At 41.6% G+C, this 71,818-nt stretch overlaps 2 protein-coding genes across 6 annotated transcripts; one reads left to right on the top strand and one right to left on the bottom strand.

Moving 5' to 3' along the window:
* The first annotated feature begins 896 nt into the window (after positions 1–896).
* TBPL1 (TATA-box binding protein like 1) lies at positions 897–14,307 on the top strand. Of its 5 annotated transcripts, none has more exons than XM_053972854.1 (7): positions 897–1,393; positions 7,105–7,291; positions 7,918–8,000; positions 8,871–8,934; positions 10,619–10,722; positions 10,822–10,916; positions 13,790–14,307. In XM_053972854.1, the coding sequence occupies exons 2-7, from the start codon at positions 7,157–7,159 to the stop codon at positions 13,858–13,860; spliced, it is 552 nt and encodes a 183-aa protein (XP_053828829.1). In that variant the 5' UTR covers positions 897–1,393; positions 7,105–7,156; the 3' UTR covers positions 13,861–14,307. The 5 variants fall into 5 exon arrangements, with proteins under 5 accessions (XP_053828829.1, XP_053828827.1, XP_053828828.1 ...); XM_053972852.1 differs by lacking the exon at positions 897–1,393 and adding an exon at positions 1,431–1,542; XM_053972853.1 differs by lacking the exon at positions 897–1,393 and adding an exon at positions 1,900–2,005.
* A 6,539-nt stretch (positions 14,308–20,846) lies between these two features.
* On the bottom strand, positions 20,847–50,027 carry SLC2A12 (solute carrier family 2 member 12). Its single transcript, XM_053972851.1, has 5 exons — positions 49,778–50,027; positions 40,805–42,121; positions 24,870–24,992; positions 22,497–22,629; positions 20,847–21,134 (listed from the first exon to the last, which is right to left on the bottom strand). Exons 1-5 carry the CDS (start codon positions 49,890–49,892, stop codon positions 21,038–21,040), a joined length of 1,785 nt encoding a protein of 594 aa, XP_053828826.1. The 5' UTR covers positions 49,893–50,027; the 3' UTR covers positions 20,847–21,037.
* Positions 50,028–71,818: the final 21,791 nt, after the last annotated feature.

Raw genomic sequence — 71,818 nt, 5'->3', positions numbered from 1 at the left:
TCAAAATTTGAATTTCATACTGTTTCTTCTATCCTAATTAAAGCTATTTTGCTACCACGTCACATAAGCAAAGTACATAATTACAGAACCTCAATTTCAGGAAATTTTCAATTCAGTGAATACTCTGCAGTACACCCATATAAATATACAACTATATAATTTTCATATAAAGACCAATATTCTTTCTAAATTTGAAGTCAACTTGACATCTGTTTCATTCATCAGTCTGGGTGATGAGTCCTTAATGGGCCACACTGCAGGCACATTCCTGGGCTCCCATGTAAAGCACAACAGCTTTTCCAAGAGAAAATGTAAGTGTAGCTGAACGGTAGTTCATCACAGGCTCTACTCCCTACAGGCAGCACCAGTGGGACAGTGCCAGATTTAAAGGACCGTCCTGGACAGAGACAACCAGTGGCATCCAGGCACTCACACTGTGTCCTCATGTCCCATTCTGTCCACCCTCTAGGCGTGCACCATGCAGTGACCAGAGTCCTGCTGCAGTGCAACACGCACGTATGGAGCGGCAATACTGGCAGCGTGCTGTTGCGGCGAGCCCTGCTGCCCGCTGGCTCCCGTCAGACCAAGGCTGACCGCTCGGTTCAGTCAGAGTGCGTGCGGAGCCGCCAGGCCAGAGACCGGGGGGCTGCAGCAAGATAAAGAGGTGCCAAGGCCAGCACCCACAGAAACGCCTGGTGCGTGCCACGAGCGTTCACAGCGTCTGAGCTGAAAACTGCATCCGCTCTCCAGCGGCTTCGCTGGCAAACCCGCTCCCTTGGACGTGGTCGAGCTGGAGCCTGTTATCAGTTTTACAAGCTTTAGGATACGAGACAATGGCAGAAACTGATGCACAGGAAGTTCCAGCTGAACATGAGGAAGGACTTCTTTATTGTGCGGCTGACCGCGCATTGGAACAGATTGTCCAGGGAGGTTGTGGAGTCACTCTCACCGGAGATACTCAAGAACCGTCTGGACACAATCCTGTGCCACGTGCTCTGGGACGACCCTGCTTGAGCAGGGGGGTCGGACCAGATGACCCACTGCGGTCCTTTCCGACGTGCCCCGCTCTGCGACTCCGTGCGGAGCCGCGCACGGCGGGCCCGTCTCGGGGCGTACGGCGGCTCCGGGGGCGGCGGACGACAGCGGAAGCGCTGCAAGCGCGGCCCCCTCCGTCCCCTCCCCCTCCCTCCCTCCCGCCGCCGCGACTTCCGGCGGCCGCTCTAGCCGCGCCGCGTCTATGCCCGCGGCGCTGGGGGATGTTTATTGTCGCGGGGAGTCGGCCCAACACCCGGAACGCCGCCGGGCGACCGGCACCCACTGACCGCCACCGCGCTGCGCCCTGCCCTGCCCTGCCCCGCCCCGACCGCCGCCCGGCCGCCCGCCCGCCCGCACGGTAACGGCCGCCGCCCGCCGACGGGCCGCGCTCCTCCTCCTCCTTCTTCCCCTCGCCGCCGTCTCGGGTCCGCGGGCCCGGCCGGAGCCGCCGCCGCCGTTGAGCCCCCGCGTCCCGTCCCTCTCCGCCGCTTCCCCTGCCCGGCCGAGGTGAGGGAGGCGGCGCGGGGCCTCCCCCGCCTCGCCGCGGCCCTGCCGGTGCCTCCCGCCGCGGTGCCGATCGCGCCCGGGGCGGGAGGGCGTGCGTGGCCGGGGCCGCCGGGGTAGGGAGAGGGAGGAAGGGGCAGGGCATCCTGCGGAGGAACGGCCCGTTCCCCGGCCGGCCCGCGCCCGGCCCCGAGGGCTTTGTGGCGGCCCCGTGCCCTGCGGCGGCCGATGCCCGCACACGCCGGCGCTGCCGAGCGGCGGAGCTCGGCGTGGCCAGGCCGCCTTGCTGCCTGCGCTTTGTTTGTGCCGTGCTGGCCGCAGAAGTTTCGGGCTGGGGTTGGGGGGGGAGAAGAAATAGTTGTTGACCAGAGCGTTGTGACGCTGGCGCATATAGGGCTTTGAGTGAGATTCCCAGCAGCGGGAATAGGAAGGGTACTCGTGCTTCCTCAGCTGGGACGCGCAAATGGTAAAAATGTTTGACTGGGATGGAGTGAGAGGCTTACGCGCTGCCTTAAAATATTTTATCACAGCTAAACATTTTTACTTTTCTTAAGACATTTCATCATGTTGGAATGGCCACCGAACTTGTTGGTTCAGACTTTTGCCGTACTTATGATGATTTTTCCACGTATTATAAAGACAAAAATTGTTCTTCTTAATGCTTGGCGTTCCTGGATGTTCTAAGGGAAAGATGGCACGAACTTGAGTTCGAATGCATCTTGCTTTGAATATGAATGGACTTTTTGATGAAAGAAAAATTTGAGGGAAATGGCATGTAATGAATTATTTAAAATATGCTTTCTTGTCTTGCTCGATATACTCTTTGGTTTTATTCTTGCAAATGGATTTATTTGTGTTGTATGACCCTACGGAGGTGCAGTAGGCTTATCCAAGAGCAGGACTGATGTGCTACTTGCTTATGATATAGCTGGTATTATCACGCCGTGCATGGATCTAATTGAACAAATCCCTGCTTTGACACTGGTTTTGCACGTATTTGAAAATTTTCTCCCCCAAAATATAAATAGTCATGACTCTGCAAATCCTGAAAGGTGAGAATAGTAGCTTCAAGATGGCCTTTTGCTTAGGCCCAGTTTAACTTGCCATTGCAACAGCAAGTAAAAGCATGCACCACCAGCACAATGGCTGTAACTAAGAAAGTTGTTTGGAGCAGAGGATGTTCTGCACAGACAATAGTAACTATGTTGCTCTTGTTTTCAGGGGGTCGTTCACTAGCCACTGGGACCTTACCGTGTCTAAGGATTCTAGCTAATTGCAGAGGTGTGTCACCTCCAGCGTTTCATATGGACCTGTTTCCTGAGGGGCTGAACAAAAATCTTTAAAAGTACATGTTCAGTGGAAGGATGTAATCATCTCGCTCCATTCCTGGCAGACTTTATTTATTCTCCCTTCTCATATGGAATCGTCCTGTAGAGGTTCATGTTAACTTCTTCAAAGATGCCTTTCAGGCCTTAGTTTGACAAATGTCTACTGACACAGTAGTGACCAATATCCTTTCAGCTGGGCTGTTGGAATTGTTTGTGGAGTTGGTCAGTTTGTGAACTGCTTTGGAGAAAGGTTAAAAATAACCACTAAAAGTTGCTTATACTTAGGCTGATGGTGAAAAAGGTGTTTATTAAACTGTTCTGACATTAACATAACCATTGTTACATATCCCCCATCTACCTTTATAGCTCTGAGTTTCTTGGATCAAAGGTAGTCAAGAGCTTAAAATAATACTTTGTTTATATACCCCATCCCAAGTGCCTTTCCTTTTTCTTTGATGATGGTGCTGTGGTTGGTTTGGAACTTTCTGAAGACAGACTGCTGGCTTTTTTAGGATTGTAAGATTTCCGTGCAGGGTGTTTTGTCTTCACGTGTGTTTATAAAGTATCTAAAATAGTACGTCTATGATTCTGACAGTGGATGTAGAGGTAATGCTTTAAGAACTTGAGTGGTCATTCCTCCCTCCAAAGTATTTCTTATTCTGTGGAGTTTCTCTAGTTTCAGTGTAGGATACATTACAGTGTCAAATATCCTTGCATTAGCTTTTGTTGTTGTTTTTATTTTTGTGTTATCATGCTTATTCTATTTACTTTTATTTCCTTCGTTTTTGTTTTTTTTTCTCTTCGGGTAATATTCCAGATATATCCCTGAAATCTATGTTGAAAAGAAAGAATGATGCTCTAAAATGTCCCTGATAAAACAAAATAATGCAAACTTCTACAGAGATGTATTTCAACTTGTTTACTCTGTCAGGGTAGATTGTGTTAAGCTGGTGTAAAACAATTTGAAATCAAAGTTACCTAGTTTCTTGTGTTGGAGAAAGTCAAATGAAGTACATAATCTAAAAGAAATGCTGTACATGTAGGCAAATTTTTTTCAAATTTATTATTGAATTATTAAATTAGCATTAGCTGTCAAAACATCATTTTAGAAATGAGATCTGGATTGCCAAAATTCTACAGTTCAGATGAGACAACCTTCAAAGGGCAAAATTAATCACCAAAACTTAAGCTGAGCTCAATAAAATCAACTTAAGCATTTGCAAATCCAGAACTGGAAAGAGCCTGATGTTTGGTTTCTACTCAACCTCTGTTCTGCAAGTATAACTGCATAAGTATGGAATATAAATAGTCTTATAAGTAGGGAGCACTATTTTCCCCATTTTGCAGAAAAGATACAGAAATGCAGAAATTCAGGTTTTGGGAAATAACAGTCAGTGCTACGTTAGTGTGTATGAATAGCAGAGAATACAAGAGACAGCTGGGAAAGAGGAGGCTCAGAATGTTCCAGCTGGTCATGCTTGCTGGAGATATGTGTAAATAAGAGCAACATCTTTCTTTCTTGGACATTATTAGACCTTTTTTGCAAATATGTTCATCAGATTTTTTTTATGTAGTCCATGTATTTTTATTTTTTTAAGAAAGTTTAAGTTGCTTTTCTTCTTGTGGTTCCTCTGAATTTGAAGTTATTTAAGGCTTCCAAAAGGAAGGTAACAGGACATCTTCTCCATAGATTATTTTTTCCTTTGTTGTAAGTAAGGCATGAGACATTAAAATGAAAGCTTAAGTCAAAGACTGTGATATGTTAATGCTTGCTTACTGCTTGATCACAAGTATCCAAGCCTAGAAACATTTTGGTTTACCCAATCTTTCCAAACCATGCCTTGGAAGAGTTTTAACATTGTGTTTGTATGCTTAATCGGAATGGCTGTGTTCAAAATCATTGACATAATATATACAATTTAAAATTAAAAAGCCCCTCCCTTAGTATCTGTTGTCTTGAACTTTCAGAGCATGGCTAATTAAAATGGGGACACACCACTGTAATCTGTATAATTTTTCTTCTCTTTGTATCTATGCAAGTAGATTGTACTTCTAACCAAGAGACATTGTAATTGCTGAAAACATCCTTACTGACAGCTCCACAGCCGCCTTTTTGCCTTAATAATAGATCTTTTCCTTTTAAATTGTAATTTTCTTCTCTTTCCAACCACTTTTTCCTTTGTTCTGAATGAGCATGTGACTTTTCTCCCTGGATCATTTTAAGATAAGCCATGTTTTATGGGCACATTATCATACAATACTATGGTTGCTTAGATGTTAGCAACCTTTTGGTGGCGTTATGCACGAATCTGATGTTCTTTCAGAATGTAGAGACTGAGTGTGCCAGCAGATGCTTGCTGATAATTGGGAGATGCTGCTGATTGGAGGTATCTTGTTGACAATCTTTCCTGGGTTCCAGTAAGAGCCAGGAGTTAGAGCCAGGGTGGAAAACAAATGCCGCTCTGAAGATGCCACGGGTTCCAGCTCCATTCTGGCCCTGCCTGCATGCCATTCAAAATCTGCACATGTGCTATCTTTGGATCTGGTGCCATAAATTACTTTCCCAATCTGTAGCAGTCCATCAAAACCAGATGGGATAACTAATATCTAACTTTGAGGATTCATGTAATTTTTGGTTAAATAGAAAGATTTTAAAAGGGATCTGGGAGTACTAATTAGTTACTGTTTGTTCTCTTCTTTGCCTGCATTTCCTCCACCCCCACACATAACCTTTGGTTTTTCTGTTTTCCTCTTGCTGTTTCTTCATCTCTTTTCTGTATTATCATTCATCTTGCCTTTTCTTATACTGGACAAGCCAACAATTACAGAATAATTCTTTCAGCATAGAACAAGCTGCAGAGTGTAAGCAGTAACCACCACAGCAGTTGACACAGTACGTTGTGCACATCTGCCGTGTAGTTTGTTACTTCTGTGTTATCAGTGAATGGTAGTCAAAGATGCACCTTGAGTTCTCCATTACAGACTATGTCATGATGTTTAGTCAGATGAAAATACTGATAATAACATTAATGTTGTATCTTGAAGATTTCTAATATAGAACATAAGGCCAAAACATTGAAAGTGATATAAATACATCATAGTCTGCTAGGTATGTTACTGGTCTTGATGCATAGTGTCCTGCTTCTTTCATGGCAATGACCATGTGGAGCATTTCACATATGTGACAGTTTTTCTTTGATTTTGTTCTTTGCTTTCCTTTTTGTTTAGTTTGGATGAAATACTGCTAGAAGGTTTATATAAGTCCTTTTCGCTGTATACCAGTGATCTTGCTCTTGTCACCTCTCATTTCTTCACCTGAGATCTATCTGAGATGCCTGCTGTCTTGGCTTTGTATGGTTACAGAAGAGATGTCGGGTGTACTTGGACTGGGATGAGTGGTAGCCCAGCTGCTGGTGTTAGGATTCTCTTTCCCAGCTGACGTGTGTATGGGGAGTGCCATCTTTGATGAGCATGGGCAGCCTGGATGCTTCCTGGGTGCCTTAGGTTTGCAGTGCATGTGCTGGGCGGCCATCCTGTGCCATCACTGTTACCCGTGCTTTTCCTCAGGAACATTCCATCTCACTCTGCCCGTACAGTACCTTCCTGTGGGCAGTGCAGACAGTCAGCCCCGGCTGCTGCTGCCACCAGGACATTTTGTGTAGTTTGCTTTGAGCTATTATTGGGAGAGATAGGCCAAGAGTGCTGGAGGAAGATGGGAAAGCTGTGGTAGCAGGCTGTCTACAGACTGCAGTTTGTGTAACCGGTGTTAGTTCAAAGTTATTCATAGGCTCATCCATTCCAACACAAATGTCAAACTGTTCAGAATTATCAGCTTCAGCAGTCAGAGAAGTGTATTTCCTGAGGTGTCTAATGACATCCTCAAACAAGCTGAGGAAAGATTATCCACTGGAGCTATGGAAGAAGTTTCAGTAATCTTTACAGTGTGTTAATATACTTAGTAAGAATTGTAACATATTTAACTGGCAATTTAAAATACTCATATATATATGTATGTATATGCACTTCATTTCTGTTAAGTTTGGCAACATGGCTTTGAACAAGTTACGTCCTATTTTCTAGCACAAAAGATGCAGACCTTCCCCTCCCCTCACACTGTTAAATGAGTCAGAGTGTAGTGACTTCTGCTTCTTGTATCTTTTAAGGGGCAAATGTATACAATGATATTAACAGGCAATTTTCTATTGTTGTGTTTAATTTTATCATTTTTGCTTCTCAGGATGTGATCTTCGTGGTGAGCTGGTGGGAAAATTGAGTTGTAAATCACCCCAATGGATGCAGACAGTGATGTTGCACTGGACATTTTAATCACAAATGTAGTGTGTGTTTTTAGAACAAGATGTCATTTAAACTTGAGGAAGATTGCATTAGAGGGAGCAAATGTGATATACAAGCGTGATGTTGGGGTAAGAGATTCAGCATACCTCAATTATCTGTTTTTAGAAATGTTCCTTAAGCTAAACATTCTTCTGCCTAATACCTGTGTATGGTGGATAGAGAAAAGCAGAATTTTCTTTCTCTACTTCTCTTGCTGTAGGTATTTAGTTACTAATACATTACTTGTACAGAAATGGGAGTGATGAAATGCTGTCTCAGGAGACAGCACTTGGTGAGGTGAATATTGGGTACAAGGTATGTGATGAGGCCTGTTATACCTCAGGGTCTGTTTTGCCTCCCAAAATTTGATGGCTGTGTCAAGAAAATATATCTTGATACGGAGTCAGCAATGTCAAATCACTGTAATAAGAAAAAAATCAGCATGGTACTTTTAGTTTTCAGCTTTTTATTCAGTGAAAAATACCTTCATTTAATCTATTTTGTGTACACTGAATCATTGGCTATTTCATGCTTATTTTGTTCTTCTCAGGAGCTAGGCTTTTTAATTACTAAAAGAGATGAAGGAGCAGTTCAAGCCTATCAAACTAAAGGGAGCTTTAGTGTAACTTTAGTTGATTTGGATAATAGGTAATTTTTTTTCTAGTATGAAATTGAATTACTGCTAATTTCCAATTTTTCTACTTTTCTTTTTTAGAAGGTTTTAATGAAGCTTAGGAAACCTAGGATTACGGCCACAATTTGGTCCTCAGGAAAAGTTATTTGCACAGGAGCCACAAGGTGAGTTCATGAAGGTTCTTTCTCTAGCTCTAAGTCCTTGTATATTTTAAAATACAACATTGTGGTACTTGCTGCTGCTTAAATTGGCTCATACTGGATCACATATAGCTCCTTGTATTTGGGAGGAAGTTTCATATGTGAAGTGTTTGTGTCAGATAGTGTTGAAATCTTAAACAACATAAGTTTAGCCTTCTTGGGAGAGCAGCAAGGAAAACTGCCTTGTTAAGAAAATCCTCGAGTGATTTAAGAAGCCTTTAAGAATTCTGTGTGTTTAGCTGGAAGTTGAAACTTGGGAAGGGATGACCTTTCCTGAGGATATCTCTTTATTTTTTCACAAAACCCCACCTGAATTTAATAAAGTGTTGAGGGACTGGAAAGAAGCAAAAGCAGACTCTCAGTTCAGAGACATCTGACACTCACTAAACTCTTAAGAGCTGAATTCCTTTAAGATATGTCTGCATTTCAAAGTAAGGAAAAGGTAAGTCAAAATAGTAAATTTGCATACTTTCTGTGTCTGATCTCTGTTCCAAAATTAAAGAGGATTGTTCCGGATGTTAACTCCAGACTACCCATGATCTTGTTTAAGGGTACTTAAAATCATGTATGATTAAAACATGTCTCTCACTTCAGCTTGAGCCAAGTGCCAAGATACTCCACAAACAGGGCATGAAGGACTCCATTGGAATGTCTATCTAGTTAAAATGTAATACTTACAGCAGGATGAAGTGAAGGCTGTCCATGAGATCATGGTTGATGTGCTACATTCTATAATGGTTCATTTTGTAGTCTGAGTAGCTATCGTGGCGTGTGTGTGCACAACTATATACTCTATTTCTGCTAATGCTAGATCCTTTTCTTTCTTCTTTATAGTGAAGAAGAAGCTAAATTTGGTGCCAGACGACTAGCTCGTAGTCTACAGAAACTAGGTTTTCAGGTAATTCTGATGAGAAATGACTTGAATGACTCAAACAATGCTGGTAGTTCATTTTTTTAGAAAGAAATAAAGAAGAGGGAGCGTAATGATTTAGCAGTTAATGTGCTTTCACTCAAATGGCCTTTTTTTGTCCAAATACATTTTCCAGATGCTGGTTAAAGAGAAGCTGTCCTGTTTTGTGGATTTGAGTTTTGTTTGGCAGCTCAGAGCAGTGGTTCTTCACTGGATAATGAACAACAACATTTGTTTAATATATGAACAGATGTCTCTTAGATAGAATTTACAATATCTCAAAAGATTTATTTGGAAAATGCTGAAACTATGGTAATTTGAACATAATTTTCACTCATTTCTAATGGAATAGCAGATACATTTCCATCTGAATAAGGGCAGGTTTGAGCTTCTTAAATTAAAGAGAAAGGAAGAAAAGTGCTCCTGCACTGTCATGTTGCACAGCTGAAAATCTGCCAAATAAAATACTTAGGACAGGAAACACCCTCTTTAATCTGGTTTTGGGTTAACATTACCAGTCAGAAACACCACTTGTATTTCATAGTAAGGGTTGAAAAACAGCAACATGAACTACTTAAAATTACACAATTTGGTGCTCTAAAACTTCCTGATAGTCTGTTGTGCTGTTTACACACAGGTTCAATTTAGGGACAGACAATTAAATAGACACAGTAGCTGTCATTTTCAGGGAAAGACTACTTTTGATTATAGTACATAAAGGCAGTGGTGGCAGCCTATGCTGGTAATGCTGCATCAGAGCCCAGCAAAAGTGTGACACTCCTACTTGTCACAAATGTGTACTTTGGACCCAGCCCTTTAAAGTTGGAATGGAATGTTAAGTCAGTGAGGTGCACAGTACTTCCAGGGTGGAACACACCAAGTTTTGTCAAAAAGTGAGCAGTTTATATTTTGAAGATTAAGTTGATTTAAGACTAAGTTGCTTCTTTCTAGCTATATCTCTAGCTATCTTTCTAACTATCTTTCCAACTATCTTTCTAACATCTTTCTAAAAAGTGTAGATTAAAGAAGAACGGCCGTTTAAAGTTTAGGCAACCTCAGAAAACGAGCAAAAGTTTCCCCAGTGACATTGCCAACACTGACCTGTCAGCAGTGCAGTTTCTTTGTAGAGCAGTTGTCTGTTGGCTATTTTGTTGTCATCTAGAGTAGAAAACCAGTTTGCTCTACTGGCATTTAAAGCAAAACAGTTGTCACCTTTTTCCTTATTCTTAGCTTTAATGCAAATGGTATGTAGCAACAAGGCATTAAAGAAATTCACAACAATATTTAATCTTTTTCTCTGCTTCCTTTGCTATTCCATGAGCTGTTAAATTTAGTTGATTTTCAGTGGGGAGGTGTTTAGTACAGCAGTTTGAGTTGTTTCTGCATCTCATCCTTAAACTGTACTATAACCATGCTGCTGTAGTGACCATGATACAACTCAGTTGTACAACCCAGTTCAGCAGTTAATCCACCACAGAAGGATAATATAAATATTCTGAGTCCATTAAGTACTCTTTAGATGCCTATTAGAAAAGCATCAGTCTCAAGATTCTAATTTTGACTCATCAAAATATTCTAAGTAGTAGCCTTGTCTTTTTTTTTTTTTGTTGCAACCCATGCATCTGACTTGCTGTAAATTTCTAATGTATTTTTTTCCATCTCTTTTGAAAAGGTAATTTTCACAGATTTTAAAGTTGTGAATGTTTTAGCAGTGTGCAACATGCCCTTTGAGATCAGATTGCCGGAATTTACAACGAATAACAGACCTCATGCGAGGTACGTAGGATTTTAAAGAATTTTAGTCCTGGAATACTTCTTAAGCTTTTATTTTTCAGTTCTAGATCTCTCTTTTTTACTTTTAATTTTGTTTTCTAGTTATGAACCAGAACTTCATCCTGCCGTGTGTTACAGAATAAAATCTCTCAGAGCTACCTTACAGATTTTTTCCACAGGCAGTATCACAGTTACAGGTATTTTAATGTCAAAAAATAAATATTTAACTTGTTGGGAATAATTAACTTTAGAGCCAGTAGGTTTGGGAAAGCAAGATGTTTAAAACAGTCAAAAGATAATGTTGAAAGTATTTAGTTTCCCTGCGCTAGCACCTAGTTTGTTTTTTAGTGAAAGTGCCAGAAGAGTTGTAGGGAAAGTGTTATTATTGGGTGGTTCAAAAAATTAGTTAGACTGGATGTACACAGTCTGTTTTTTTTTTAATGAAACCAAAAGTAAGATAGCACTTAAGAATGCAGGTAATTATTGTTTATTTAAATATTTCAATTTTCTTCCTTTTTTCTTCCATTTGTAGAGATGTACACTGCATTTAGCATTAACATCCCTTTCATATATACACATTTGCAAACTTCAGATTTATGGAAACTCATAGGATAGTATAGCATTTTGTCATAAATGAACCTGACCAATATTTGCAGTTGTACAGACTTGTGCTCTCTTCTGTTAAAGCTCAGCTAAGAGAACCACCACTGAATCACAGGCATCACTGCTTTTTCCCATGTAGTCAGAGACATGGTTGTCCTGGGTCTTGGAGAAGCCAGCCATTTTTTTCTTCTCTCTTCATCATTTTCATTTTTCATTTTCTTTTCTGTTTGCTTGTGAGATGTTCGCCATCAGTGTCCATGTACAAGAAGTCAGATTTTCAGAGAATACATGTTAAAATGCTACAAAACCAAAAAAAATCATTTTGTGTCACTTTAGCAACAATTATGTCTTGCAGTTGTTAGAGCTCAGCTACTGGTTCAGAAGCTGGATACAGATTTTTCTTATTTTCACAGCTTAATTGCTCAACAAATGCCTATGTTTATGCAGAACATTTCCAACAAGATATTGGAATCAATGTTTTCTAAAGAAGACAAACTTCCATCATATTCAGTAATCTAAAAATGAAGAGCTAAAAAGTATTTCAGGATTGCAGTATATGTTCGGAACAGTGCAACTGGTCTAGCCAAAACTAGAAACTAAATTTAAAATAAATAAGAAGCCTTAGTATCACTGCAGTGATAAAAATCTCTCAGCATGTCTTGTCAGCCTCCTAATGAGATTCAGCTTCTCTGTAAAATTCTTATTCATTGCTTACAAAATCACTTCCATATTTTTAGAATTTTCCTTTCAAATAGGAAGGTAAATATGGTAAACATAGAAGTTTTGCATCCTTCTAGTTTAGTTGTAGCGGTGAGTTTGAAAAACTAACTCAGACCTCTGTTGATTTTCTAGGCTTCTGCTTTGCCTCTCTTCTAGAGGAAAAAAATGTCTTGAGTCTTACGCTTCTTATTCTAAAAATTATTTAAATTACTTTTCAGCCGTAGTACACTCCTTCTCAAGTGTGTTCAGATGAAGTTTCTTTTAAAGATTCATGTTTCTGTAGTACTAGTACTTGTAATACCTCTTCCTTAGAGAATTTTGAGATATATAATTAGAAATGTTAGAAAAAAACCCATGAAAGTGAGTTCTTTTCATGAGACAAGTATAAAAAGATTTTGTTACTTTCATAAAAGATAATAAAAATCACTAGGATGTAATAGAAAGAAGTATTATTTCTTTGACTCTGAAATGAAAAATGAGGGGGTTGTTTAGGGAGGTTGTGTTGTTTTGTTTTGTTTATTCCTTCTCTTATATGCCCTAGAATGATGATCCGGTTTTTACATCCCTTCAGCCTTAGAGAGAGTGGCATTTTTTTGCTGGAACTATTTGCCTACTCATATTCTCACTTTTTGAAGGCTTCTCCTTTCCTGACAACTTTCTTTTCTAATAGCAGCCAAATGTAAGGACGGTACAGTATCTCCCCAGAAGATGGGTATCTTTTACCAGGCTTGTTGTAGCTGAATGCTTCACTCAACCAGTTTGAAAATATAGGAAGAATCCTATTCTTGTCCATTTGATTTCTGACTGAGCATGTAAAACAATAATTACTTAAGTAACTTATGCTTAAGTTATTGTTTTTGTGAGTAATTTTGAACAGTTCTCTATACTTGGAAGAAACTTTTGAAGTCTAAAGTGGAGTTACAAAAACCCTGAGTTCCTACTTATCAAAGCATATGAGAAATTGCTGTTGTCCTTTACCTGCATCCCCAAGCTTCTATCCAGAATTAATATCTTCCACCATGTTACTACTCACTTATTTGCAATCTTACTTTTTCGTTGCATAAAGTGGTCTGGTACCACCAGCAAGCAATGCTAGGTAATTTTTCTTTTTCTTTGCCTGGATGCTCACAGATCATGTTAGATAACCTTGATATGCTTCTTCCTGAGATGATCAAACCATTCCCTGGCTTGCAGGTTTTGTCCTGAGATCAATGATGAAGCTATTTGCAAGTCTGTAATTTTCAAACCTAAAATAATCTTGCTTGAAATGTACTTCAGTTAAATCCAGCATTATTTAACAGTAGCTTTTGTTGGTAGGTTTTTAAACCAAGAGCAATAAGGGGCTAGGCTTGAAGAAATAAATTCCTAGAAGACTGACATAAGTAAAAGAACTTATTTTACCTCTGCCACTCAGCCTCTTCTCTGGGCTGTTTAAGCCAGTCAGTTGAAAATCAGCCAAGTTGTTATGAAATTAAATGACAGTATTATTTAATTGTAATCTATCCACTGACAAATGTAGAACATCTTTCAGATTTACAAGAAAAGACTTTCACATAAAAAGTGTTCAGAGAAAAACTGTTAAGTTAGGAGAAATGGGAAAAACTTATTATTGTCTGTGGTATGAAGTTGTGATTGCTAATAATATTAAGCTTTTTTTAAAGGTACTGTTGTTGTTCTAATTTCTGATTCCTTGCATTTTCTCTTCCTACTGCCTTTTTTTTTTTTTTTTTTTTAAACTATGTCTCAGGGCCAAATGTAAAGGCTGTTGCCAGTGCTGTGGAACAGATTTATCCATTCGTGTTTGAAAGCAGGAAATAAATTTTGTAATTCACCACTTGATGGTTAGGTTCCCTAACCGAGCACCTTCAAAGACTGCTGCACATTGGACTAAAAGCAAAAAGGAAAACTGGACCAACCACAGCAGAGGAATACAGACTCTTTTACTTGCTCATGGCCACAGTATAGACTCCAGTGCTTTTGGATTTTACTCTTAACAGTGCTGTATTGTAAAAACGGAAGTTTACAAGATATGAAATTGCTGCTTTTAAAAAGACATTCTATTTATTTTTGCAGTAATTTCTGTGTATTCATAAGCAAAGCTGTCACGATGTGCACTACCTTTAAGACTTTTTTTTTAGCTTGAGCTTGTGTTTTATTTGTGAATAGTCTTTTACATTTTTGTATGCTGAATATTGGGCACCAAAGAAGCTGTAAAAGTTATCTTTTTCACCTGATGAATGTGCACAAATAAAAGTTTGGAAAATATTTCTCTTCATACCTGTTCTGTTATATTCCTTCCCTTTTTATATTACAATTAAAATTGTATAGTTGCAAATTAATTTGAAACAATGTAAGAATAGTCTTTTGTTGATACCTTCTGTTTCTGTTTGTAGTATGTGTAAAACTTTGTGCTTGGGCTAGATTGAAATCTATCGTAGTTATGTATGTTTATCTGAGGATGAAATTTGGTTTGTTCCCAGTTCTCTTAACTACATGCCAGACTTCAAGAATTTTCTTGTTGTTACATGAAGAGAAGACATTTCTAAATATAATGGTCTATAGCAAGTGTTTTCTTGTAGATGAATCGTAGAATATGCTGAGTTGGAAGCGAGCAGTCAGGATCACCGAGTCCAACTCCTGGCCCTGTGCATGACACCCCAGGAGTCACACCCTGTGCCTGAGAGCAGTGTCCAAACACTTCTTGAACTCTGTCAGGCTGGTGCTGTCACCATTTCCCTGGGGAGCCTGTTCCAGTGCCCAACCACCCTCTGGGTGAATAACTTTTTCGTGATACCTATCCTAAACCTCCTCTGACTCAGCTTCACGCTGTTTCTTCAAGTCCTCTCACTGGTCATGAGAGTGAAGAGATCGGTACCTGCCCTTCTGCTTCCCCTCGTGAGGATGTTGAAGACCACAATGAGGTCTCTCCTCAGTCTCCTCTTCTCCAAGCTGAACAAACCAAGTGACCTCAGCCCCTCATAAGGCTTCCCCTCCAGACCCTTCACCATCCTTGTGGCCCTACCTTGGACACTTTATGATAGCTTAATTACATTATCAACTTATGAAGCTACTGTAGAAAAAAACAACTGCCTTGTCTACCTACTCAATGCAAAAGAAAAAAATTTAAATGTGAACTTCAGGAAATTGTTGTGCTTCAACGGGAGAAGATGTTGTGGTCACTCTAATCCAGCCCCAGCCTATTGCTGAATGATTAACACAGACCTTTTCTACACTCTTCTTACTGTATGCTGTTTTGATGACAGGAGCTGCCAACAAGCAGTGAAGCTTGATTCTGGCATGTATTATTATTGGTATTAATCTTGGACTTGGAAGCCAGTAGATGTTTCTCTCAGTAAGTGCACATTTGAAGCAGAAGAAAGGTGAATGCTTAAAAGTAACTGCAAATGCTACTTTTAAAAAGATACAATAAATATGTATAAATGTATGTATGTCTTTTTTCCCTATCTCACTGAAGAGAAGTGTAGCACTGCTCTTGCGTGCTGAAGGTAATGCTCAGTCCTAGGGGGTGCTAAAAATAGCAAACTGAGCTGTTACTGTACTGGAAATCACAGCTTCCAAAGAAAGGTGGAAGAACAGCTGGAGGAAGCAAATGCCTGGCATGATGGATTTCATCTGCCTGAGGGGGTGGTGTAGAACTTAAGGCTGTCCATAGTGACTTTGCGCAGAAAGTATGTAAAGGAAGGAGTAGTATGGGAAATGCTTCACCAAATCCCTCAGAACAAAAAGAAAGAAAACTTTGCCGTAAGTTGTAAGTGATATGTTCATAAAGGCCTTTTGGAACTCTGTGTCAGAGAATGATTTGGGTTAGAAGGGACCTTCAAGATCATCTAGTTCCAGCCCCCCTGCCATGGGCAGGGACACCTTCCACTAGACCAGGTTGCTCAGAGCTATATCTAACCTGGCCTTTAACACATCCAAGGATGGGGCATCCACAAGTCCAGGCAACCTGTTCCAGTGTTCACCATCTTCACAATAAAGAACTTCTTCCTTATACCTAATCTAAACTTACGCTCTCTTAGTTTAAAGCTCCTCCTCCTTGTCCTGTCACTACATGGCCTCTCCATGGTTCTTACAGGTTACCTTCAGGTAGTGGCAAGTCACAGGTCTTCTCTTTGTTTCCAGATGAACAATTCCAATTCTATCAGCCTTTCCTCGAAGGATATGGGTTCCATCCCTCTCATCATTTTGGTGGCCTCCTCTGGACTGATTCCAGCAGGTCATGTACTGGGACCCCAGAGCTGGATGCAGCACTGCAGGTGGGGTCTCACCAGAGCAGAGGGACAGAATCCCGTCCCTCACCCTGCTGGCCACACTGCTTTGGATGCAGCCCAGGATACAATTGTCTCTTTGGGATCCAAGTGTACATTGCTGGGTCATGTCCAACCTCTCATCCACCAGAACTCTCAAGTCCTTCTGGGCATGGCTGCTCTCAGTCTGTTCATTCCCAGCCTGTGTTGATACCAGGGGTTGCCTGGACCCAGGTGCAGCACCCTACACTTGGCTTTGTTAAACCACATGAGAGTTGCATGGGCCCACTTCTTGAGCTTCTGAGAGGGCTTATAACTATAAAATTATGAAGCTGAGTTCAACAGTCAGTGAATTCAATATAGCATGCTATGTGTAGGAAAGCTTGCTACACCTAAGTTTTCCAGTTTGTGTCAAAAAATGTGGACCTTGGCACTCCTGACGTAAATAAGGATTTTGTGTATAGTCAAAAAGCAATGAACAAACCACCATTAGGGAACACTAGTTATTATTATTACAATTTTAAAAAGGGAAAATCAGAAGGTATTTGAACATTGAACAAAATTGTAATGGGTTTTGAGGTACAAAGTGTAGTCCCAAAGTGATGAATGAGGATTTGGCCATTATAACTACAATAGCTGTCGTACATTAGGCTTGCCTCTTCAAATCAAATTACAAAGCTCTTGAGTGCTACCAGTGAATATCTGGAGCTTTTATGAAGCATATGTGTCTCCTAAATTTATCTGTGGAGAAAGAGGAACATTTTGCTTTGTTAGTACTGTCACATAGTGTGAAATCTGACTCTTAGAATAAAAATGAAAGCTAATAATGAGCTGCAATGTATTAAAATGGGCACTGGTTCTTTTGAAGTGCTGCCTAGATCCATGCTAGCAGTTTGAAGCCTTTGTAACAATCCATAACAGAGCCAAAAAGCACACTACCAAATTTGCAGGGTAATATTGAAGAGAATAATAGCAAATAAAAGATCCCTTGAAATGTATGCCCACCTGTCCTTCTAGCTCTAAGGGAGCCTTAAACTATGAAAACTACATTTTAAAACCTCTGATGATGGAAGGCATCTGCTGGTGTATGCTTATTCTCAGAGATATCACTGCTTTTCCTACTGCTCTAAATATGTAGGTCCCCACCTCAGTTTGGAATAGGCCCTGCTGCTGATGCTTTCTCCTGTGTGCACACACAGCCCTCCTTTCCCATCATCACCAGTTAGCATTTGTTCCTTTGCTGTGTTGTGCTGCCTCCACCCAGGCTCTCGCTACCAACTCCTGTATGCTCAATAGGAGATCCAGGCCAGACAGTGTGTCCCAGCGTGATGGCTCTCACCTCCAGTGTGGGAAGCAATGCTTTGGATAAACTTACCTGTCAAACATCTCTTCCTCAGTGACCAAGTTTCCCAGAGCATTGTTCATCTGTCCCTGGTTTCTCCATGTGGGTCCCCTGCAAAATTCCCCACAGTGCTCAGCTGTGGCACTGGCAGTGCCATAAAAAGTTAATTTCACATTCTTTACAGAGAAGGGTTGGTTCTATTTATACACCCCACTAAGGGCAGTAGATTGATAACTCTGACTCATTGCTGGCTTGTAGGTTGTCACAGCTACTGGAACTTTTCCTGCAGTTTCTAGCACCATTTTATCATTCTCTGACTTGCAGTTAGTGTTACCAGAGAAATTTGTGCTTTCGTTTTCAGAATTGTATGCTGTTTTTTTCATGGATTTGCAAAGTTTTGAATTCCAACCCAGTCTTTCCCAGTTTAGTGTGGCCTGCATATTTAATAAGCATATTCTGTTCTGTAATCCAGTCCATTGATGAAGACGCTGAATAATTTTAGATCTGGGACAAATTTCTTTGTGGAGTGCTTCAGAGATCCAGGGATGTGATTTGTAAAATGTATCCCTTTTTTCCCTTGTATTTTCACAATTGATGAGATGGTGAGTGCCAGCTCTGTGTCATCAGATGTGCAGGCTTTGTTATAAAAGACTGTACAGTTATGGCTATGTTTATAGGCTATATAAGACTAAGTCTGTAGGACTGCAATTGAGACTGTAGCTATAATGATTTTAAAAATCCTTGACTACAGCATCATCACTTGTAGGAGTTATCTGAAAGTCTATCACTGTCTCATCAGTAAAACCAGTATCGAAATTATCCCTTCTTCAGGAATATGGCATTTTTATTTATTTGTTTCTACACTAAATAGGTGTGCATAGGAAAAGTTTAGAAGAGCTTGCAATAGTCGCAAAACCCGTAACCTGGGGAGACAATTTCTATGGTATGTTCTAAGTTAAATTTGTTTTTATAAGAACATTCAGAAAATTTATTACAGCAGAGGATTGTCTGGAATGCTGAGAAAGATTTTGCAGAAGCCCCTTTCACTAAATACAATTTCATAGAAATTAAAAGCCAGTACAGACTTGGATTGTATGTGCAAACATCTGCTATCTGGAGGCAGCTATCAGAAAAGAGTACCAGCCAGAGCAAATGGGGACACAAAAGGAAATGCAAATAGTCCACTACCTGGTAAAGTCCAGGATCAGGAAATTGATTAATTTCCTGCAATATAGTCTTAAAATACAGTGACACTAAATATTACTGGATTTAATCCCAGGCACTTGTTAGTATAAGAATGATGTTGGCAGCATATTTGGAAGACTATCCAGAGTCACCTTAATATTTCTCATTCTGAAGTTGACTCAGTAGAATGCATGATACTGATAACCGTCCTCCGGCATAAACATGAAGCAGGTGAAGAGATTTTCATAGATATCAGTGCTATAAAATTAAGGCTCTCATCCTGAGGTAGCTAAATTTTTTGTGACTTCAGGCAAATAATGGCCTTGGCTTCAATAGTTTGTTTTCAGGTCTTGAACATCAGCTCACCATCTTGACTAGACTTGTGCATACAAATTTGTGATATCAGTATCTAGAAGTGCAACCATGTGAGAATCTGATCAGAACTGATCTGCTATACTCAGAAGTAAAACTTTATTTGTGTCAGTAAGTCACTTTTCCTTCAGTGCAGAACATAGTCAGGTGGTTTTAATGCTATGAGACAGCAAATAAAGTGGGATCACGTGCTTAGTTCAAACTAGTATCTGCACTCCAGCTGACTCTGTCAGTCTTCCAGCTGCCTCAATGAAATGCTGGAAGAAATGCCACTTTTTGGCTACAGAGACAGCCAACATGCTTTTAAAGATGCTTTAGTTTTTTTTCTTTAAACAAAGAACCACTTATTTATCTGCTATTATATATTTATCTACTGATCACTCTAACAGCATCTATTAACCCACTAAGAAAAAAATACCTATGTTCTTTTATGGGAGCCATATGGATAACCCTTTGTAGAGACTTGTTGAGTACTTTAGGATACACTTGCTAAGCAGTAACCAAGAAGTGGACATAATTTATGATCTGCAGTGATTACAGTTCCTTCCTGAACTCCCTGTGTGCTGCCATGTACCACAATTCTCACTTTCTGAGTCCAAAAGTCAAAGTCTAGTGTGCCCTGTTTATTTTGACATCAACTCTTCAGTTTCCAAATTTCCTGGAAATGAGAGGCCAAAGAAATCCTCTCTCCTCTTCTGTAAGGCCATCGTCAGTTTATATTACTTTATTATACAAATCATAGAATCAATAAGGTTGGAAATGAGCTCCAATATCATTGAGTTCAGTCTTTGACTAACCACCACCACGCCAACTAAACCACGGCACTAAGTGCCACGTCCAGTCGATTCTGGAACACTTCCAGAGAGGATGACTCCACCACCTCCCTGGGCAGCCCATTCCAATGCTTAACTGCCTTTTCAGTGAAAAAATTCTTTCAGATACCTAGCCTGGACCTCACCTGGTGCAACCTGAGGTTATTTCCTCTCAACCTGTCACTGATTGCCTGGAAGAACAGGCCTACCCTCACCTGGCTACAATGTCTTTTCAGCTAGTTGTAGAGAGTGATGCATTTAGTGTCCTGCATTAAACAATCTGACAATGTTTTCTGAGGAGTATTTCCAAGGTCACTGAATCCTGGCCCTACTGAGAAAATTTATGTAAAATTCCTCTTACAAGGTGACTGTCCTCTGTGTTACAAATAATTACGTTCAGCCAAACAAGATCCTTTTTCAAATCTTGTCAAGCTGAATCCTAAATTAATTTATAAAAAGGTTACACCAGTAGTTCTGCACTAATGTCATCCTTTGCATTCCATAGTTGTCCATTTTTTGGACATAGCATTGGACATAGCATTTTTTCCATAGCATTGTTTTCCCTAACTTGCCAACAGTTAACCCTTTTCAGCCCCATTTTTGCTAGCCTAAACAGACCTGTCTTTGGTAGGCTCCTCCTGTTGAGACTCTTTCTTCTCCCTGGCACCCTGATTCTTCTTTGCACTCTTCCAGACTGAACTGTCATTGAATATGAATAGGAGAATTGTGTGCAATATTTCAATTTCCATTCATCTCCTGTATGCAAGAAGTGAGTAACCTCGGGATGTGAGGGATGCTGGTATAAAACAGAGTCTAGATTTCCAGTTAGTCATAAACTACAACATCCTTTAATGTTGGCTGTAAACTGCCACTGAAAGAAGTTCTACCAAGAAATAAGAGAGAATAGCTTGTGTATAGTAATGATACCACATGTCCCATAAGAATGTGAGCATCACAAAGCATTTTCCTTTTATTTAATCAGTCTTTTGGTGAAGGCTGCTTTGCTTGCCCCGCGTCTAGTAGAGTTGCTCTTTCTCTCTCTTGGCAAGTTCCACCGGTACCAGTTTCTCTCTGCGCTGGCTCACCCCGCACAAGGGCGTCCTCACGTATTTCCTGCAGAAGCACAAAACCCCGCACACGTTGGCCACTGCAGGCAGCCGGCAGCGCGCTCTCCCTGCAGCACACACTGAGGGCAGGAATGGGGGCCCGGCAGGACAGCAGGATGGCAGAGCGCACCCCGGAGAGACACCCCAGCGCCCGGGATTCCCCGGGATGCCCCGGGATGCCCCGGGACGCTCCGGTGGCTGCCGGCGCTCCCCCGCCTGCCCGCGCGGGGGCGGCCCCGCCGCACGCTCCGCCCGGAGCGCCCGCGCACCGCCGGCTCCGGCAGGGATGGATGCCTTTCCCTAAGAGGAGGGAAAGAGACAGCCCGAAGGCCAGCAGCAGCGCAGTGGTTAGTCCGTAAACTAATTAGTCTATAAACAAGCTCCTTCAAGCCTGGCTGAGTTGCAAATATTCTCCTGTAATCCAAAAAAATACAAATACAGGATGATACTAAGATGTTCATATATTAATTACTTTAACTGCCAAAATAAAGTATCTAGACTTGTAGGTTAGTTTATTATTATTATTTATTTTAGAGGTCAAAAAAGGCCTCTAAAATCATCAAGTCCAGCTGTTAACTGAACACTGCTATCTTTACCATGAGACCATGTCCCCAGGTACCATATCTAGATAATTTTTAAACATCTCCAGGGGTGGTGATTCCACCACTTCCCAGGGAAGCCTCTTCCAACACCTTACCACCCTTTCAATAAAGAATTTTTTTCCTAATATCCAATCTAACACTCCCCTGATGCAATTTGAGAACGTTTCTTCTTGTCCTGTCACTTGTTGCTTGGGAGAAGAGACTGACCCCCACCTGTCTACAGCATTCAGTAAAGACACAAGAAAAGCTCATCTACAACAGCTATCAAAATCCACAGGGAGCCTTGAAGTGACATCCAGAACAAGTCAATTTGAAATACAGGATCTCTCCCTCCCATTTTCTGCATGCAACCCAAAACACACAGTCCTAAATGCAAGATCAGAGTCACCCTCCCATCCAGGAATGCCAGACAACAAAAGTGCTGGGGAGCCAGGCTTGGCTGCAGGTCCTCAAAGGGGTGCTCAAAAAACACCTTGCCTTTAGGGCCAGTCCTTCAGCACCAACAAAATGTTTGGTCGGCTGCTGAGATCAACATGTACAAGCTCAAGCCTTGAGAGAATCAGAATTTTCCTTTAGTTTCCTTTTTTTTTTTTTTTTTTTCAATAGTTTCCTTTTTTCAATAGGTTGTTGTTTTTTGTTTTTTTTTTTTGTGGGGTTTTTTTTTGTTTGTTTGTTTGGTTTTTTTTTTTCCAATATGTGACGCTGAAAGGCTTTGAGGCTTTGTCCCTCTGGCACTTAGGGGATGCAGTCACACACTTGGTACTTACTGTTTAGCTAGTTCCATGGATATTTGCTCCAAAGAGCATCCTTTTGTCTCTGGTATAAACATGATAACAAAAGCCAATGATGCTAGACTCATTATTGTGTAAATGAAGCACACCCAGGACAAGCCAATGAGCTCTACAAAGGAAGAAAACATGTATTTTTTAATTTTCAAATACTGTGATTTTTCTTCCTGTTGCTGTATTTTACTGGATACAGCCCCTAATGCATAGGAGAAGTTAGAAAGAAGTCAGGCTGCTATTCTTAGTTTACATATATTGAAAAAGAAGAGTGGGTTTGCTTTTTCTAATACTCCTTATGAAAGAAAATTAACAAGTTTATATTGGTCCACTTAGCACAAACCTATTGGTTTATTTTATTTGCAATCACTCTGGATGAAAACAATGAGTAGCCATTGTTACTGGTTTGTGGGAAGGTAGTGGGGATCATGAGTGCCTTGGATTTTTGCCTGTGTCTGTTTTGGTGCACATTCTTTCTTGGAGTAAATCCAAGCATTTTTCACACTATTACAGTTGTCTCCAGCTAATCCTCCCCACCTGTCAGTGCCCAGGATTTCCACTGTGAGTCACGGCTGCTGTGCCAGAAAGTGATCCAAGAGTGAACTCTTAATGGAACATCCAAGAACTAGTAGTTTTCTGAGCCTAGGGACAGGTAGATCCTCGGGCCGAGGGATGCACTCTGCAGCCCCTGGAAAGTAAAATGTCTACAAACCCAACACTCTGCTGTGGCCCCTTAGCCCTTTTCCCTGCTAACATAAACCTGGGCAGTTGAGACATTTGTCAGTTATGTCATGAGGTGAAAATTGCAGCTGAAGCTTCTGATCCAGCTGGTACCGGTGCATCAGCAGCTACGTGCAGATGCTGCTGGCCATTGTGACCACCACGTGTATTCATTTGACAACAGAATTCCAAATCCTGCCTTTCCACCATAGACGAGGAATGCATATTTTCTCGTACTTACACTTTCATAAATCCAGATTAGACCCAGTTAAGCCAAGGGAGTTACTGGGGCTTTACAGACTTTGAAACTGAGACCAGGATAAGAGCAAGATGTGCATTAACAAGTAACACTGCATGACAAGTGGGGACCTCCCAGTGAAACAGGTGACACTGAGCACCTGAGGTCTGCACTAGGTGGTTTTGGGGACATTTCCTTAGGAATAACTCAGGTCCTTGGACTGAGCAAGTGTTGGCAGCCGGACTGCCTACAATATGCATATTCTCATTTGGTTTTGTCCAAAAGCTTTTGCAGTTCAGGAGTGCAGTTCTGTGATGCAAACTGATGGGCAGTGAGTGGGAGTAACTGGATGGTTTCTTTTTGAAGAAGACCCTTGATCCAATTAAAGTGAGAGTGTGAGCACAGTGAACTTTACCTGTCATCTTCTTCTTAGCTTTAATCAAGATATTACTCAGGATGGAGGATGTGTTTTTTCTTTCTCTCTATCTTGTTTTGTTTGTTTGTGGGGTTTTTTCTTTGGTTTTTTTTGTGGTTTTTTTTTTTTGTTTTTTTTTTTTTGGAACGAAAGTGCAAAGGTGAAACCCATTTTAATAACAGATCACATTCATTTTTAAATGAAAATTTTCACATTCTGTCTCAAAAAATATCTAATGGGGTGAAAAATACCTTGACTTTTTGTGAGTTGATTGTCTGCCTCTGGTGGAGAGTAATGTTGATGTAAGGAAAACCTGGAATTTCTGCTCTCTTATATATTTTGATTTTCAGCACATATTTTCCTCACAATAAGACTGAAAACTAAAATTTGCAAAGCCTCGTATAATATAAAATTAGAAAAATAAATTTGCTAATCAATAAATTTCAGCATCAGCATTTAACTTTCCCCTTCGATTATCATCAAATTAGAAGTCATATATGGTATTCTTCTACTTTCTTACATTCAAATGTGAAAGACTTTTACCTCACAAAGACATTTTTTCTAAAGAAAATTTTCTGAAAGCTGAGACATTCCTGTGAAAAGGAATTAATTAAATGGGATTGTGTTTAAAAATGTCTGATGAGAAAAGCTGTCATCTGATCTAGAACAGAACTTCCATTGATATCAGAAGATGCAGGACGTAATCCTAAACATTATGGATTTTCAGTCTACCAAGGAAATGGTGTTTTAAGACCTGAGTTTCACAGCTTGTAGGGTGGATTTGCAAGGTCTGACAGCCAGAACTGTGGGGCTGAAGTTACTGGCACAAAGAAAGATGTTGTGGGAACAGTGAAGTTACACCACCACCTAGAGACCTTGTCTCCTGGGCTTTCACAGCTGCAATTTTAGCAATCCTTTTGTATAAGAGAGACTTATTTTGCTCACTAGGAGAATATCAACTTGGAAGGACATGGAGAAATCTTACCAGTTACAGTCAAAAACGTCAAGGAGATGAGGAGATTTATACCCCAGTTCATGCTAGATGTCAAAGCCATGGCCCGTCCTCTGATCCCCCCAGGGAAAATTTCACTCAGGACCAACCAGGACACTGAAACACAAGGAAAAAAAAAAAATGTTTCTTTGGAAGGATGGCTCTCCTTGCTGTAAATCTAGGTAGTCCATGGATTCAGGTGAGGCCACCTGAAAGAATAGGGGGTTAGGTTTGTGAGGGCCCACGCTCTGCAGGCAGCATGTGCAGCAATCAGCATCACCTCAGGTCACCATCCCTTTATCCCTGCCCAGTGGGTGCCTGAGCCAGTGACAGGTGGCACTGGACTGGGGAGGTGAGCTCTGGCTGCACATCTGCATATGAAAGCGAGTTCTGACTAAATAACTCTCGAGTGACATAATACTAATGGAAGTGGGGCAGCAAACCAAAGCAATCTTCAGCCTCAGAGGGGCACTGTGTGTTTATGCCACCTTATAAATCAACCTGCCACACTGAACTATTCCTGCTATTCCAGCTCTCTGCCCCACAAAAATGAGATTGTTAAGGTATAAATGAAGAGAGAGTGACTGATTTTTGACTCCTTCATGTCACGCTACACCACATCACAGGTGATCTAAATGCTGGTGCTGCTAGCTCCCAAAAGCAAACCTTGATAGCAAGAGCAAAAAACAAAAAAAAAAGACCTATTTTTTACTGTTCCTCATTATCAGAAAACAAATGAACTAAAACCCATATACAAACAAACCCAAGGCCCAGTCAAAAACCTGCTCCACCCTCTCCTTTTGTTGGCAAGCAAGATGCATTAGCAAGAGGTTGCTGTGTGGAGAGGTTGTGGGTTAGCAGATGACTGGCATAAGGTACACATAGATGAACTGTGTCTTCAGATCCGTGGCCATTATAAATTGCTCATCTATGCTGTCATTTCTGCAAAATGACAGATAGGAGTTTACCCAGAACACTTGCACTGGGCAGTCTAAAAGATACATTTTAAAACCAAGCTCCTGTATGTCCAAGTGTGTTTCACTGATAAAGGTAAGGAAAAAAAGGTGCTGTATAAGGAAACTAAAAAGGACTAGCTTAAAAAGGAAAAATCCCTCCGAGTTTAGAGTCAACAGTGCAGATATGGGCTAATTCTAGATTTCTTAGTACCATAGATTTGAATTAATCTTTTTTTGTGGACTTGGCCCAGTTTTTTATATTTCTTAAAGAGAAAATTTAAAAGCTTCAGTCCCACCATGGGAGTGACCCAGAAGAGTGATAATTTTATTACAGAGAATCAAGACCACACTTCACAATGGCCTAACTCTGTTGGGCATAGTCAAGTGGCCATAACACAGCCTCCATGTCTAACATGGAGGAAACCATGAGAGAAAGAAAGCATAGAGAGGCTTTTGTTTCTTTTTTTTTTTTTTTTTTTTAATGATTTGGATCACGTCAAGCTTTAATACGCTTGCTGCTGACAAGACAAACGTTGCTGTAAAGAAGCACCTTTAGTGCATTCTGTGATGTGCCTACAGACGAGGCAGGAGCAAAGAAGTGAACTGACTTCTCAGGCAGGTGTCTTTCCCTCCCAAGCCAGCTAGCCCCACACCTGAGCAAATTCATGGGAATGTCATGATCATATTTAGCATGGCCTCAGCAGAGGCTATTGAAATGAGTATTGTTAGTCACAACACTTCAGGACCTGAAAAGCAAAGCAGCAAGTAAGCAAGAGGCAAAGGAGCCATTCTGAGGTGTGCATTCACACCCCTGCAGTTCATCTCCATGGGACGGCCTGCCAGCCAGCACACAAGCTCAGCTGCAAAAAGGGTTACACATCAAAAACTGGCAAAAGGGATATTTACCATCACATTAGAATTAAAATAAAGGTTGAGAGAATCCAAACCCACTTTCTGCTGGGCATAAGGCAACCTCCAGGAACAAAGAAGTGTTCTGGGCACTGGAGGATGGCTCATGCTGCCACTGAAGTGTGTGGCACTGCGGCACCTCCAATACCATGTTGTTTTCCAACAACAGACTGACCCTTTCAGCCTAACTGATAATTTGTCTGGAGGTTTGTGAAGTGATATGTGGAAATCTCTATTTCATTTGAATCGTGTTGTTTTCCTGTTAAGAAACCAAACTACTTGAGGATCTGCATCAAGCTGTAGTAGTGGTTAGCTGCTTTTATTGCAACCACTTATTTAGTTTAGACAGATGCCACCAAAACACCAGGACTGTTTTTCATGTCTGCTGATGGTAGCTACACCCGCTGGCATGGCCCTGACCTCTGCTTAGCTGGCAAGGAGTGGATAGGCTCATTCCCCCACGGGGAAAGAGCAGTTGTAGAAATCTGACACTACAGTCTGTTTACTTCTTTCCCCAAGCTGAAGCAGCAATAACCATTGATTCTTTGCTTTTAGCACCTCTCTGGGATTGTGTTTACTATTTGTACCTTTGCCAAAAAGCAGCAGCTGCTGTAGGTACGGCAGGGATGTGACTTGCTCTGGGGAAGCCAGCAGCTAGGTTCAGGCTCCCATTCATAATGACTGCTGCTGCCTTCTGCGCTGCGCGCACAACAGTACAGAAATTTAACCTTCATGCTCCCAAAGTCACTGCCTTCACCAGCCTAAGCAGTGGCATTCCATAGGGGCAATCAGCCTGTCCTTGAAAAGAGGCTCCAAATACCACCCTCACCCCCCACCCCTCCATCTGCTGTGTAATCCAGCAGAATTTCCAAAGGATGCTGCCATAGCAATCACACTGCACACACTCTGTAGGTTTCAGTGTCTGCTCCGGCCACCGCTGGCTGCTGTCAGTGGAATGGATGGGAAAAGAGCTGGTGATCCCCGGTGAGATGTAGGTAAGAGATGAGGCTAAGGGCTGGGCAGCATGATTCTCTGTGCTCGATTCAACAACTGCGGGATTTGTTGCTGCAGGCAGTAATTCACCTTTGCTGACCTGCAGTGTGCTGCGTGTTGACAGCAGTTAAGAAAAATTGTGCAGTTTAATGGTCCTTCATTATGGTGCAATATAGAGGAAAGAGCACACACTGCAAATGAATACAGAAATATTGCATTGGCTTAGAAAGCTTAACGGTTTCATTAAATACCACAGAAACTAGATGGCCTGATATTCCTTGCCCAAGTGGAAAGAGCAGAGGATTCAGCTATAATAAACAGCCCCATGACCAGGATGGTGACATCCACCTCTAAACAAAGTCACAGGGGTTGCACAAGCAGGAAGCAGAATAGTAATGGAAGATTTCAGCTAGTCCCATTACGACTGAATACATTATGCATAATTGAGCACAGGGCTGGGAGTACATTTTACATACCAAAGATGATGGTTCTTTTAAGTACTGTGTTGGATATTTAATGAGAGAAAAAAAGGCAAATAATGCTTCAGTGCTGAGCCTGGGTAGTTCAAGATGCAACCATGAGCAAGATGCTCTGTTACACTGGTTATAACATTTAAAATTCAATATTCTTTTAGAAAGGGAAAAGCCAAGAGCCTACCACATTTTGTTTTGAAATGAGAACAATATTAACATAAGTCTCCTTTATATAAAGACCAGGGTAAGGGCTTCAGTGAGCTTCTGGCTTTGCTGGGTATTACCAGAAATAGCCAGGTGGCCAACCACTTCCCACTAAAGGCCAGGTTCAGCAGTAGCTGATCTTGATTTCAAAGGGCATGTTGTGCCATCAGAGGGGATGGCAGGAGCCTTCAGAGTGTGCAGTGGTGGTGAGGTGTGTGCCTGTCAGGACACTGGGACAGAGCTGGGCTTAGGGGAACACATGTGCTGCTGTCACGCACCAGCACTGTCCCAGCACGGCTCCGAGCACCCACATATGTAACCATAGCAAAGGCTTTCACAGAAGATCCAGTGAAAGTCATCTGGGGGGCTGGCAAAAGTGAGGAATGCTTAAACTGTAAAGAGGAGAGGGTGGGAGGGAGTTGGTCATTTTCCAAAGCAGATAAAGGAGATAAAGTCCATGAAAAGTGGACTTAAACTCTGCCCACAGTTTTGTGCAAGAGGACAAAGTAGATGATTGTGACTGGCGCTAAAAATCTATGATTTTGCTTAACAAGAGACTTCTTTCTCTCTGATTCTACCCCATAATATGAAACTGAAGTGGCTGCTCAAAATTAATAACTGGCAAATATAGAGCAAATGTGCAGCTGAATCGCTTTGGAGAGCATGTAAGCTGCCAGCAGACAGCCAGCCTGACAGGGTTAAGTCCTACCCTGCGTGTGCCCATTAAAAGGAGTGGAATTGCTGTACTGCTGAGAAATGGGTCAGGAGAAGCCTCAGCTAATCTCGTGCCTCTGGCTGCATCCTGATCTCTGCAGATGAAGGCTATAAATATGTACTTTAATTCTATGGCTGCCAAGGTGCTTCTCTCCAAGCAGTAGACTACTGGTTGCAAGATACCTGATGCCACTGATGATCCAGAAGGAGCTGACATGGTGTGGCAAATCTAAATTCTTTTTCTTTTCTTCTGGTACACCTCAGTTCTGTTTCTAATGGTTAACCCTTCAGGCTGACTCCTTGCAGTAACATTATTAGGACAAGTGGGATTTAATCCTTTTTTTTCCTCTGAGGCTGTATCAGAGTACAAAAACATTGTTGTCCACTGTTTGTACTATTTGCATCACTATCTAATAGACAGGCTGAGCACTCCCATGGGGTTTTTTAAGGAACCTTGCGGTGGACCATTGAAATCACTCGTGCCTCCTCCAGCTTATGATATGGCAGCAGGAAGGGTTTGGGGGAGTATATTGATTCCAAAGCAGTACCTCCATCATCTGTGCTCTGGGCCACTTGAGAAAGAGGGCAGTGAGATGCAATTCACATCTGATTTTCTTAGTAATCCTTCCTTCCTTAACCTTTTCTACACTGTAGGCTTGCATTTTAATGATTTTTTTTTTTTTTTTACTATTCAAATTTTCATCTCCATGAACTCGAAAGAAATGCTATGGATGTATGGGCTTTCCTTTTAAATGCAAGCTGTTCAATCTATTCTTAAATCTGTTGTCAGTGGTCCTCAGTTACTGTCCATTTTCATCTGGAAAAAACAGTCACAAATGAGCTTTCTTAGAGGAGGTTATCCCCATCTCAAGGATTACTGGGCAAGTAGTGATAGATACATAAGGATCTAGAAATAGTAGAATTCTCCTAGTCAATGTGATTTGTAGACCATCTTGCCCAATAAAAGTGCCCAACGAAAGCAGAAAATCTATCAGTAGAATTGTCCTGTTTCAGCTGGTAGAGAGTCCTTTTTCTTTTGAGTAGCTGGTACAGTGCTGTGTTTTGGATTTAGTATGAGAACAATGTTGATAACATGCTGATGTTTTAGTTGCTGCTAAGTAGTGCTTACCCCAAATCAAAGACTTTTCAGTTTCCCATGCCCAGTTTTCTATTCCCAGTGAGCAGGCGCACAACAAAGTGGGAGGGAGCACGGTCAGAACAGTTGAAAGAAACTGGCCAAAGGGATATTCTATACTATAAAGCATCATGCCCAGATTATCAGCTGGGAAGAGTTGGCCGGGAACCACTGATCACTGCTCAGGAAAAGTCTGGCCATCAGTCAGTGGGAGGTGAGCAATTGTGTTGGGCATCACTTGTTTCTCTTGGTTTTTATTCCTCTCCCTCTCTGCCTCTTCCCTTTTCATCACAGTTATTGGTATTATTGTTATAATAATTATTATAATTAGAATTGTTGTTTTTGTTTGTTTATTTCAATTAAACTGCTCTTAACTCATGAGGTTTAACTTTTTTTTTTCCAATTTTCTTCCCTAGTGGGCAAGGGACAGGGGAAAGCGTGAGCAAGCAGCTATGAGGTACTTAGTTACCAGCTGGAGTTGAAAAAGAAGAATGCATCATAGCCTTGCTGTTGGCAGATATGGTAATAGTCTGTACCTCTTTTCAGGTATGCTAAGAAAAGTTGTTTTGAACTGATGTGTGAGATGACAATTCTGTTTGCAACTGGATATCACAGTCACTGTTTCTCTCATCCTTTGTTATGTAGACACTCAAATTCTCCCATCAAGACAGAACAACGTACAGAGTGGCAGAAAAGAAAAAAAAAAGAGAGAGAAAAAGGAAAAAAATTAAATAAGCTTTCAAGGGAGAATATGCTTACTATAATAAAACACATACTGCAATCCAAGAACAGGCCTTTTAATTAAAACCTGAAATATGTATTCCTGTTTGTGGGTGTTTATTTGTTCAGAATATTGAAGCCAGGATAATCCTTTGAGGCATTTGCAGAGGAATGACTGCAGAAGCCAGAAGCCCTAACTCATGAGGAAGTTCTGTGTGAATTAGTTTGGCTTATCACATATTTCTCTTCTACAAAGTTATGTAGAGGAGAAATTACCCAGTTGGGCAGGATAAGTGAACCTGTTTTTCCAGTACCCAAGAGCTACTGGTGGTCCTTGAGGGGTTGCACAGCAGAAAAATTCCTGTTGTGACACAGCAACTGGGGACAATTTAGGCCTTTGCTCTTGAACAACAGATTTTATTTGTGTGCATGCATCACAAAACTCCCAGTAGAAAGGATAAGCAACGTTTTACAACAGTGACTTATTTAGTGAGAAGTCTGTAGTGATCCAGGTTTTTTAAGTTCCTCACTGGAAATGGCTGCTCATGCTTTGCTTTGGTTGCTGCTGGAGGAAGGCAGTGAGGAGGAAGGTGTAAAGGCTCTAGGTTTAACCACCACGAAGTGTCTTTTAGTTCTGTTTCTTCCATAAGAGTTTTCTGCACTTAGGGTTGATTTTCCAAGGCAGCAGAAGCTGGGTGCCCTCCTGCATGCCCTTTCCCTTTGAGAAAATCTTCCTGGCTTTCCTCCCAGAGCTCAGTGTGGCACAGGAACTGTAATGCCATGAGGAAACAGTCTCCTGACTTCATGCACTGACTTGCCATGCTCTCTGTGCTTTGGCTGACAGTCTCACCTTCCTCAGCAGAGCCAGTAAGTTATGTGATTGATTACACATTTTTACCTTTTTGGCATAACTATTTTCTCATATTTTATAATACCTGTTTTAGTTTCATGAACTTTACAAGTGAAATAAAATACTGACTCTGCACTTGAAATCCTACTGACAGTTTTCATTTCTGCACAAAGCTGGCCCAAGATCAGCTTGCCTCTAAAAAATTCTTCCCCCAGCCCTCTTTCCTAAAGGGAACTGGATTTTATTAAGCTTGACAGATGACCTTCAAACATTTTACAGATTTCAGTATCACAATGCTCTTGTCTCCTAGAACATGGTTAAGGAAACCAATATGAGCTAAACTTTAAAACTGTGCATAATTTTAAGCACAGCCTCCATTTCTTTTAAGCAATACCTTTGTGTCAATGGGTTTACTAACACAGAACTATTAGTAAAGAGATATTTGCAATACACAGAGCACTAAGCTCAGGATACTAACTCAAATCCCTCTTTAAGTGGAGCATAATACACCAAACCACAGGAATTCACCTACCTTTTCAACAGCAGATTGAACCACTGTCATGGCAGAGATATAGGAAGAGTGGCTGGGGCATGGTGTGGTCTCTCCCTCTTTTCACAGTAGCCAAGGCTCTGTCTCTCAGCAGGCAAAGCCTTTGGCCTGATCCACCAAGATTTTCCCTCATTAACATATTAGAGTTACAAAAAGGAACATAAATGTCAGTGAAAATCAAGTCTCTGATTTGAGGTGCATTTCAACACACAGTTTAAATGCAGTCTTGGGGTTGAAATATAATAACATAGTAATACAATTAAGAAGCTCCCACTGACATCCCATGTCTCATTATCACATAAGCAATTTTTCCTTCTTATGACCTTTTTGTCACTTACAAAAGCCCCCCATATTCGTAGGTTTTATCAAGTGAGATAAGACAAACCTATTCATCTGATATTTTAGAAAGCACCTTCTGCAATTTGAAATCCTAAAATTAATATACAGGTATCCAGAAATATCTTAAATTTGCTTGCACTTCACTACTACCAATCAGCCTTTGAAAAGGTAAACCTATCCCTGGGATAGCTTGATGTGTTAACAAGAGGCTTCAGATAAACTTTATCTGGGGCAAGGAAATAGGGAGAAGTGGGCAATTTACAACCCTTGTTTTATTTTTCATTTTGGTATGCCTTGTCTTTCTACTGCAGTTTGGTAGTACAGACACAGTGTGAAATAAAGGCCATGTGAGGCAGCATTTGAATAGCACAGGAATGATGAACTAGATAAGCACATGGAGTGTCATATTCAAACCACATGGATGCATGCATTAAAAGACTATTCAGTACAAATAAACAGTGCTAGGAATCTTGTCATAAAACAAAGAATCCAAGATAATTTTTTTTTTATTATCTGAAATAGGACTTTCTGTACTGTTTCTCAGTGGAACAGGCATATTCCCAAGGTTTATTATCTTCATTAAACTCCAACATAGCATTTAATTAAGCACTTGATTGGTTTTGAATACTTGATTTAGCCCCCACCACTATCCCATTTTCCAGAGTAAACCACAAAAAATCATAAAGTTGATGTTTCTAATTTCTGTGAATTTTAAGTTCAGGCCACAGCTGCTGGGAAAATGTAGAAACTCAAAAATAAAACATTGTAAACAAATGTCATGCAAGGCAATGTTGAGCATGAATGTCTGTTAACATCAGATTCCTGTGCATTACAAATTAATACGCCAACCACCTGCTTTTAGAAGCCTGAAATACTACTTTAATGTAGGAGATATTGAGGTGAATTCTAGGTATCTGATTTTTTTTACCGGTGTTTTCCAAGACAGTGTAAAAACATTAAGCTTACAATATTTCAAAACACAGGAACAGCCAACTAAATCCATGGAGGGTTCAAAATTTCCACACCAACAGTTCTCATTCCAACAAGATTTTCCAGTTTCAGGTCAAGCATTTGGTGGCCAAGATTAAGCCCAAGAGCATTAAGGGGCAGAGAAAAAGCATCCTATGCAATCTGGATTGTCAGGATGGCAAGAGATATGACCTCTGTGATCAAGTCCCTGGGTGGTACTGTAGCATCATGTGTCAAACCAGCTGTTCTGGGTTTTGTTACAGATGCACTTAGTGACTGAGGTGAAAGACACGTAAAAGGTTCAGCCTTTAACTGTGCTACTGAATCATGCTTTAACTCAGGTAGCCAGTTAATCTAACAATCACAGGACCAAAGTCAAAGGGACTATATTTGCTTCCAGTATAGTTCTCTGGGCTTTATGGCAGTGTTCCAGCTCTGGGTCTTGCCTTGATTAATCCAATAAAACACACAGAGAGAGACCACCACAAACCATTCAAGATTGTATTAGAAAGACAGTGATGGATTGAGGATGGATTTACTTCCTTCTTCACCTCTATGGATTTCACTTTTCTTGTGAACCCTTCAGCTTTCTTCCAACCTCCTTGATCTTTCTTGCCTGATCCTTCTTCCTTCTTTCCCACTTGTTCCAACACTGATTTAAAGTTGCATTTAAATTACTCCAACAGCTCACAATAAGATGTAGAGAAAAGAAGTGGGTTTTTATATGGGAATAGAATAGAATAGAATAGAATAGAATAGAATAGAATAGAATAGAAAAGTACAAAGGGACATACAATGGTCATCTAGTGCAACTGAATGACCACTTCAGGGTTTACAAAAAGTTACAGCATACTATGTGTGGAATGCTGTCTAATTTAGTTTCCTGGTCATCCTAAAGTTCCTTTAACAGACAGTAAGGAAAGGAGCATTGTGCCAAAGGAAAGGTCACAGATTTCACAGGTTTCACAGAATATGCTGAGTTGGAAGGGACCCACAAGGATCATCAAGTCCAACTTTTTAAGTGAATGGCCCATACCAGGATTGAACAGAGACTGAACCCACAACCTTAGTTTTATTCACACCATGTCCTGAGTAAGAGAGCAGGGATCTGAAAGCCCCCTGTTGGTGGAGAAAATATTAGCCTTTGTTGATAATCTGAGTCTGGCTCCTGCATCAGTTGGTTTCCCAAACACATTGAAACATCTGTTCCATTTTAGGTACAAATGATCTCAGTTTTAAAGTATTCATTCAAGCTGATAGAAATTTAACTCAGATATACACAATATGGCAAATCTGCCTAGATTTAAACTAGAAATGGACATTCATCATCCTAAACTACACTTTCATCAGTAAAAATTTGTTCTTAAGGTGTGCCCTCTCTAGGGGCTTGTCTTTACCAACTTCTCTGCACAGGTTTTGCTCCTCCCAGGGCTGATGCTCCACACAGACAGCTCCCACAGCAGCAAGATGGTGCATCACAGTAAGGCTTGCTGGAGACCACAGTCCCTGCACCTTCTTGGCGGAACCCAGCCTGGGGGGCACAAAGCCACAATCCTGGGTCTTTCATATGGGAGGAATTTAACCAATGTGAAACTAGTAAAACACGAAGGCAGGCTTGGTGGCCTGCCAGTCTTCCCTGCATTAGAATAAAGATAAAGGAAGTGACTGTAGTGACCACAAGCCTCTGGTTTGTTCACTTGTGTTTATCCTCCTCTCTTGTGCCGGCTCCAACAACTTGAATCTACCTGCTCTAAGTGCCTCTGCATCCACACAAGGAGAGAAGGGAGATATTAGGGATCCCCAAATGCAGGAGGAAATTTAGTCTGAGATGGCTGTGAGTGAGTGGCTAAGAGTCCATCAGAGAGCCATCCTGGGGGGAAGTGCTGTCCCCCAAACTGCAGTGTCCCCATTTTGTGGGTCCTGTGCTTGCCCTCCCCTCGTACATGGTCTGCAGACATGCTTTGCATCCACTGAGAGTCTGGACCTGACAGCCCTGGGCACTGGTGTGTTGCTCCCAGCAGTCAGCTGGTCTCTCATTTTGTAGATAATGTGCTCACTTCAGGAGCTAAGAAGAAAGAGTGATGAGCATGTAATTTTTTTCCAGTTTTACAATCAGAAATATTCACCTGGTGGCTGAGGCTAGCAGATGGCTGAAGAGGCCATTATATCCCAGCCTGAGAAGGCTTCCCATGGATATTTAATTTAACTCTTTAACAGGTATTTAGCAATACCAAAGTACTGCCAACCCTACAAGCACCCACTCATGGGAGCTACAATTCAATGGGACTGCAACAGCAATGTGGAAAATCAGGGTTTGCAGTAAGCTCTAAACCCCTCCTCCAAGACCTGCTTATGCACTTAATATGTTGACTGTTAAGTATGTTAAAAATATATTTTGAGGTTTATATCTACATGGATAGGCAAATGTATTTCTTTGTGCCAAACCCTGAAATCCAGGAAACACTTCTCCAGCTGCAGACACTGACTTGCCTCGGGTGTGTTGTGGCCACAGCAATCTGTGTGTAAAGAAGGCTCTAAGTGCTTGGATCTGAGGCATCCCTGCAAGCTCTGATTTGTCATCAGAAAGAGGAGTTTGTCTCCAAGAAAATAGCTCTAGAGTTTATCCCTTGGCTTTGAAGAGCCACACAAAGCTGGCAGCTGCTCCAGGACATGAAGTAATAGAACATCCTTGTCCCAGGTTGGCAGAGACATATGTACCTTTGGACTTTATACAGCTAGATTTTGGAATTTTGAGGATGATTCATGTCATGAAATTGCCCCTCAGTCTCATCTGTAGGTGTTTTTGTGGATTTTCATCTGCATGCTCAGCATGAAATGCCATGAAGCCAGCAGAGCTGATGTGATTTGCTCCAGATTATCCCAAAGTTCATTGGCCAACTGCCTAAATGCTTTTGCAGTTACACAGAAATGTGTTTAAAGGACTCACAGATGAAGAGCTCTTGTACAAGGCACCAAAGCCATACATGCAGTCCAAATGCATATATTTGACATCCCTCTCTCATTAAAGGTGTTCCTCATTCCACACCAAATCCCTGAGATGTTCATGGATTCCCTTGAACTTCACTCTCACAGTATGTGCAAAGAGGTACTGCCCAAGTCCTGTTTTGCTCACTTGCCTTTAATTTTCAAGAACAAATTCAGACCGGGAAAACAGACACTCTGTTTGGTCCAGAATTGGTCTGCATTACTTGTTTCTCAGCCTAGGATTTCTTGGAGTCACTCTGACTTCTTTTTGATAAAGAGCATTGCCCCATTGCATCCCTGCATATGTGTGTATGGTGCTACTATATTTCTTCCAGCTACTTACTGATGAGATCATCTCACTCAGAGGGATATGCAGGAAATATGGGGGGAAGCTGTCCCTAGTTAGTATTTGATCATAAATGGTGCAAAAGGAGATGGTCAAGGCAGAAAAGCAGATCTTTGGAAATGGGTGCAATCTGACATCTGAATTTTGTTCATTACGTCTGTGAGAAGAGCAGCAGAGCTCTGGGCACCCACACTATTTCAGAGAGGCTATAGCTGCCCTACAGTTGCTAATCAAGAGAATTCTCTTGCACATGCTCTATCCAAATATAGGAATCCTATACTTACAGCCTTATTTTGGAAAATAAGTCTGATATCCCAGGAGCATGGCTTTCCTCGTTCCAGCATCCCAACATGTTGTACCACACACAGTGGTGAATGAAGGAACTGACACCTCTTTATGAGAAAGGACCTCTAGCTTTTGCACCCTCAAATGTGCCATTGCCATTTAGTAAGTGGTCATGCATAGTCATAGCCCTGACTAGATAACTTCTGTGTGTCCTTTGTGTTAAATCAATTTCCAAGGTCACATCGAGTGATCACATTTTAGCTTGGGTAATGAATCCGTGATCTACCTCCACACCACACTCATCTCATGAACCTGCAGTCACTGACCCCTGTGAGAGGCATAGCAGTGCTTCTGCCAGGCTCAGACTTCTCCTGTCCCTTCCCTGTCCAGGTTCCAACGCTTCCCTTCACAAACAAGTGCTGCAAACAACAAGGAGCCCCTCTCACACTCCTCACCCTTCACATGGCAGCCAGGAGTGGTTTCTTTAGGGCTCCACAGGCATCATTCCCTCATGAAAACGGCTGATCTTTGTTTGTCCTTTCTGACATACAGACAAAGGGTAACCCAAGACATGGGTGTCAAGCAAGCCCCCTTAGCTAATGACTGAATGCCTTGAAACACCTCTGCAAACACCCCAAGAGAAATGGCATGTGCTATTCTGTGGTGTGATGCAACACTGATTTGTTGCATCTACAAAACTCATAATTGTGTGAAATTGAGTGTGAACAAGCACTCCAACTGCAGTCATCAAACATAATTAAACTGAAACACAGCAGCAGAAATACTCCTTTTATCTTGTGTAAGGGTTGATGATATAAATACAGAGCACCCCAGAATAAAAAAATTGACTAAGCAGATGCTTGCTAGTCTGTGAATTCTTTTGTAATGCAAAAATTACTTTTATCTCTCACTGTCTATTTTTCAATGCTCATCACTGTGCTGCCCGGGTGTTTTGATAAAAGGCAATAAAGATATTTAGCATATGCTTAGTTCATTTAAAAAATCAATCTACTTTATGTAATTTGGTAACAAAAGAGAAATCATTTATAAATGTCTGCTACACTGATCTGGATTGTAATTATCTCTTTGACCAGAATAAAAAAAAAAAAAAAAAAAGTACAAAGGAGTTAAAAAGAAGATGATAGAGCTCAGATTGTGTGATCTGTCCTGTGAAGAGTGTGTCATCTCCTAATGGTCCTACATAAAGTCTCCTTTATCCCCACAGAACATAGTGCAGCATGGACTCAAAATAAAGTGGGTGAATTTATTCCAGAAATGGCCTTGTGGTGAGGAAGGAAAAGAGCAAGATCTTCTCTGCCCTTTGTCCAAAAGATGTCAATTTGATCGACAAAGAGAGGCGTCCTCAACACCACCTTCACCTTAGCCAGCCATTGTATGGAGGCAGGCATTGCATGGAGCATGAGAGCTTCCCACTGAAAATACAGTGGTGCAGGTGTTACTGTGCTTTTGTCCCAGGTGCCCCAGGCACAGCCTGGACACAGCAGCCAGCAAGTGCAGCCTCGATGCCTCCTTCCCACTGACGAGCAGACAATGGAGAACAATCTGGTCCAGACTACAGGCCAGATTTAGAGATGAATAACATAAACGTGTTAAAACTATTTACTTTACAAAAGCAAAGGGGCTCATTTTTTTTTCTTTACACTAAGAAAGGTCCACTGAGGGTAAGAAAGCTAGGCTTTGAAAACACATTCAGGGAGTAGGGCTCCAAACAGGAGATGTTGTAGGCTGTATATGAGACACAACTTATAACCTTGCATCTCAATCCACACTATTCAAGCATGATAGATATTTTGCAGACTTCAACAATGTCTTGGTTCTCCAACCCTTGCATTTTCTATACTTTTAAACTGAAATTTTAACTGAACAGTGCACTTTCAAAGGCAGGAAAATGCCTTGAAAGGACTTAGCTGCAATTTCATATGCCTGTATCTCTGCTAGACCTGGCCTTCACTTGCTAGGCAAATGCATCTGTCAGTATAAATTGCTTCACAATGGCTTTATACATGATTTCTCCATGATGGAGCTGAGAGGGTGCCTGTTCTTTCCCATTTTCTGTTTGAAAGCATTTGAGCTCTCAAGTCAGGAAAGAGGTCAAGAAACCAGCACTGGCCTCAGAGACTTCTCAGATTAGCCTGGAAAACACATCAGTTTCTGTAGTCCTCAAGAAAATAGACATTGCTCTCATTAACTGCACATTAGGCCAACTTAAATGATGAAGAACTCATTTACAGCCAGGTCACCAGGAAAGCAGATTTCAGCAGGAGGCCAAGACTGAACATGTGACCCCACTCTAACGGTCATTAAATATATGTTTGAAACGCCCAAATAAAAGTTCAAGTAACATTTTCTTTTCAGGGTTTCACCCCTGTTTTTGAACCTATGTCACAGAAAGCAGAATCCAGCCCCAAGACAATCTTCAAGGGAAAGAATAATGCTGTAATAACACCATTAAGCTTGCAACCCTGGCAATGAATGCTTATCTCACACTGCTCTCCCTGTGAGCAATGTTTAAAATAAATAAATACTGCAGGGGACTTGTTGTTAGTGCAACTGTTGGGTTGTATCCTTGTGGAAAGCTTTTTATCATAATAGTACAGGAGAGTACAGTTTGTTTGCGATGCAAGTTTGAGCCAGAGTGCAAAAGCACATAAAGTCTGTTAATAAATAACGGACTTGGCATGTGGGTTTTGCAGAGTGACTTAAAAAGTCAACCCCTTCAAAGTACAACATTATGCAAGTGCTATTGAAACAAAACAAAAGAAAACTGAGAGATTTAATTTCTAGTCCCTTGGAATGACAGACATGCTCTCCTCAGGAGAGAGTGAGACCTGTGCAAGTGTGATGGCAGATGCAGCAGTACAGTGTCAGCTGTACAGTCTCACACCTTTGTGTCCTCCTACTTGTATTGTTGTTGAATTTTACTTTGCCCAAGCAGTGGCAATGGTACTACAGCTTGCTCATGAATTATGGTACCTTGAATGTGTTTTCTACATCTGGAGACTATTACACAGTCAGAGGGACAGATCCTTGTCGGGACTCAGGCAGGTTGGTATTTTGTGGATTTGATAATGTCATACCATACAGAGGTCCAGAGCTTATCATCATCTTGGGTTTAGGAGCTAGCAGCAGCAAATGCCTACATCCTAACCTTCCCAGTGTAATGACACAATAGACTAGAAAGAGGAAAGATAGCCAGGGTCTCCATAATTTGCTGTACAAAGCTAAGAGCAGCTCTTGACTGAAGAGGGACCAGTTAATTGCACTGAACAGAAGGGAGATCAGGTCATTGATCTTAAGGGGCAGGACCTCTTCCTAAAAAGTATATGTCAGGCCTACCAGGATGGTGTATGACAATACCAGTGCATATTGGCAGACAACACTGCTTTGCCCAACTTAGGAACTGCCTAATGCCAAACCGGGCATGTCATCCCAGCACTTGATAATATAAGTTACAAACAGTTAGAAAAATTAAACACTTACTTGGTCCAAGACCTATGGAAAATGCAGCAACATAGACAAGCAGGCTGGCCAGTGAGAGCCATTTCAGGACAACAGGAACCTCCCCAATTTCCACGTGAGAACCTGTTGTGCTTTTGCCTCCTGCCAGGGCAGTCCTGTTCAGTTCTCCTGTCCTGACAACATCTGGGCTTTGTACATCAAATGACAATCTTTCTGTTGAAGCCATGCTAGCAAAGAGGTCCTTGAGACTCCCATTGGTGACAGTAAAGTTTCCTGGTCTCTGGAGAGAGAAATCCTCTGGAGAATGGCTTCTGCAGACCTTGGTGAAATTCACATGTATGTTACGGTTCACTAAGCCCATAGTGACCAACGATATTGCCATAACAGAAGAGCCAACACACAGAAAAGTTTTACTTCCAACTTGATCCACAAAAAACGTAGCTGGGACTGTGCTGACCACTTTAACCACTCCAACTCCAGTGGAAGCCAAGCTGGCAGCTTCATTGCTCTGGAACCCAACTGACTTCAAAACAGTTGATGCATAAAATAAAATGTTGGGCTGCCCAGTTGTTTGCACAAAAAACACTAGAGTGAGTCCTACCAGCATTCGGGCTCTCATGTTGTTTTTTGAACGAAACAGGTCCAAGAAACTATACTGATGTTCATCTTTCAGGGAAGACTTAATCACAGTAAGCTCTTTAGTAGCATCTGATGTTTCCCGTAGCCTCTCCAGTACTTTTCTTGCCGCTTCATCGTTATTTTTCATCACAAGAAACCGAGGGCTCGGAGGAAGGAAATACATGGCAATAGCCTGCAAAGCACCTAATGGAATCACAAGGCCAAACATGTACTTCCAGCCATGAGATATGCTGGCAAATGCATAATTTGAAACATAGGCAAAGAGAATGCCTATCACAATCATGAGTTCATTTAATGATACAAGGAGGCCTCTTCTGTGCTGTGGGGCGATCTCAGCGATATACACACATGTTGCAATTGATGATAATGATATGGAAATACCTATGGCAATCCGGCCCACGATGAGTATCTCGTATGATTCATAGGGCAGTAAGATCAGACTCCCCAGCACAAGTAAGGAAGATGCAATAATAATAGCAAGTCTCCTTCCAAATCTGTCTATAAGAAATCCACCAGTAAGGGATGCAAATAAGGCTCCAAAAAGCAGAGAACTTACAATGACTTCCTGCTCTTTGCAAGAGAGTTTTAAAATGCTGCTCATCTGAAGAAGAGCTCCAGAGATAAGGCCCAACTCGTAGCCCATCAGAAGTCCACTTATGGCAGCAATGGCAGAAGATAGAAAGGTGAATGTTCCACAACCTGAAATAAGAGGATAAAACAAAAAACCTTGAAAGAGTGATTTCTGCAACATTCTGACAATTAATAATAACTTTATTTGATCTTCCAATTTAAAAAAATCTCTCTGTAACTTCTAGGCAAAGCAGTTAGGTACAATACGCATCCAGCAGCAGTGGTGATATAAAAGCTATTTACAGAAAAAGCTATTTCTGAAAAAAAAAAAAAGTAATGAATATATAATCTTTAGTTTTAATGCTTTTGTGTTCCTTATCTTTCTGATCACAAGACAATAAGGTTTTGATCAGGTCCTAAATAATTAAACCTTCTGCTTCAGAATATTATTGCAAAAAGAAATGGTGAGAAAGCAATTTTTGCCTTGAAATCTTTCAGTGTTTTTCCTAAACTGAGAAAGTCTCATCCACCCAACTAGAGTACCATGAGCAAGGAAAGCGTTCTTAGCCAAACTGCTTCAACCTTGATTCAAACAAGTTTTCTTATTATTTCCTTTGTTTCGCCTGAGGATGACATGAAGGCTGCTGGTACCATTGTTTCTATTTTGCCAGATTGAAGACTTATTCAGTGAGCACCAGGCTGATGCAGATATCTGGGATATTCTAGGGAAACTGATCTTTGAGGCAAACTCATGAACTTTCTGGGCTTTGCTCACATCTAAACTCAGATTCTGTGGAATATCTTGATCAAATATTTTGCATCGCTTTTGACAACCATAATGTCAGGAACAAGAAACAGATTATGCAAACAATGCAGATTATGCGCCTTTGAACACCCACTTTAAAACAAACTCATTTTATACAATTGTGATTCATTGTTTATTGTTACAAGATAGATTTGACTGATCATATTCTACTAACTGTGAAGCCTTTTGCACCCTAAACCTTGAGGAATATATCAATTTGTTATTGTTGGTCTTGTTCTTTCTCCCAGCATGATTTTCCTCACGTCATGATGTTGGCTGCCACACAGCTAGGAAAAGAGTAAATTGACTTCTGATTTTGCAATTAGAGAGATGGGACATGTTGGAGGAGAGGTGGCTTTTGCAGCGTAACAGAGTCTCTGTTTAGTAAATTCTCCTGGAATGAGTGGTATATGGTCTAATTGGAAATGATACACAGAGTTTGTTTATTTTTAGCTCATTTTTCTAAGGCATTAAGGCTCTTTGATCACGCCGACTGCTCAGAGTTCCTTGCCAATAATTTTGAGCACATTGGTGAGGATCAGTCCCATTTGACAGAGGATATTATATTTCAAAAGCAAATCTTGAATAGAGAGAAGGAGAGCAGCCCTAGCAGTACATCTGCACTGCTAAAGTAAACAGTGCCAAAGCCCAGGCCCAGGCCTTGGCATGTGGCCACATACCCTACTAAATTGCTGGCAGGATCCCTGGCACATGTGCAGCCCAAGCCACCCTGTGTTCTCCTAACAACTCCCAGAATCAAACAGTTCCACCATCCCACCCTGCAGCCACTCCACAGGCAGAGAGGTTATTATGGAGAGTAGCACAGTACAACTGTGAATACAAGCCATGCCTCGGGGGTCAGGGGAGATGTGTAAGCCCATTAAGTCTATTAAGATAAGTATCACCTATTAGCTCTCCTAACTTTGAGCCAAACAGCAACAGCCCTGAGATACTGTGTGCACCAAATGCACCTCAACTCACTCAGCTGCTGAGCTGGTGTGGCTGGCAAACCAGAGATAGATAAGAGACAGGGGAGACGCACATGGTTTTGTCTTGATGGGCTATAAGGACAGAGGGGGAATGGGATTATTGTGAAAAGTCTTTCAGAAGGTGGGGGCAGGTGGTAGATTTATTGGGAATGGAGATGGGACATCTTGAAGAAAATAAAAGAAACAAATATGCAAAATGCTCCAGTGATGGAACAGTCTTTTTTATAATATTGTTGTCCATATCTAAATATTTCTAAAGCTTTTTCCTCCTTTATATCTGCAGTATCTGAGACCATTTCACTTATTTTAAATAGAAGCCTGGGTTAGGTCCTGCTGTACTTCTTTCACCCATTGAACATTACTTCAGTGGAAGTATGCTGACTACAGCTAAGCTGCTTTGTGCTGCATCCTGCAATGCATATATGCAATATTTGTTTTATCATTGCAAAACATAATTTCTCCTTGCCATTTATACTTTTGAGTTGCCTGCTTGCTGTATATTATTATATCTGGAGAATATACCCTTCCAATGAATCCTGGCTGGAAATTTGGGCTGATAACAACACAGTGTTGTGCTGAAGGAATGAGCATATCAGAAACTAAACTGCTAATTTGATCGCAGTGCTCTGCCCAAACTTCTGATCAGTGCTGATGTTTGTGCTTTCTTGAGTATCTCTGTATTCTGTATCATTGAGCCACATATATTTAATGTAGGATTTTACCTCAATTTATATATTATGGACTAGAGAGCATTGTGTTCTTCCAGTCTGACACTCACAAACAGCACAACATGATCCTTCAGACACACTTCCATTATATTTTATCTGAACCGGGCAATTTAAAACATTCAGCTTTGATTTAAAAATGGCTAGTGATCGAAAACCAATGACTTTAAGTCATAGGTCATCCCAATGGTTAATTGCTTTCACTGTAAGTTATCTGTAAATTATTTCTCGACTTAATTTCTGCAACTTCAGCTTCCAGCCATCAGATCCCATTCTCATTTCCCCACACTTAACTGGGTTCTCTAAGTACAAACTTATATCATTGGGTCATCTCACAAACGGACATCTCCTTTTTTAGCTTCTTACCCTATGAAGCTTTACAAGTTTACCAATCCCTGAAATAATCAAACCTCTGCTCTCTGAACTTTTTCAGACCACCAGCTTCTTCAGTAAATTGTGATCTGGACCCAGTGTTCCTGCAGTGATTACACAGTGCCAAAGAGAAACTTGACATAATTTTTCCAGTCCTTATGGAGATTTCCCTCTCTATTTGTCCAAGGATTCTCACAGCCATGTATAGAAGCTTATCTTCTGGTTATCCTTCAGGAAAACCTACTTTTTCTCTGACTGGATTCTTTCCTAGGCACTGCCTTGCCTTTAAATGTGGCCTGCCTCATTGCATCCTAATGAGGAATGCAAATTTACATTTGTCTGTATTAAAATACATAGGAAGGGTTCAACTTACCTTTTGAGACATCTACATCATCTCTAGATTTCTCTTGTAACCACTTGAGAAAAATAGGCACTTCTAGACGTCTGAATTAGGTCTGATGCCTACTTCCCTCCATTGCCTATAAAAGGAAACCACGGCTTGCTCAGATGCAGATGTCTAAAGTTAGCAGAGAGGAACCCCAGATAGCACATTCACTTGCAGTCAGCAAGCCAAGGCATCCAAATTCTGTTCAGCCAATGACATATCACATTTTTTTGATTACCCATCACCTTTATCACCCTGTTAAATAATCTGTTATTATTTTCTTCCAAGAAACCAAGAATAGTAAGTAACAGAGGGGCAAAAACTGAGTTTAAGGCTCTCCAGCAGAAACACAGCAGTAGGGTACAACACTGTATACAGGGTACAACAGTTTAATAATTAAGAACTATGTAGGACACAGATTTCAAAGTATCAGTAGGGTACAACACTGTATCAGTTAGGGTACAACTGTATCAGTTGTACCCTCCTGATACTTTGAAGTCTGTGTCCTACATAGTTCTTAATTATTAAACTGTTGGAGCGTCATTTTTGTATGATTTCAGTTTCTGAAGGAGAGTGTCAAGTCAAATATCTTGATAGAGTCCACCACCAGCAGTGTTCTTTACAATCCAGACTGTGTTCACATCAGCCTGTGGTCCTTACATAAGGAAACTGAGATGATTACTTATTTTTAGTCTGAGAGTCTGTACAAGCTGGATGTAGAGCTTGGACACCTGGGAATTGATTGGGAAGTATTTAAGTCCATATATTTCTTGCTTCTCCAAGAACAGCAACTTGATCAATATCTTCATGTTTATTTTGTTTGTTTTTACTGGGTCAGCTGGTATCCTTCTTCATGTGTCCAGTGACACATACCCACAGTTGTACAGAAATAGCGGAGGGCTGAAACTAGAGCACCCCCAAACGAAAAGCAGATCTTGACATGATGCAGAGGGAGACACATTGTCCTTCTGCATTAGCAGCAAAAAAGTCATTAGTTAACTTGGTGTCTCTTGTCCCTCACAGGCACTATTCCACTGAAAAACATTATATCACCATGAGGTTTTGTTTTAACTGGTGTACCCAAAACTTGCCTGCTCACAACTGCCTGCTGAGCTAAACCTTGAAATCTCTACTCAGTTTCCCTTCATGACCTTCCTCTAGGCAAAATTCCCTCTGACTTCAGCATATGTTTTGCTTTAACATTTCCAGATAAAGAATGTTGCAGTAGTTGTACTCACAATCCTTTTAAGTGTCACTTTTAATGATGCTGCTGGCAGTTCTTAGGCAGCTGCTTAGGCAGTTCTTTTTTTTTTACAAAAAGCTTCTTTTTATATATATACACACATATATTCCTCTTATTTTTATGAGATGCCAACAGAACATATGGCAGTGTACAGCCCAGAGGAATAAAATATTTTAATGATAGCTACCAGAGAATTTTCTCCTTGTGTCTGCCACTAACACCATGGCTAATGAGTGTGCGGCTGGTATGTGACAAGTGATTGGAAAGTCTATTCTCTAGTTTCCCATGTAAACAAAGTGGTTTCTCACAACTGTTGTTCAAGTCAAAAGCAGCCCTACTTGGCAAACAAACCTATCTTTAAGAACATTTGTTGAATTGTTTATGCTTGGTTCCTGAAAAGGAGACCAACTGCAGTTGTAGCACAGCAGCACAGTGTACTGAGATGAGTCTGGATGGGGCCAAGTACTAAGGATGTGCCCCTTTACTTATTTTCAAGCACAAATTTGGAAAAATACATTCATTCCAAAGGCACAGTATTTGGTCTGTGCATATATTTTATAGGCATTATGGATAAATGATCAGTGCTAGGGAAGATCTGCAAGCAGGCTGATTTGGGAAACACCACTCTTCACCCACCTAATGGGAGGGAAAGATATGAGAAAGGGGCCCTTTCCAGCTCAGTTTGGCAGTACCATGCTCCATGTTAGTCCAGACACTGAGATTTCTGTGATGTAGTTTTTCTTTGCTTTCTCCCAAGAGATCATTCAGGGTGCATACAGAAAACTACTGGGAGGGGGGAAGGGAGATTACTTTATGTAACCTGTGCAAATATATCTATTTTGATAGGAGGGGACTCAACAATCTCTTCCACCATGGTACTTTCTTGTGTTTACTTTGATTTAATCTGAGATGAGAAATGTCTCCATTTGGAAGGGAAGTATTTTCCTGTCAGGAAAGTTCTTTAAATCCTTGCAATTTCTTTGACCTATTTAGACCTTTGGAAAGTGAATTCAAGTTCTCAAGTGAACCATTGGTTAATAAGCACAGGTTAGAAAATCCTAATGAGTTGAATACATTGCCTAGATATAAATCCACAGCATGGAATCTATCTTTTTTTTTCAATAGAATGATATCTACTTTTATCTACAATAAATTTTAAAACTACAGCACCTGTACCTGAAAATTTTAAGCTCTCTCTAATAACATATTTCTTCTCCATCTGAGTACTGACATACAAAAAGTGTGTCTTTCAAGGGATATAGTATTTAAATTTCCCAAATTGTCATTAAGGAATATTTTGCTGAAGTGTATAACATAAGGATTTTTTTTTTTAGGATAAATGTTTAATGGCATGTGTTGGGAATTGCTGCATAATTAAATCATGGTTTTGCTTCCCATAAAAGGTAATTCTCCCATTTTCATGTTATCATGCTGTTTGCTGTGCTGCCACAGTCACTTTCTCTATCTCATCCAGTTGTCTGGTATAAAGAGAGATATGTTACCCAGTTGCTCTATTCCAACACCTGAGGTTTCTTTAGATCCAGTAACTGCTCAATAGGTGCATTTCTCCTATTAGCTACCATGCATCTGATCTACCTGTCCCTCTAGGAGTCTGGCATGGGATCTGAAACAGTTACCCAACAAGATCCTACAGGATGACATAAATGACAGCTCTGGGACAAAGCTATATTGCAAACAGAGGTGGAAAATCTCAGAAAATACTAACTTAACCAAAAATAATGTCAGGGCCATGTGGAATCACAATCATTTGACAAATGGAGCTCCTCCCACCCAAGTGTGAAAGGCAAACCCTAAACAAATACTTTGTAAATTGGACTAAAAGAGAAGGTGGAAGGAAAGAAATGTACCTCTCATCTAAACACCTCCAGTGGTGGGAAGCACTGAATACTTTGTACGGTATAAGCCAAATTAATGTACATTGTAAACAATATTCAAATTTCATGAACAAAAGCCCTCTGACAAAGATGGAAAGACAGGGAATGCAGATCCCAGAAAGACCCACCATGGCCATGTCCTCTCTTACTCTTCTGCTATGTAATTGCATTATGTCAACAGGTAGTCTATCCCCTCATTACATGAAATGGCATATGGGTTTTGTTTTGTAAGCTTCTAGTAAGAATCAACAAGTTCTTTTAATTTCTAACTATGTAATTATATATTCCTCAGGTTACTGCTTTAATTTTTGAGGATAAGGACAGATGTGTAATTTGCACATACTCTTCTAACCTTAACCTATGTGCTGCAGAAACTTTGCTATCTGTTTATTACTATCCCATAACCATCTGCACTGCTCTCCTCAGTCCCTAAGGCAATGTTAAATGTGTCAGCACACTTTCTGACTTTCTGTTCTTGGCTAACCTCTGATTCCAGTATCAGGAGACATTGCTTGACAGAGGACTATTACACTCCAACAAAGCATTTGTGCCTATGGTTTCTGAATATTCCTGCATTAATCAGTTCATTCAGATCAAAGTGAACAAAATCTGATTGGGACATTGTCATTTCTGGCTTATGACCATGATGTCCTGTTTGGGTAGAGCTTAAAATAAGGCATAATAAGCCTTGTGGCTGAGAAATATGATTGTGGGGCATAATCCCCTTCATTTTATCATCTGGGAAAGAGTTTGAAAATGCAAAACTATGCTGCAACTGACAAAAACTGGCTGGACAGCAAAGATGAAGAGCAATGAAATTCAGTTTCTGCACTTAAAAACTTATTGCAGAATAAATGTTACAGCTGATTTTTGAGGGTGCCAGCATAGAAACCCTGTTTCTTCCTGAAATGCTAGGCAAGTAAAAACGGGAGGGAGACTCTGTCCCCTGAACTGTTCCCCTGCATGGACAGGTGCAGTGCTTGCCTGGACTCCCTCCACTCACTCCGGTGAAAGGGCTGAACTGCCCCCGAGTGTGCAAGGACCAGATCACTGTTGTTAGAGTGCAGACGTTCTCCTACCTTTCAGATGGCTGATCTTCATGAAGGAAAAGGATTTGCACAACAGACAGCACCTACACGAGCAGTAGAACCGAGGCCTTTTAGGGAAAGTATCACACAAACCTTCATTCAAAATTCAAGCTGGCAGTCCCCTTCCTTACTCGTATGTTCCCCTCTTGCACTTTTAGAAACCGAGAAGGCACGTCCCAAGAGTCCCTTGACTTTGTGGGGCCGTTCTCCCCCGGCCCCGAGCATTAGCTATGCGGGCAGCTGCTGCTGGCCAACAGCTGGCACTCAGCTCCTGCCTGCTTACCTGCGGCAGCCGGGAGCCGGGAGCGGCCGCAGCCCCGGCTGCGCTCCTCATCCTCCCCTGCTCTCATCGTCTGGCTCTGCTGGCTGGGGTCCTCCGTGCTCTGCCCAGGTCCCATCACTGCCCCCTTCGCACCTTGGGCGGGAGCGCTTCACGGCGCCGTGCTCCTTCCCCGGCCGGCCAGGAAAGGGCAGGTTGTTTTCCTCATGGCAACAAGTTCCTGAAGCTGGCTGAAACCAAATGCAAACCACAAAGTGGTTCGTGAACAACTTTGTTGCTATTTCAGAAGGCTTTGCCCTTTGCAGTGACACAGGCTGTTGCTATTCTGGGGAGCCTATTGCAGGCGAGGGGAGGGCCGTCTGTCGGAAGTATTGCTTTTGCCTTTTAACAAATAGTTGAGACATCAGACATCTATCCATGCACAGCTCCATGCACATTCCTTACCCATTCACTTACAGGGTCTCTCTCTCTTTTTCCTGTCTCTGTTTTCCTCCACTCCCGGTGTTCATACGCACAGGTTTTTAGCAGAGAAGGCACGCTGAAGGGGAGGGTTTGCTCTGTCAGCTAAAGTTAGGGCACTGAGCACATACACACGGCATCGCTGCGTTCTTGTAACTTATGAGCAAATTATGGTGAGAAGTAGTGGAGAGGAAAACAACCATGGCAGCCCCTTGCAGCCTGTGATAGTAGGAACCAGGACTTTACATGGCAAAGATGCACATGATATTTTACAAGCAAAGGCAAGGCAAGCCACCCTCTTTTCCATGACAATTATTTGTAGAAAAATGGAGACTGTCTCAGCTATTTTGAGTCAAAGACTTGAATTTGATCGCTGCTGGGAGTCACTCCATCCTTACTTGCTTCTGTGGCAGCAGTGGCCAGGGGCTGGAGGGCAGCAGGAGGGAAAGTTTGCCCTGGGTGCAGGTGAGCTGCCTATAGAAGCTGCCTGCCCTGCTCTGTCCCAGTCCTGGTGGGAGAGCCTCCAAGTGCTCTCAGCAGACCCGCTGCCTCCATAAGGCAAGTTGTCCAAGTTACCCCCAGTGGGAATCACTGTTGTATAATCTGGCAGTGCTGCAGGCTTCTTGTTTGTGCTCTCTGATTGCTTGCTTGCTTGTTTGTTTTTGTTGTAATACACTAATGCCTGCAGATAGCATGGGAGGGAAAGGTAGACATAGAAACTCGGTAGCTTTGCAGTATTTCCAGACAGGAGAATTCCTAAACATTTTTTCCCTTATGTAGTTAAACGAGTCAGCCTAACTCTGCTCTCACATGTTACATACTTTCCTTGTAAAATGTCCACGTGTCAGTCCATACAGGATGCTGTCGGTGCTGTTAACAATTTCTTGACACATCCAAAGAGCTGTTGTTTCTTCATGGCTTATGTGCAAAAAGTAATGTTAACTTTTATAGAAATTATTTGTATGTTTTGGGAAAAAAAAAAAAAAAAAAAAAAAAGAGAGGCTGTTTAGGCTGGGGAAGGAAAGGAAATGTTTTCATAGATCAAATTCAGCTGTGATAAGATTCCTCTGTGATAATGTGGTGTGTAATCAACCTCCTCTAACAGCCCACACCTCATATAACGCATAGCTCAGGTCAGTGCAAGCTCTCTGGAAACTCAGCTGACTCCATAGGTGCACAGCTGTTCCCACATCCCAAGTGCCTTTACATGTAATGGTCCTGGAGGTGTCAGAGAATGCCAGAGGTGCCTGTGGCAACTTGACAGGGAGGACAGTTTTGCTTCCAAACATGAGGCCCTAGAGGATGCTTTGGGGTTCACTCCTGCTGAATCACTCATCAGCCATAGCGTGTCACTGATTTTGACAGAAGTTAAGAGATGTAACACAACTGTTCAAAAACCCCCTAAACTAAATGCCACCCTCCGACTAAATATGTTGATTATACACAGCTGCTGGCACATACAGACTTTAGGAGGATTTAAAAACTTGTCAGGAACTGCACCTTCCCCTGAACAAGAACCATACTACCCCCAGGAATAAGTAATAAAAAGACTGCACTACGTTGAGTTCTCAAATCTTAGGATGAATAGAATTAATGAAATGAATGTTAAGTGAATACAATAGTGAATTTCTTTTTTTTTTTTAATAGGAAGAAAAAGGTATTTTGGACAACAGTAGTACCTTCTGTGGTTACTAAGAAATCCAGTCAAATAATCCATTTTTCCTTTCTAATTCTGCCTTTATTTCATGGTATCTATGCCAGCTGCAACATAGCAATGGTTTAACTTTGCCTCCTGGGGTAATCTCAGAAGGTATGTACCTACCTTGCACGGAGGGTAACGCAGCCAGTAGACACAGTACAAACCATAATGGCCAGAGAAAATATGAAGGAACACATTCTGAGGGTTTTTGTTTGGGCTGCCCAAAGGACAGTGCACCCTTGCCATGCTGAGCTGTGGGAGCTGCTGAAGTGCCAGGAAGGTCCCTGGGTGTTGACCTGCTCCCTCAGTTATACCCTATGCCTGCAAAAACTGTTTCAGCGTAATATGGTCTTTGGAAAAAATTGTTCCCAGTAAGTGGAAATATGAAGTATTTTAGTCTGAGATCTGCTGTTTGCATGGTGTTGTTATGAGGGATGGGCTGCAGTGTCATCAGTTTCAGCTGACAGTGAAAAGCCACAGCTCAGCTGGTGTGAGAATGTCTTATCACAACTGTGGCAAAAATCCGAGGCATTGATGTTATTGGTGTTTACTAGTGCTAACTGGGAACCCAGAAAATGAAGGAACTGTAAAAAAGCTGATTGCAGCCAATGAAAGAGAGAGAAACAGAGAGAGAAAACAAACAGCCTGTGCTGGTTCTGCAGTCAAGCCAGTTATAGAGGCATAGTGTGAAATGCAGCAACTGAAGCCCTTGCTGGTGGCCACAGGGTCCACAACCCCCTCTGCTTCCCACCAGAAATAAACAGCCAAGCAGGCAAGAAAAACTCTGATACAATGGACATGACTGGGATAAGGAGGAAGAAAAAGAAGTGTGCTTTGGTGCTTTTCAGTTCTCCATTGTCTTCCTTGTACTGCCTTGCCTGTGCACAATGCTCAAAACAATCACTTGGCTGGGTTCTGTGCCAGGAGCAAGGTGTCCCTTGGAGCTGGGGCAGGAGCCTGCCAGGGTGGCAGGCTAGGACAGGACTGCATCTGCTCTGCCCCTCTCATGGCCATCCAGGAAGGGAACCAAAGAGCAGGGAGAAATGTTGCCAGAAGACAATGCATCCAAAACACTGAGATGGGCAACAGATTAATGATGCTCTGAAGAGTAGGAATCCTGGCTTCCTAGCTGTGCTGTGGGAGGCTGGGCAGAAGGTCACACCCCAGGAGTGGGAAACAAGAGTGGGAAAGATTTAAAAGCCCAAAGCAGAAAAGGGTCAGGAGGCAGGCAAGGGGTATGAGTGCAACACTCTCATGAGATACCCCTGTTGGTTTTATCCATGTGCAGTTGGCAAAAAATCACCTTTTTTCCTATCTTCTCAGTTCCTTGCTTTCAAAATCAGCCAAACTATTTAGTACTAGAAAAGTGATTAGGCTAGAAAAAGAAGATAAGATAGTCATATTAAATTGCTGAATAATCTGTCTGGAAAATCTGTGAGGCTGATGCGGGGTTTCTTCTAAAATCTCTGGTTGTGATTTGTATTTCTGGTGATCTAATAACTCAAATTTGGGACTGTGGAGAGACAGGGAAGTTGGTGATAAGCCAATAGACATTAATTAAGAGTTGAAGAGTTTTCTGAATCAGTTTTCATAGACCACTTTTATCAGAGTTGGGGTAAAGAAGGTCATCTTATTTCTCTGTCGATTTCATGATTCTTAAAAAGAAGATAGTGGAAGTCTCCCAATTAATTGATTTTAAAATGCACAAACAAAGCTTTTCAGCAAACTATGGAGACCATTTTCTTGACATACCAGCTTAAGTTACTTTGCCTTCATCTTTGATTGTTGAGATTTGCTCTCAGAACAAATAGTTTGCCATTTGCAGGACATATTAATGAGATAGCTGGCTTGGAACAACAGGAGGAAGGCTGGGAGGATAAAAGAACAAAAGTGACATGGAGAGGAGAGACAAGGAAGAAATGGAGAAAAGCCAAAAGAAAACTATACTATTTATTAAAAAAAAAAAGGTACCAATCTAGAAAAGCATGAGTAGCCTTTACCGTTAGTGTTGACACATTGATACCCACACATAAGGAGGAAAATACACCAAAATTCCAGTTACTGAGCAATGAGACCTGGATGAAAAAAAAACAAGAGCTGCTTCAAGAAAGTGAAATGATCCATCCTTCAGGAACTTTGAATATAAAGATAATTGTTATTACTGTTATGTGGCAAAAGAATTACAATTCATCAGTCAGTTTTGCAAACATGCTTTTTATAAATGTAAGGTATATTTCAGAAACACAGTGTTTAGGCTATGCCATTTGTGTAATTTTGCAACTGAATAAAGTACAAATACGTCAATAAATGGATAATACTTAGTAAGTAAATAACTAATAACGATAGAAAATTCATGACAACTGAGAACACAAGTTTTTTTTCATTCTAAGTCCTGTGGTTTCTTACTAAGTGATACTCTTTCTGTTATGTTCTTACTCATACTCAGAGACAATGATTTATACCAATATATTTTTATCTGGCTTTAAAAAACTCAATCATAGACATAGTCCAGAGCTCATCATACTTCACGACTCCCTCCAGAGTCCCACTTACTCATGGCACAAATATTTAATCTTTTGGTCTTCTGTTAGTACTTCTTTAAAAGTACGCTTTAGAAGTACAGTGTGGCCTTGGTCAGCAACTCTAAGAGTTATGTTTTGGCAGACACTTGAAACCAAACTGAAGGTAAGAACTGAAGACTGGAAAATACAATACAAATAGAATTGAGATGAGAAAACAAAAGAAAATATAAATTTTAGTTCAAGTTTCCACATTCATGGCTGTGTAGCTTTTCCAGCAAGTAAAAAGAAAGGTCTTTTAGCTTCCAACTGGGCCACTTGTACTTTGTTGCGGAATAACATGTCCGCTGTTTGTCATCACACACTGTTCTTTCCTGTTTGCTTCAGATATTTTATATTTACCTTTTCTTTTTTAACAAATCATAGAAACCATAGCCCTCACATTTGAAAGAAAATTGTTCATCTGAAATAAAATTGGGAGGCAGTGCACATTCCCAGTGCAAGGACTGAGCCTGGAGAAGCCAGTTAGTAATGTCACCCATGGTTTGATATCAGGTGGTTTCTAGGAATTTCCAAAAAGGTGCCAAAAATGGAATCCTTTAAGATCATTGTACAGCAGAAAGGGGAGTTTGTTCTTTACTCTTGTGATGAATTGTTAAAAATGTAAGCTGAAATTCCCTTTGTCTGTTCCAGTTAAGGAAAGAGGTGTATATTGCTAAGAAAAGTTTGAGTTGCTGAAATGTATTTTTTTGTTGCTGGGAAACATTTTCTTCCACATGGAATATGTCAGTCACACAGGAAATGCAGTCATTTTCATGGTTTTAATTATTTCCACTGAAAAAGTGTTTTATTTTCTCCTGAAAATCTTACTGTTGCAAAAATAAACAACTAAATGTCATTAATGCTGTGCTTCGCCTTCTTGCTGGTTTTTGACTGCAGCTGGCAATCTGAAAGCAGTTTTACATGCATTCATTAAAACCAAATGTCTAAGTAAAGCTTTCCAAAGTCCATCAAAATTTTCAAGTCATGGCAGGCAAGCAGGAAATGAAACCAGCCTCCAAAGCACAGGTCAACTTGTGTTCACCCAGCAGCCCTGAAGAAATGAGCAATGGACACTCCTGAAATGCAATAAATGCTTCAAGTCACCTGCTCCCCAGAACCTCTGTCACCTGAGTCCATTAACAGGTAGCAAAGGCAATCTTCAGTGGACACTGTGCATCTGGAGGTGTCTCAAATTTATTTTGAGACTACCATTCCCCTTCAGAGCTGGAAATACTGAAAGCTCAGTAGGTTCTGTTAGAACCCAGGACAATACAGGAGAGGCTCTCTGGAAAAAAATTGAGATTTTCTGCCCCAGAATACTTTCCTCTGCACACACCAAAATCCCATCTTTTGAAATACAGGTAGGGGAAGTGCTGTGCTGGCAGCACTTTGACAGGGAGGAGACAGTTTCCTTTCTCCACTGTATGTCCTGGAGGCACAGGTAGGCACTTTGCTGGCAGAGAGAGGCCAGGGAGAAAACAGCTTATTTGCTTCCCACTTAAATGACATTTTCTCCTGATCACCGTGAGAAGGGAGTGGATGCCCTTTAGGCACCAGGTCTCTGGCCCCTCACACCCTGTGGTGTAGCTCCTGGAGGCAGGCTGTGCCTGTGTGGGCAGGAGCTGCCTGGTTATCCAACATAGTTCCCCGGGGAACCTCATCAGGAAAGAAACCCTCAGTTGGACTGTGGCCTCAGAGAGGATCCCCGACACACATCCTCCAAAAGCACTTGGTGGGGATTGCAGCCTGCTGCAATTCAGGGGCTGGTGTTTGCTCTTCTGGCATTTGAGTTTTTATTTGGTTATTTTTTTAAAGACCAAGATACATATCACCTCTGGCAAAGTTGATTTTGTGAAACAAACCCTCTCTTGTAATTTTCTGTTTAGTTTACCAGCATGATTTGTATTGAAGGAGCTCCCTCAGCAGCTGAGAACTGCAGCCTGCAGGGCCTGCTGCTGCCTCCCTCCACACCCCTGGTAAAGGCAGACGGCCTCGCAAGAAGGCAGCTGCCACCTGTCACCAAGGTCCCTGTCATCCCAACACAGCTGCTTGGCTGATTTACTTCTGTGCAACAAGAGACTTTAGCATCAGGACTTGGGCCTCTCTGAAGACTACAGAAGTCCTGGTGCACTCATTTGCCTCCTACATGGCAGGGGCTGCCAGCCTATGAGCGACTCCACTCAGCAGACACCCTCCTCTCTCCCTCCCTTCTCATTCACATTCAGACTCTGTGCTGCTCAGTTTGGCTTAAACCTCTCTGTTGCAGACTAATCACTGAGGCATTAATTGTTTAAATTCACACTGATGAAATAGGTGCTGGCAAAGCCCAAGGGACTTTCAGTGGTACAGCATGTGCTGTGCTGGGCACTCACAGCATCCTGAAGAGCACTGCACTGCCTCTGAGCAGGAATAGCCCAAGGAAAGAATGTCTGAGATTGGATTCACAGCAAACAGGGTGCACACAATGCTTTAGCCTTCCAATATAGTTTCTAACTTCAGCAGGTCTTGTCAAACAAGAGAGAACAAAACATAGTTTTGTAGTTAGCTCTGATAAAGTTTGACTCTTTGAAAGGATTTTCCTACCATGGACATAGTGAATGAGGAAGATTTTTGGGTAGGCAGAGTCAATAGGCAGAAAGTTGCTGACTTGGCTGAAGGTTAATTTCTCACCACAAAAAGTAATCAGAAACTCCAGGGCAGCACTACAGTGGCTGCTTACTTGCAGCTACTGTTATGGCTTGCAACAACTTGCAAGTCTGTTCCTGGCTCCTCTGGGAAAGTGAAAGACCCTTTTTCCTTCTCCAATGTCATCTCACTGATTTTTGGGAAAGCTGGTGATGAGTTTTGGTACTGCTTTCAACTTCTCCTCCTTCAGACTGCGAGCTTTAAACACATCTCTCACGCTTCACCTTCTTCTCCAAATCTTCTCCTAGGTAGTTAATAATATGCACTACACCTCTCAAAGGAAACTCTCTCCTTCCTGGTCTGTGACTTGCCTGAACTGCACCTTGGCTTTTTGCAGTGAGTATCTGCTCCTTCTGGATAGCAGCTCTGAAATTTCAGTTGTACTCAGTGAATATGACCTCACACTGTCTACCACATACACACTCGTTGTTTCTTACTCCAAGCTCTTTGACCATTTCCTCTCCTCTACCTGAGTCCACCCAAAGGGGCAAAGCATCTACAGCAGTGAAAAAAGAAAATCAGGCCTTCAGTACCCTTTTGAAAACAGTCCCAGTTCACTGCAAGACATCTGACTTCAAAATGGCTGTGTGATTTAGAGATTTTTTCTGACTAACATGTTTAGGCATATATATCCATGTTTACCGCTGGGGTTTGGATCCCTTGCCAATTCTAGAAGCTAATACACTTGTGCTAGCTCTCAATCTCTTGGACACATGCCATGGAAATCAGAGGCAACATATTAAAGTGCCTAAATCTTGGAGTTTTATGATTATCACATCTACACAACTCACTCTCTTAGCTGTAAAAACTTAAAAGCCTGAGTTAATTAAGAGTCATTCATAGAAACTCAAGAGTGAGAACATGAATGAAACAACTCAGCATTTTTTATTTCTAAAAATCATGTTTTGTAAGCCAGTATTTTGATTATGTTCTGAAAGGTTTAACATTTATGTGTTTAACATTTTATCTTCAGCTTGAACATACATGACATTAAAATTGAGAAGAAGAATCTGTTTTATGGATAGAAGACATTTAATCCTTCAGGTATATCACTGCAGGATAATTGGAACAGTTCAGTCATTGCACCATTGATATGAATGGGGCACTAGTGGACAGGTACCCTAGGGACAGTGCTCAGATGTGCAGCAACACACTCCTGGTCCCAGTTTTGGCTGGGATAGAGTTGGCTGAGAGGCACTGATCACTCTCAGGAATAGGCTGGGCATCAGTCAGTGGGAGGTGAGCAGTGGTATTGTGCATCACTTGGGGCATTTAGGTTTTATCTCTTCCTATCTCATTTGATGATGATTATTATTTACTTGTTTCAGTTATGAAACTACTCATACCTCAACCCACCAGTTTTATTTTTTTCCCCTATTCTTGTCCTCATCATACTGGGACAAGCTAGGGGAGTGAATGGGAGGCTGCACGGTACTTAATTGCTGTCTGAGGTTAAACCACAACACCCCTAAAAGGCAAGTTTTCAATTTGCCACTTAAAAGGGAGGGCCTGAGTACAGCCTACAAATGCTTCATTTACCTGAAATCCTCCCTGCCAAGGGAAACACCTGTGCCAGTAGCAAGCTAGGCAGTGAGGGCTGGGCAACACAGCTGCAGTGGAATTCCCCTTAACAATTTGCCTATTTGTCTTTTTGCAGGTGTTGGGAGGTCAGGGCAAGAGCGGAGCAACTTATCAAATTCTCCACCTTTTTATCAGATCCTAGTTGCTCAGAGATAATGAGTATCATGGAGCAAGTGGGATTTGGAAGGAACACTTTGCAGAAAAAGCAGAAGTGTTACTGTTCTGCATAGTAACTGCAGCTGGCCAGGTGCTTACAGTCAACAGATGGGTTTGCACCTACTGCATGGACTCTGCAGTCTGCTGGAACTGCACAGGCTGCTCTCAGATTTGGTAAGTCTGCTTTTAGAGACTTCCCACATCATTCCATCCCTCCAGCTTCATTTCCAAGTGACTGCTAGATCAAACTGAGGTTTGATCTCTGTAAGTTGCTATGAGTTTAAACAGGAGAGATTTCTGGGCCAGGGGCGACTTGGTTCCCTGTAGATGGAGCTCCTGCTTGGACTGTGCCACTCGGGGAAAGAGGAAGCTAGGGAGCAACTCACAACTATCTCAGCAACAGCTTGTATTGTGCCTCCCTGCTTAACTGAGCAGGGAAAGGAACCAAACATCTTCTTCTTGAAGACAATACAGGTTTGTCTCGACAAGTCATATCACAGATAATTACAGATATTCTGAGTTGAAAGGAAACCACAAAGATCATCAAGTCCAACTCTAAAGTAAATGGCTGGTATAGGGGTCAAACCCATCACTTTGGTGTTATTAACGCCATACTCTGACCAGCTGAGCCAATCTCAGGATTCTATAAATTTGTTCTTCATGTTTGAGTACTGCATAGGTTGATTTCATTCATGAGGGCGCCTGGAAACACTATTACAAAAGGCAGCTGTGCACAAGCTGCTAAATCCCAGAAGCAGAGGGTATTCATGCCTGTGTTACTCTGCACTTTTGTGCACATGCACAACAGATTGTTTAAAATCTGTACTGCATATGGGTTTTTTCACACACCCTCACCTTGTTCAGTACACAAAGAAGATAATTATTTGATAATAATATTGTGGAGGTCTGTGATACATCAGAACTCAATCTGCAAAACCAAACCGTTGCTGCTTCCTTTATAACCTACAGTGATAGTGAGCATTGTGATGTTTGTTTATTTCCAGCCTGCGGTATTAACCTTGGAAATGGAGATAATCCATCATGGAAATATAGTTAACAGTTTCCCCATAAAATGCTAGATGGTACAGTAATAGATAAAAATTTTATAAGACTGAATTTGTCCACCTTTACAACATGACAAAAAGATGAATGGATAGCATTAACTCTGCATTGGAGTTGAGGAACAAAGATATGTCATTTTAAAGCCCAAAACATCCTTTTTATTTGGACACCCAGTTTGAGAAACCTCGGCTCTGTCCTTGTGATTTAGTATTAACCAAGCCTTAAAACATATAAAGGCAGTTACCGTTCACTTTGTTCACACTTGGGAGTCTGGAACACTCAGATGAAAATAAAGCTTAAGCATTTCAGATCATGCCAAGGGGAAAAATAAGTCTGACAGCGTCCCCTGTAGGCCAAATAGTCCATCTTCCTGCCCTAACAAAAGGTCAGCTATCTCAGTCTTTGCTGGTTATCGTTATTGCTAAATTTTTCCTGTCTAACCTGCTCTTTAACAATGCCTAAATACAGAGATTCCACTGTCTTCTGAGGCAGGTCTCTTCCAGTGCCTAATTATGCTCTTTGTTAGAATCATGTTTATCTTAAACCCTCTGTACAAGTGCTAGTCCATCTTTCCTTGCTTTGTCCCCAGGGGACATAAAGAACTCTATATTTCTCTGCTCTTTCAAGCCGTTCAATATCTGCCACTGACTCTGACAAGACTCCTCACTGAATCACACCCTCTTTGGAGAATGTTGCCCAGAATGGGACATGAAACACCAGTGGATGCCTCTGGGCTGCTGAGTAAGGCAGAAAAATTTCTTCATGACTTGACTCTTACATGTTACTTTTTCTGCTCATATGTCACAGACGTGATCCTCACATTTCTGCCCAACAGTGTCAACATTATTGCTCATTAATAACATTGGGTATGCTACAACCTCAATTCCCTTTCTGAAGAACTATTAGCCAGCCTGCCACATCCCATTTCATAATTCTGTAGTAAATTACTCTTACTTAAATGCATAATTTTGTGGTCTGACTTATTACTCACACTTTTACAACTCTCTATATTAATTTGTCAGTCTTCTGCCCTCCTGTGTGCCTGCAGCTCCCCTCCCAGCTGGGTGTTGTTTGTGGTCTCCCACACAATGTTAATACACACATCTGCTAATGACATGAGTGGTGGAAGAGGAACCAAGAGAAAAGAAGCAAACCCAGGAGAGACCACTGTGGAAGCAACCATAGGTTTTTCTCCAACTTGACAATTATTTGTTAATAATTCTTCATATTGATTAAGAATTAATAACAAATGATTGTAGTGTCCCTACTGCAATTATTTTCCACGCATTAAGAAATAAGGCATCTACCAATGAACAAACTGACTTGGAAAGTCTGGTGTAAGCGACTTCCCTAGAATCAGGTGCCAAACAGGCAAAGGTTGGAGCTCTACTTTCATCTGCCTCCACCATGGGGCAATTTTCTTCATGCTGTTCAGTTCAAAACTTCCTGGGGTGGCTGGATGGGGGCAACTCTCTCTTCCTGAGGAGAGTGAAGGACAAGGTGCAGCTTCTTGGGCATCAGGAGCTGGGAATCAAGGACATGACACACTCCCAGAAGACAGCACCTTAAGAGACTTCAGCTTTTAAGCTCTAGCAAGCCTGTACATGCCCTAACTCCTAATTTAACCAAATCTAGGGTTTTTTTTCAGGAAGATGAAAGCATTCTTGGCACAAAGACTGTCAAGCTCATTGGGTGTCCACTGAGGGTCTACTTTTAAGAAACCAATTGCCTTTTATATTCTTCACCCTCTGGTGACAGGAAGAACAACAGCTGACACAGAATTCATAAGAGGTTTGGAGGGAATTATCCCATTACCATTACAGGTTCTTTGCCTTTTCTCAAAATCCACAGCTAAATGCATGACACCAATGTCATGTGCCTTCTTTATCAAAATTGTATCATAATCATTGCATTACATAAATCCATCAGAACTGTGAGCTCACAGAAGCAGATTTTGTATGGCTGCATTCGGCTTCTTGAACAGAGACAAGCAAAATAAGCTTCTGTTTTATGGGTTACAGTTTAGCTTTTAATGGGGATTTTTTGAGCAATCTTATATATATATATATATATATATATATATATATACATACATATATATATATATTTACTCCACTAGAGGTCACCAGCACTATATTTTTCAAAGAATACTGCAGGCAAGAACAAGCTAATTTCACTTCAAGAACTTCACGTGGAACTTAACAATGTAATGTATTTGACCAGCTAATCATTCCAGAATAGCTGTACAAAACTACTTTTGAGAACTATCTCACACAGATTTCTGCTTTGGTAGCTGATAATTTTTTCTGGGGAAAAAAACCAAACCAAATTAAATCAAACCACACAAAAACAAAACAAAACAAACCACCACGTCTCAAACAACAATAAAACCCCATCACTTTAATTTTTTAGCTCGTTCATACCATACAGGATAGCTTAGAAAAGTTAGATCATACCAAAATAAGTGCACTGAGCAGTTATTTCAAAGTGCTGAGGCCACAACTATAAAGAGGAATACTCACTAACAGCAGTGTAAATTAAAATAAGGATTTAAAATTAGATACTGTGCTCCTCCTTAGCCAGCTCAGTAAATGAGGACCAGAGAGGATATTTTATGTCAGGATACATTAACCCAAATTTGACACTAGCCCTGTGGTTACTCCAGAGTCTGTAACACTTTGCAGTAGGCTGGCTGATACCATTACCTGTAGCACTTCTGCTGCCTCCTCATTGCAGCCATATGTGGACCTAGTATGGGGTCACAGCAACAATTTAACTCATGCGGAACACACTCTGGTCAGGCACTGTTTTTGCTACAGTGCTGTGCTCTCACCTACCTTGCCTCTTCCTGGGGGCTTGGAGCTGAGCTCAGCAAGTGGTAGTCACGTCTCCATCGTGAGTGGAATCACGATGTGATAAGTTATACAACACCCTCATCACAGCCAAGGGTGGCAGCAAGAGTTACTAAATTGGTTCTCTGTCCCTTACATATCTGGAGATAGGGGTATCCCAAAGGGAGCACCAAAACTGGCCTTCAACTGCAGCAATCTGAGGCTTCTCACAGCTCCCCTCTCGCTTCCCTGCAGCAATGTTGCATCCACTTTTCTTCCCCCTGAGCTGCTCTGTGCAGTTTTCTCTCTCCACGTCATTGCAGCAGTGTCAAGTTGAAGTCCTGCTTAATCTGTTACCCTAAGGCCTTAGCATGGCCTTGCCTTGACACCTCATCCTTTAGAAAGGATCAGGTCCTACAGCAGAGCCACAGCCTATCTCTATTAGTCCAGGTTGTATTTTTCCACGGATAACGCAATCACAGGCCTCAGCATGCTTTTCCAGAGGGGAGCAGGGCCATCACACATCCTGCTGCTCCAGGAGATAAAGGTGCACAATAGCCCAGTTCATGGTGCACAGCCCGTAGCATACCAAAAGGAACTTCACCTTTGCTGACAGACCAGGTCAGGGGCCAGGCAACAGGAAACTAAGCATCTCCTCCCAGAAAATCGTGCCTTGTTCATGAATCAACAGATATCAATACAGCTGCCAAATATTGTGCTGCTCCATGAGCAATGGAGCATATCAACATATGAGCCATTTAATGAGTTCATATGTGCCTTTGCAGAAATTTTCCCCTTCTCTGTTCTGCCTCCAACAATTTTCAAAGCCTTACCCCAGTTATCTCCTGGTTTTCTTGTCCACTTTTGGGTCTACCCACATTCGTAACCTCAGCCCTCCATGGACGTCACGTTATCTGCACTCCACCAAAGGAGGTCAGGAGACAAGGGACCACCCTTCTGCATGAAACTCAGAGGTCCCACAATCCCCATCAGCAACAGATCAGTTCAACTTCTGCTTGTGAAAGAGCAGCAGGTGTCGGGCAGGGCACAATTCATGAAAGAGCATTAAATGTGTTGGCTGTATTGTTTCTGGGCTTTTTGAGTGCTTACCAAAATGTTACTCCTTGCAACACCCAGCTGTGGGAGGAACATGGCAGAGAGATAGAGAAGGTAGCTGCAATCTCCTAGTGTTTCTGGCAGCAGGGAGTGGTGTAGAGGTATCAGAGACAGCAATACCCTCACCTGCTTAGCTCGGCCACTCATGTTTGGGATGGCTGGAGCAGGAACTGAAGCAGATCCTTTCCAGTGCTCCACTGTGAACTACGATTTTGGAAGGAACATCTAGGCCACTGTATATGTGACCAATTTGATTCCACACTTACACAAACATCGGTTGTCTTTATTTCATGGCAGCTAGTGCCTCTCAGTAGCATTGTCACTGCAATGAAGTCTGAGTGGTTTAGGAAGAACTTCTCTAATTCTCCTCTTGGTCATTGCTAACATCAATTTTGCCCTTTCTTGTTCAGGGTCAAAGAACCAATGTTCACAGCTTAAATAAGGCTCCTGGATGGAATAAAATTAGCCTTTCACTAAATCATGGATGTTCAGCTGCCTTACTTTTGCTCTCCTTGAGCTCATTTATAAATCACGAGTGGCATGGACAGGGCGAACATGGATTGATCATTCGCTGTTGTCTTAACACAGTAAATCTAGTTCATCAAGGAAAAGAGAGGTAGAAGAGAGATCTGGAAGAAGAGATAGTAGCATCATGGCTGTCCACCCACAGTAGAAACTGGCAGGCAAGACATGACCTGTGGTGTTCAACTGGACACTTTTCTCTCATATCAGGAAATGTGAGAACTCTCTTGCCATAAGAAGGTGTGATGACAGGACAGGGAAATGCACTTTGCTGAAACTTAATCTGGTGAGCCGGAATAAAAGTGGTAGTGAAGAACATTTTCTGTGGTTTCTGCACAAGCTCACTGCTGAAGTGAGCACCGTATGTCCCCTGTGGGCCTACAGAGCTGAGACGGAAAGCCTGGCTCTCCCACCTTGCTCACTGTTGCTGTCAGAGCTGACCAGGGTAAACATCCATCAAGCTAATGATGTCCCTGCAGCAGAATTGAGTGCAGGCTGTCAAAACCAGCAAAGAAGCACAGTAAGTACTTGACCTGTCAAGCTCCCTGCTAGCAGCCTCTTGCCTAGGGTTGGGAACGTTCACATCATCTCCTCTGGCAGAGCAGCTTACAGGAACCTTAAATTTAGTTCAAGGCTGCCTGTGCATTCATGCAGGCGTGCTCTGGTTACAGGGTGTACACCCTCCCAGGGGCAGGTTTGACCTACAGTTTGGGAAAGAGGATTTCCTACTACCGACACGCAATACCATGCCTCTTCCTAAGCACGGCAGAATGGTGCTTTTGTCATGTGGTTTTGGATTAACCCAAATGGGAAAAGCTTCTTATATCACTTACCTGGAATGTAGAAAACCTGACCTGTTGTGCTCTTCATGCTCTTGAGGTAAAAAGGATTAAGATAGAAGTAGTATACATGGGGTGAGAAAATATCAGGGTATATGTCTGCTGATTTCAAGATGCAGCTGCTATCAGTGTTTGTGTTTGTGCTTCTACACCTTCTCTTTTATTATATTTGGAGTGTAAATTAACTTGTCATACAAGTCATTAAGGATATGTCATTGATAAGTTTATTTGCAGAAAATCGGTACAGAATATTTAAAATAAATGCAATTAAAATGCTCTTTGATGAAAAGTTTAGAAAAGTTCTATAATCCTAGCTCTGAAAGACATATTGGCAAACTGACATTATATTCAAAGGAGGGAAGGGGATTAGATTTTGCATTTGATGTGATCAGCTAGGTTCTGAATTGATTCTTCATTTTAGTAACCGTGCTTTTCCAGCTGCCTTTTCAAAGTGCAGATTTCAATAATAAAATAAAAAAAGCCACATTTATAGAGGACTAAGCTTCCTGGAAATACCACAATTGAATTCACAAGCTTCTTAATATCCTTTTTATAACCTGAAGATTTAATCAGTGTATTTTTGTCTTTAACCAGCAAGTAATTTGGCATTAGCGCTTCACCTTATTTAGGTCGGTTGAAAAAGACTCCTGATTTATGGTGAACATAAGGGGAGAATCTAAAATTGTAAGGAGTGACAGCCTAAATTTAGGAAAGGTAACAGAAAGCATTGTGCTGAGAGCCAACAGCATTGTGGGAACAGGGTACTGCTAGGTCCTTCAGTTCTTAAAGTAGGACTCCCCTATTTTGTGATGATAACAACCATGATAGCCAAATTTTGCTTTCAGTTTTAACTGTGAAAACCCATAGGACTCTTCAGCCTTACTGTAACTTATGTTGACATAAGTAACAGCAGTTTTTTCTCCTTTTTTTTTTTTATTTAAAATTTTGCCTTCTTTGAAAACTGGCCTGTTCAAAAAAGATTTAAACAACATTTTCATCTTTCAGATAGAAATAAATTTCTATTTGGATTTAGAGCCTCCAGGACTAATTTGCAACCTAATTATTCTGCAACAAGTTGTTTGTGAGTCTATGAATTAAAAATCTCAGAACAGAAGTTTTCCTGGTAATAAAAAATGGGCAATAAAGTCAGGAAAAGCTGAGATGTGCAAGGCCTTATTTTTTAGATCTGACAGGATATTGTTAGAGATGTTTATAACTTTAAAAATTTTGGGTCAAATTGCATAGGCTTGCTATGCCATGATCAGGGCAGAGCCTGAATCAAAAGAATCAGAAAACAACTGTCACATGTGCACTACAGAACATTAAGCTACTATCTATAGAGGGAAAAGAGAAGGTGTGAGATTTCTTTGTTGCAGAGAAAATGTATCTGAATCTGACAAGGACTCAGAGACGAGGGTGCGACAAAGGGCAGAAAAATAGAGGGGGTCACAGGCACTGGGGTGACGGGTTTTCAGGTGTCATCTTTGTGAAACCAAATTCTAATTACAATTTTCTATTCAGTGTTGGATAAATAGAGGTACAATAGATCCTACTTTTAGTATGAGGTTACACGAGTAGCTATTGGATTCTAAACTGTAAGCAATGTGTATCTTATCTCCACGTGTCATGGGTTTGGGTACTGCATGTGCCTGTATGACTAATACAGTATACCCAAGTGTCATCCATCAGCAGTGAACACTGTGCCAGGAGAACAAGAGCACTGAAAACTGAGTTCTTGAATTTGCATCTAAGGAAAGGTATCAATATCTTTTTTTAAATAGCCTATTCAAAAAGGCAATTCTGGAACTGATGCAGCACTTTTTTTTTTTTTTTTTTTTTTCTTTACTTGAAGATGACATGATAACATTAAGGTATATTTGCTACAAACAGATGAAAGAGCTTAGTTGAAATGAAAACACTGAATAGAGACCATATACTTGGCTACACATGGGAAAAATAACCACTGCTTGGTTCACGTGCATCCATAAAATGCTAGAGGATAGATGCAAGAAATCTGTTTGCAATTTCTCACACTTGGTAGATATTTGTGGTTTGTCTAATTTAGAACTGTCTTATAAAACTGTCCCTATCAGAAAATGGTAAGTACATACCGTCAAAAAATATTCTCATTATAAAAACCTGCTTGTAATTTTCAAGTGGTTGTGGGACCAAATTTTTTTAATTGCACAGGAAGCTCGGACTAATTTCCATAAAGTCAGTCTTGTGCCAGAACCAAACTGACAAAAAGAGAGGTGAAAATCAAGCTCGCTCTGTTTTTTCTTACTTCACAATCAGTGGTGTTCCCAAAATAATTTTAGCAATTTATATTTATCAAACTTATCAAGTAAAAAGATGTGAGGGGCATTCAGACAGTCAAGATGAGCATTCTTGGATTTCTGAAATGACTGGAAACATGACTACATAATGGGAAGAAGAAAAGCTTGGATGCATTAGCATCTTTAGGAGAAGATTATCTTGAATCTATGCTTATGTGGAAGATGAGAGTGTTTCTCTCAGAGCCTTCATGTGGACACTATCATTGAAACATAGGAACTATTTCAAAAGGTTGCACAATCCATGAACATTCCAAGTGCATGGAATGGCTGTTGAACATGGAACATGGAACATGGAACATGGCTGTTGTGGTCCATAGCCTCGGGCCCTGACATATAGGGCTGTACACAGAAAAAACAACAGCAAAGCTCCTGCTACCAACAGCCAAAAGCCTGCACCGTCAGGTCAGAATGAATCTCTAACCTCCAGGTGCAATCACATGACTCAAAGGGATTGATTTTCCATAGCCCAGCTGGGTGACCATCAGTGGCTTTAATGCAAATGTGAGAGTGCTGAGACAGTGTCTCACTTTTACCAAAATATTGCTGTTCTACTCCCCTTTACAACTCCACCCCTGTGCTGGACCATTATTCTATGCCATAATAAGGAAAAGGAGGGGTGTTATGGGACCCTTCTCTTTTGTTTAAATGAACTGCTATTTTGGCCCAGTGGTCTGTGGAAACACATCAGCGCTGTTGGTCTGAGCCAGATGTGAAGTAAAACAGCACCTAAGCAGCTTGACCCTGTTTTACTTTACAGCCTCCAGCAGGGAAAAAAGCCATCTCAGCAATGGCTCCACAAGGCGAGGGAGAGAATTCAGGAGCACTGTTAGCAGTTTTTTCTTACCAGGCTGTTCCAGTCAAGGTGACATGGAAACCAATAAACATCGTACATCTGGCCTATCCTCTGCAAAAGAAGCTGCACAGTTAGAGTGAAGGAAAAAAGTAAATACATAACTCTCTACTACAAGGGTGGTAAGACACTGGAGGAAACTCTCACAGGAGTTGCCCAGAGAAACTGTGGATGCCCCATCCCTGAAAGAGTTCACAGCCATGTTGGATAGGGCGCAGAGCAACTTGGTCTAGTGGAACGTGCCCCTGCCCATGGCAGGAGGGTTGGAACTAGATGATCTTTAAGTTCCCTTCCAACCCAAAGCATTGTGTGATTCTATGATTATATGAAAAATACACATCAGAATGTATCAGCAAGAGCTGTAATACATACAGCAGTAGAGCAGGTAGTTACCAGCATTAACTTTTATTTATGTAAATAGTCCCAGTGAAGTGAATACACTGTGGGCTTTGCTTGTTGTACGGCTCTAAAATCTGGCTCAGAGTGACTAACCACAGTATTTTTGCATGAACAGTTGGTGAATTATTTTTGACCCAGATGGTAACAGGCCCCCATCAAACATTTTGTTTGACTCATGCCAGCTGAATGGCTCCGCTAATGATGCTCTCATGTTACATGAAAAAATAGTTTACAGGTTTCCATGATTTAGCATAACTCCCTGTAGATTTTGGCAGCGTTTCCCACAAGAACTACTCTCCTGATTTTTTAATGGAGTGTCTCAGTGTCTTATCTATTTTCAGCTCTTCACCATTACCTGTCATAATACTGTGCATGATGGGAACATGCCAAGCGATTCAATGTCACATTAATAATTGTTAATATATAACAGGGCAGATATCCAAAGTGTTAAGTATTTTAGAAATAATAAAACTTTTTTTTTCTTTTCATATTTGTTCTCCAGCACTTTCCATTTTATAGGCTGCTTGTTCTGGTTCTCATGTCCTTGTTGTCAGTTGCTGAAATACTTCTTTGTAGTGGTCATAGAATAAGGAGCAGTATATCACTAGTCATCTGTAAACCTTAATTTAAAAATCCATGCTTTGGAAGCTGGTTGTCAAATCTGTTAAGCCTTCTTCTGGCTTGCAGTCATGTTTTAAATAAATACAGTTTTTCTCTGCTAAGTGTTTTTAATTGCTCGCAGGGCTTATCAGCATCTGCAGAGGTAAAATACTTCAACTCCCTAGTGAGCTGCATAATTTCCAGTTAGTTCAGTGTCTTTTGATATCAATCCCATGTGCCTAGGATGTGATCTGCTAAACACACATAGATGGTAAGCAAAATATGCACATGCTGAATGATCATCTGAGAGGGAGGAGGAATCTGTTTTAAGCAAGTGCATTTACAAGTCAGTGAAAACTCCATTTATAGGCAATGGAAAGAAACCATCCCCTCCAGAGCACCCAACATGTCTGTTCAAGACAAGTGAGATCACTTTCTCTCTCTGGGTGCCTGGAAAGTCACTGTAAAGAGAGACTATGTTACATGCTCAGGTCTGACCCATACTGATCAAGAGGTATGATTTAATTAATTTAGCCATAGATTGTTAACTGACATGTGGCCCAGTGTACCTCAGTGAGATTATATTCCATACTCAGAATTGAGAAATTAATAACTGGATAATCTCTTATTAAGTAGGAATGGTTCTTACAAGTCTGCAAATCATTCACAGCACATCAGTAAAATATAACCTTAGTACCAACCTGATGTCTGGAAGCCAAAGTGATTCTGGAATACAGAGAAACTTTGGACCCAAATCTGGAAACGTAAGTCACATTTGAGACCCTCTTTTGCATTAGCCAATAAAGCATGTCCCATAGTCTCATGGTCATTACTTAAAAGAAGTATTTGGATTATTTTGTCCCTTCAGAAAAGCTAGGTCCCTGTATACCCACACATTATTATTATTTTTTACTTCAGTGTTCACTTCAGCACAATTAGTCATTAACAGCAGTTGTATGGTATATATTACGTCTATAGACTCCATAGTGCAGAGGGAAGGATGTTTACAAGAACTGAGAAAGCAGGATAAAGTCTAAGAAGGCTTAGGCCTTATCCTATAAACCACTTATTTGTGTGCTTCATATACTACATTCATAAAAGATGGCCTGAACTGTGGGATATCTCCTCCTCATCAACATGCAAGAGACCGTCCACAGAGTATTGAGTTCTTCACATCCTCACTCATGGGGAGAGATAATTCAGTGAACAGATCCCTACCGAATAAACAGGCCAAGGCTGTGGATCACTTCCTAAATAGTCCAACCTTTCCAAATAAGGAACTGCTGAAGGAGTCATGGACACAGTGCAGTGCTGTTCTTGCCTGGTGCTGCTTATCCCTCCTGCCGGAGGAGGAGAGAGGCAGCACCCATTGTAGCAGCTGGCAATCTAGGCACCAAAAAATACTCAGGAGGGAAGTCCTGTGTTAGCCTGGTGCTTCTCAGAGGCAGATGAGTCCAGATGGGGATGTTACAGGGAAGACTGAATCTGACAAGGAAACCCGGGCTTAGTAAGGCCTGCACAGCTCCAGGAACGCAGCCCCTCTATCATCACGGGTTGATGCCTGTCTGCAAGAGGAACCGGAGCTGTGACATGGCTCCTGCCCCTCTCTCAGCACCAGCTTGAGCCAATGGCTCATGCAGGTGCAGGAGGAGGCACCATTTCCCAGAGGCGCCGTCTCCCTCACCTCCGGCTCCTAAGCTCCGTCAGGCTCCCACCCACGCCAGCGCCTCCCTCCCTCTCCCAGCGGGAGCCGGGCGCTGCCCGGCGGCACCACAGGGTGTCACCCTCGGCCCGGGCCGGCAGCGCGGGGACTCCGAGCCGGCAGCGCGGCCCCGCTCTCCCCGGCGCTTACGGACACGCAGAGCTGCAAAACTGGCTTCAGACAGCTGCAGGCGACCACACGGACACGCGTGGGGACCATACGCTGGCACTGCAGTGGCCCCGTACCTGTGCCGGAAAGCCAGGAGCTACCACGTTTCAGTCTCTCAAAGAAGAGACCGACCTTTCAGAGCCTGACCTGACCCTCAAACAATTGCTGGACAAATTGTGTCTGTACATATCTGTATTAATTGTTTGAAGCTTTCTATTTCAGATAGGATTTTTTCCCCCTCTTTATTGGAATGTTTTGGAAGCACTTTTGCAGAAATTGTCCATAACCAGGCCTAGCCAGCATGGAAAATTTTATCCCATTATTGAAATGTAGGCCTTCATAGCAGAAACTGCAACTGTGGGGAGCATCAGAAAGCATTTTTACTGTAAGCTGTCTTACCAGCCCTACCAGGGTAACTACAGCCACACAGTATTGCAAAAACATCTGTAGATCTGGTACTGCAGTTAAATAGGAGCAT

Source organism: Vidua macroura, chromosome 3 (genome assembly GCF_024509145.1).
Source record: "Vidua macroura isolate BioBank_ID:100142 chromosome 3, ASM2450914v1, whole genome shotgun sequence".
NCBI lineage: Eukaryota > Metazoa > Chordata > Aves > Passeriformes > Viduidae > Vidua > Vidua macroura.
Note: the sequence above shows the minus strand (reverse complement) of the source record. Positions and strands in the feature narration are given on the sequence as shown.

What these genes read in the sequence shown, in the direction of transcription:
- TBPL1 (XM_053972854.1), top strand. Translation starts at nt 7,157, where the DNA reads ATGGATGCAGACAGTGATGTTGCACTGGACATTTTAATCACAAATGTA. An exon ending in ATTTGCACAGGAGCCACAAG is followed by an intron (nt 8,001 to 8,870) that starts GTGAGTTCATGA and finishes TCTTCTTTATAG; the next exon opens with TGAAGAAGAAGCTAAATTTG. An exon ending in TACAGAAACTAGGTTTTCAG is followed by an intron (nt 8,935 to 10,618) that starts GTAATTCTGATG and finishes TCTTTTGAAAAG; the next exon opens with GTAATTTTCACAGATTTTAA.
- SLC2A12 (XM_053972851.1), bottom strand. Translation starts at nt 49,892, where the DNA reads ATGGGACCTGGGCAGAGCACGGAGGACCCCAGCCAGCAGAGCCAGACG. An exon ending in GACGTTTTTGACTGTAACTG is followed by an intron (nt 22,630 to 24,869) that starts GTAAGATTTCTC and finishes CTTCCTTTGTAG; the next exon opens with AGCTCATTGGCTTGTCCTGG. An exon ending in TCCATGGAACTAGCTAAACA is followed by an intron (nt 21,135 to 22,496) that starts GTAAGTACCAAG and finishes GTGCTTCTGCAG; the next exon opens with GAAATACGTGAGGACGCCCT.